At 41.8% G+C, this 59,802-nt stretch overlaps 3 protein-coding genes and 1 long non-coding RNA gene across 5 annotated transcripts; 1 reads left to right on the forward strand and 3 right to left on the reverse strand.

Moving 5' to 3' along the window:
- Positions 1-4,115: 4,115 nt before the first annotated feature.
- On the reverse strand, positions 4,116-9,463 carry LOC143105968 (uncharacterized). 2 transcript variants are annotated; one of them, XR_012983590.1, is made up of 4 exons: positions 9,210-9,463; positions 5,464-5,583; positions 4,961-5,074; positions 4,116-4,829 (listed from the first exon to the last, which is right to left on the reverse strand). It is a non-coding gene; the product is annotated as an uncharacterized LOC143105968 (long non-coding RNA). The 2 variants fall into 2 exon arrangements; XR_012983589.1 differs by having other exon boundaries at positions 4,116-5,074.
- Positions 9,464-12,646: 3,183 nt separating this feature from the next.
- Positions 12,647-16,357, forward strand: bcl2l16 (BCL2 like 16). Its single transcript, XM_076271196.1, has 3 exons — positions 12,647-13,062; positions 14,164-14,679; positions 14,891-16,357. The coding sequence occupies exons 2-3, from the start codon at positions 14,200-14,202 to the stop codon at positions 15,020-15,022; spliced, it is 612 nt and encodes a 203-aa protein (XP_076127311.1). The 5' UTR covers positions 12,647-13,062; positions 14,164-14,199; the 3' UTR covers positions 15,023-16,357.
- Positions 16,260-19,182, reverse strand: tubb2b (tubulin, beta 2b). The gene is made up of 4 exons (XM_076271195.1): positions 19,053-19,182; positions 17,891-17,999; positions 17,651-17,761; positions 16,260-17,540 (listed from the first exon to the last, which is right to left on the reverse strand). The coding sequence occupies exons 1-4, from the start codon at positions 19,107-19,109 to the stop codon at positions 16,477-16,479; spliced, it is 1,341 nt and encodes a 446-aa protein (XP_076127310.1). The 5' UTR covers positions 19,110-19,182; the 3' UTR covers positions 16,260-16,476.
- Positions 19,183-29,289: 10,107 nt separating this feature from the next.
- Positions 29,290-32,041, reverse strand: fgf17 (fibroblast growth factor 17). Its single transcript, XM_076271352.1, has 5 exons — positions 32,010-32,041; positions 31,879-31,915; positions 31,386-31,563; positions 30,934-31,040; positions 29,290-29,580 (listed from the first exon to the last, which is right to left on the reverse strand). Exons 1-5 carry the CDS (start codon positions 32,039-32,041, stop codon positions 29,290-29,292), a joined length of 645 nt encoding a protein of 214 aa, XP_076127467.1.
- Between the last annotated feature and the right edge of the window lie 27,761 nt (positions 32,042-59,802).

The following is a 59,802-nucleotide window of genomic DNA, read 5'->3' on the forward strand; positions in this document are numbered from 1 at the left end:
TTATAGGCTACTTACAAGATTTCCAAAATCAAAATGGTGTTTGTTTCAGAGGAAGTGGTGAAGTTGATGAGAAATATATCATATATACATATCAGTTAGCTATCTAGCAAACACAAATAATTTGAATCAATCAGGAAGTGACTGTGAGTCTGCAAATAAGCAGCATTTGCAAACTTTGTATATTTGATAATGGTCACATAAACCCAATACCCAATATGTAGTGATTGTTTAAGCCTAAAGATGTGTTTTGTGACATCAGTGCTTTCAACCAATTAAGTAGGCATCAGGGATTTTCAATCCATCAAGTGTTTGTGAGGTAAACAACTGAGACTAGGTATCAGGTGTGAAAGGACTGCACATGCTGTTAATTATTCTAGCACACCTGTCAAAGTCAGATGAAGGTGTTATGATTGTCAGAATGGATACACTGAAACATGCCTTTGTAGTCAATATCAATGCAACAAAATAAACAATACCGAAAGTATGTGGTCTTAATGCACTTATCTTGAAACATGTCATGATAATGTAGAAGTCAGGTCCACCAAGAGACTCTACTGTAAGTTCACATTCCATACTTTATACTGCATATGTTACTGTCATACATGGTCAGCTTCTTTACGAACTAACATGAGTTAATGCTAGCAGTCACAGTTTCCCATACTACAACTACATGGATAGTATTCAGTGGACATTTCCCAAAGGAAAACACCTTGAAATAGTCTGTTTTTCTTCTCAGTCTATTTCTTCTGAGGGTATTTAGGAGAAATAGATGAGATCTCATTTTGAATTCTGCTTGCTTATGGGATGCTATAGCCACAGAACCTAAAAATTAGGATGCACATCGGATCACCTTTACTTTACGAACTTTAGAGTTATGCTCCCTCAATATAGAGAAAATGAGGGAGTACAGATTATCAAAATTGAGACTGTAATGTATGCACTACATAAGGACTCAGGTGTGGTCAGGCCAATGTTAACTTATACTTCTAAGAAAAGGAGGTACTCAGTATCAAAAGAATGAATAAATCCCTCAAAACAGCACTTGAGCATAATGACAAACAGTCACTTGGTGCTACTATGATTGCACATCTGTAGCGTTTACCAGAGTGAGAAGGTTGGCTCCTGACAGGACAAGATAACAACGATCAGTGACTGCCCACTAAGCTCTGTGCCAATGAGCCATGTAAAGTGATGCCCTGTGTTGACCATGTTGGGCACAGGAACTTCTGCATCATCATCCACTCCATGCCAGGTTGGTACCCCCCCCCCCCCCCCCTTTTTTTGGAAGTGAATTCACTGAATCAATTTCAGACAGAAAGGACATGAGGATAGCGTTGATACAATCTGCACAAAAATTAAAAAGGCTTGTGGTTTCACTGCAGAGGTTCCTGTCCATTGATATAAGGTCACAGATTCACAGTTGTTGTTGATGCTCATTCACATCATTAAAGGGAGCTCGTGTTGTTTTGCATGCCCTGCATTCTTATCGTTGGTGTACCCCCAACCACTTCTTTACTTCACTCCCATCTGGGGGGCAAATGGGAGCATATGTGGGTGGGTGGGTGTGTGGGGGAGCCAAGCAAATCTGGGCAGCTGCTTTATCTTGCCCAGTTTTGAAGCTGCTGGGAGGTTTTTCATAAAAAGCTTTAATTGCATAGGTGAGACTGCACTTAAAGTGCCGCGGCTAATTGGCTGTAAACGAGTCCATCTGGATTCATTTGGAGCTGAGAAGAGGGGAAGAAGAAACAACAGCTCTGCCTCAACTGCTTCTCTGCCAATTCTCATGGAGGACCCAGGGGGACCGTAGGGGGCCTGTTCCATCACAACAGGGTCATAACGTCTCCTCAGAATGCTGCAAGGAGCAGGACAGGCAAAAAACATCTACACGGTACAGTTGTTCCTAATTGTAATACCCGATCAGAGAATAACAAAATGACCATATGACAATCTAATATGTAGTCCATTCTTGTGACTATCTGTAAAAGAATATGAAAGCAATCACGTCAGTATCTGTCCCCAAAGATTAACTCAAAGGGGTGACCTTCAAAATGAAACACAGCTGTGAATGAAATTGAACTACCCTCATTTATTGAGCTGAAACCATTCATCAGAACATGTTGAGCTGTAAATGTGCAAAGGCTTTCCATACTGGAACCATGTCAGCAATTCCCCAGCAGAATGATTTGCTACATGATTAAAATGAACTCCCAACACACAAGGAATTTTGTATTTGCCAGCATGTCCACATATTTCCCCACCGGACGGAACTCAGATTTGCGTGCCTTTTAGTCAGTGTTGTTTTTAACCTTGTGGTGGCTCTATGTTTCCATTCTGTGATTCTATAACAGTGTGTGCGCTATCAGGTTTGGTGTGTTTGAGCAGCTTGTTGTCAAAAGCAGTGAGGTGAAGCCACAGTAAGGACAGAGAGCTGGCCTGCCCGGTGGACTCTTGGCACGCAGGGGGCAGTACGGTCAACAGTGCCAAGTTCAGAGGTAATACTGCTGATAGGTCATAAGTGCCTGTCACTTGACACCAATGGTGCCTCAAACTATAGAGGAATGCAAGGCTCAACGGGCAGACATCTTGCTCCGTCTTGGATTATTAAAGACTAAAACTGTGTTATATGCATATGTTTCATATATAGCCTATAGTATATATATATACACATACATATTATATGTTTCACATGCACAACAGACTGAATGTGCAGCATTCACATCGTCCTTGTCTGTGTAGAAGTGCAGTCTCTGTTGCCATGAACATTAATAACAAAATGATAGTTTTTAAAAATTGACATATATCTCTGTGAATAAACGTCTTCACATAAATAATTTGAGCTTATAACGTGTAACACAATATTAATTGAAAGGGATGCTTTTGGCCATTATCATCATTTGCATTCCTGGGCAGCAATGGGCCTACTCTGCGCATCACTTACTATCAGGATGAATGGGACCGAAGTGCTGGGTATTGTGTCACCTGGACAGTAAAAACAAAGACTTTTCTATTTCAATTTTCAATTTTCAATCAAATGGCCAAACAAAAGAAATCAATCCTTCCTGAGTCAAATATGTGCTCATCATCAACAATGCAAATGTAAGATTCTCAACATAACTTGTTTTACACTGTCTAAAATATCATCAGACAGAATGTAAATGTATAAATGTAAGAAACTCAACATAACATGTTTAATGCAGTGTCTGAAATATCATCAGACAGAATGTAAATGTGTAAATGTAAAATTTACAATGTAACTTTTTAGACAGGGTCTGAAATATCATTACTGAAGATAAGGATGACAGACAAAAGAAATGCAAAGGACATTGCAGATGTATTAGATGCATTTTCTAGATGCATAGAGGGACGCAAGCTGTGGAGTGGGATGTGGAGTGTCTTAGAAAATGGGTGGGAGGGGTGCTAACTGCACAGCAATTTTTCCATAGTAATTACTTCGTTAATTAGTGTGTTGCCTGCTTTCATTACAGATACCGCACTTCAGATCTCAGTGCTACACAATTCAATTTGTACCTCATGTTCCAAGGCTGTGTATTCTGAGATATCAGATGCCCTTGGGTGTGTGGTGCCTGTGTGTGTGTGTGTGTGTGTGTGTGTGTGTGTGTGTGTGTGTGTGTGTGTGTGTGTGTGTGTGTGTGTGTGTGTGTGTGTGTGTATGCACGCGTGCGTGTGTGTGTGCATGTGTGCCTGTGCACACGCATTTACTTGGGCTAATTGAGAAGGGCCTCTTGTTATATAAATAACTGCCACATTTTCTATTGAAAATTAAATATTATGAAGGACAGAGCACTCACTGTTTGAGTGTGTCAGAATGATATGAAAGTGTGAGGGAGTGATGGGAACAGTCATAAGAGGCAGTTCCATTACACAAGAGAATTAACCTCCCCCTCCTACACAGTAAACCACCGATGAGGGAAAATGCCATTATATTATACAGGTATGTGGAATATACTTTTTTTATAGGCAATCAGGAAGGGATGTGCTGGAGCATTTAGAAATATATGAAGATTGCATGTGCCAGTGTAAATAAAGCCATACGGCAGAACACTATGTAGATGTATGAATACATTATGAAAAACACCACAGAAAACATTGATGTGTCAGTCTAATTAGGATTTTTTTAAAAAGATTTTAACAATCCACAGTTTCAAGTGGTGTTGGGTTTAATCAAGTGAAAGTTAAATTGCATATGGCATTGAAAAGTGTGAGTACATGTTCAAAGCAAGAAGACAAGGATGATTGGCTTACCAAGACAGCATCTACAGTCCACACTTACACCCACTGTTGGATCAGAACAGGGAAATTAAAAAAGACTGCTTGTCAGTCACGACGGGTAATTAGTCAGTGAGTGATAAAACGCATTTGTTGGAAATAGCTTCAGAATATTCTAAAATCCATGAGGCTGAATATTGCTAAACATTTCTCTCCAGATCTAAACACAAATTATGAAACTGTTGTAAAAGCATACTGCTGAAACCTCTCCATCAGTTCAGACTTACAATCCTGTTATCCCAACCATCCTAAATGTTTGACATTTGTGGACTTATAACATTGTACTGACTAACATTGTATTCAATATGACATACAGTTTTCCAAAGTCCTCCATAATGTCCCCGTTCGACCACATATCTCTGTGAAGTCAAGTGTGCAAAAGTAACCACCTCTGGTTTGGCACGCAAGCTTGTTCTTTCCTTTTCAGGCATCTCCTACTCATCATCGGCCCATTGTTTTGTACTCAGGCTTTTCATATCTGTGTGTGGCAGCCAGGGCAGAGAGGAAGAGCTGCTGCTGCTTCCAGGGGTCTGGCAGTCATGCTAGCGTGACAAACCAAAGAAGAGAATAAATCGATAAAAGCTGTTGTCCCCCGGGGCGTGCTCCTCTTCCCCCCCCCCCAAAAAAACTACCACTCCTGTGGTGCACAGACACAATGGCCAGGCATCAATACCTGCTATCAGGGCAGCCGGAGGTATAGGGTGAAGGAGGGTCTGGTCACACCCGGCCCGTGAGCAGCCTGGCTCTTAGTGGTAATCGGAACGCCATCAGTTTGCATCAATTCACTCTGGTGGGAGGGCGAGAATGGGGAGAGAAAGGAGGAAAAATTGGTACCATTAGGAGTATCCTTGACTGAGTGGTTAGCTCTTTGTTTAAAAAGGCGGTGTGTGTGTGTGTGTGTGTGTGTGTGTGTGTGTATGTATGGGTGGGTGGGTGGATTTTTGAATGTGTGTGTGTGTGTGTGTGTGTGTGTGTGAGGGTGTTTGTATGAGTGTGATGCGAAGATGCCTCCATTTTCTTTGTGCTGTAGTAGAGAATGTCAGTATGACTGTGTTCGTGTTTTCTCTGATGAACTGTGTGTAAACCTATAATGTATACTGCTGTTAAAAACTTTGGGGCCACAGATATTTTCAGTCAGAATACCTGACTGCTTCCTTTCTGCATGTTTTTGCATACCTTGGATCTGTGCTCCGGGTCACTGTCCTCTTTTTTAGAGGAAGCTGGCTTCTATCAAGCGCCTTTTATTCAAACCCACAATAGCAGAGGCTCCAGGGCCAGTTGCATTGCTTCTTTTATCTGTACACAATTACAAAAGATGTTCCTAATGATCAGTTAGCCTTTCAAAATGATAAACTCAGACTAACAAACAGAATGTGCCATTGGAACATAAGATGGATGGTTGCTCATAATTGGCCTCTATCAGAGGTGGGCACAAATAATATCAAAAACTATTTAACTACAAATACTGGCTGATGAAATGTAACAAAATAAAATACAAAATATTGATGTAAAAATGTATTTCAATAAAATATAAGTAATTAGTCATTTGAAAACACAAAAATACCCACAAAATAACAAATTTTTTAGAAGAAACTACAAGGCATATTATTATGACCGCCGCGCAGCGAATTCCCGGGACACTGAAAGACCGGGGTAGACAAAACTTGGTGGGCATGTAACCCCATATGGATAGCATGGAACCATCGTTTTTCGTTTTGATCTGTAGCCCCCCCGCTGGACTGCACCCCCCGAAAGGAGGGTAGGGCAGACACAGTTTTCTGTGAATATCTCGAGAACCGTAAGGTTTAGGAGGACCATTTTTTTTTGTATGTTGATCTCAAGGGGCCATGTCAACCCATTCCATAACCACTCATTTCATGTATAGCGCCACCTAGTTAAACACAAAAAAGTAAAAATGAGGTGTTGTAATCGCAGGTATCTGTGACCTAACATAGTCAAAACTGCACGAAATTGGAAGTGTAGGATCATTATGACACCCTCTGAATGCACGCCAAGTTTCGTGGAATTCCGTTCATGGGGGGCCACACAATAAATTAATTTATGTTACTATACACCAACTGGCCTGTAGGTAGCCGGAGACAGTTTTCTGTGAATATCTCGAGAACCGTAGGGCCTAGGAGGTCCACCTTTTTTTGTCAACCCATCCCATTACCACTTATTTCATGTACAACGCTATCTAGTTAAAAATTAAAAAGCAAAAAATTAGGTGTTTTCATCACAATATCTCTGGCTGACATGGTCAAAACTGCACGAAATTGAAAGTGTAGGATCATTATGACACCCTCCGAATGCATGCCAAGTTTTGTGAACTTTCGGTTATGGGGGGCCTTACAATAAAATAATTTCTGTGTACATTTAGTGACCGTACACCAACAAGGATTCCCGGGACACTGAAAGACCGGGGTACACGTTTTGATCTGAAGCCCCCCCGCTGTACTGGACCCCCCGAAACGAGGGTAGGGCAGACACAGTTTTCTGTGAATATCTTGAGAACCGTAGGGCCTAGGATGACCAATTTTTTCCGTATGTTTGCCTCCAGGGGTCATGTTAACCCATTCCATGTGCACACATGTGCATAAACAGATACACACGCACACACATACATTCACAGTAATCATACGTATGACACATACTCACATAGTAGACATATGTACACATGCATGCACATGCACAAACACATATACGCAGGCAAACACACAAGCACGCACACACACACACACACACACACACACACACACACACACACACACACACACCCACACACATAAACATAAACATGTACACGCACACATGCACACAATTCAAGAATTTCTCCGAATTATAAACAGGCAAGATGGGGGTGGGGTTGTATAACATTTATTTTACATGTGAAATCTATGAACTAATCATGTTAGGGTACTTGTTGTCTAGCAGATACCAGTGAGAATTGAGTGTGGATAATGCAATTTAGTGAGACAGTTAGAATCATATAGGCCTTTCAGCGTGATTTATTTTTGTGGAAAAAATGTGCTGGACTGGGCGGCGGTCATTTTTTCTACCGCTCTGCGGTACATCTAGTTGAAAACGTATCCACAAGAGACAAGAAATACTATTTTCTGATTGGCTGGCAGGGGGCTATTCATTCTGTACATTGGGGCTCCTATGAAGTATCTGGTAAAAAAATTAAATAATCACCGTCCCATATCAATGTAAACGATGATTGAACTGACAACAAGCAGGCTTCGCAACAGTGGAATCAACTGTATAACAAAGCAAACTACCCACCATCATGCACTGAACTGCATTTCCCTTTTTGTGTTATAAATGCATGCCTATTGCCTACATACTGACATGCAACATGGGGGGCAAACCTGTAAGGTGTCCCGATATACAGAATTAATTAACTTGGTGGAGAAAACTCCACTCTGTTTCGCATTGGGGAGGTCTTTGCCTCATTAAGTGGTTTTAATACTGTTCTGAGTTAGAATAAACATCAGCTATTAGGTATTCAAGGTCATGGGGTCAAAGGTCATGGTCATATGGGGTCCATGTCCTAATGTTCTCCCTCAGCATCTTATCTGTAGGCCTATCGTTTTCAAATTTTAGAAAAAAGTTGGGACAGGGAGTATTTACCACTGTGCTGCCTCACCTCTACATTTAACACATTTCTGTAAATGTTCAGGAACTGAGGAGACTAGTTGCTAGAGTTTTGAGAATTAAATGTTGTCCCATTCCTGCCCGATATAGGATTTCAGTTGCTCAACAGTATGGGGTATTCTTAGTCATATTTTTCATTCCATGATGCACCTAATTTGACAGGTCTGGACTGCAGACAGGCCATTTTAGGACCTGGACTCTTCTTCTAGGAGGAATACTGTTTAAATATGTGCAGAATTCATTTTGGCATTGTTTTCTTGAAATATTCAAGGTCTTCCCTAGGAAACACATTGCCTGTGTGGCAGTTGCTAAAAAAGCCTGTATACAATTCAAAATGGATTGTGCCTTGTCAGATGTGCAAGATGGCCATGCTGTAGGTACTAATGCACCACCAGACCATCATAGATGGGTTTCGAACTGAGCACTAAAACAAATTGGTTAGATTAGATAGCCCCACTCCTCTTTAGCCCATATGATGAAACATTCCTTCTTTTGTTTTCTTTATCATTACACAACTTTTCCAGCATTTTATTGCTCCCGTCCCAACTTTTTTTTAACGTGTTGCTGGTATCAAATTTTACATTTTGCACAACATCCTAACTTTTTCTGTTTTGTATGTCAAGTGTGCCTGTCTTACTGTTCAGTGTGTAGTAACTATATTTCTCTCTCTCTCTGCGTGTGTGTGTGTGTGTGTGTGTGTGTGTGTGTGTGTGTGTGTGTGTGTGTGTTTATGAGTGTGTATCATGCTGGGTGGAGATCTCACCAAAGGGTGGGATAGGTATTTTCAATTACTGGCGAATTTTGAGCAATTTCGTCCACTCACTGGCCTGGCCCACACTGTGAGAGTAATGGGAGCTCCGGAGAAAGAGCCAAGCCAACCAGCATCAATTGTCCAATTGTCTGAGGTGGGGGGTGGGGGGGTGGAGGAATGGTGAGCTGTTTGGCCATGTGTGTGGCTCTCTATCGTATGCCAACACTAAGCATCATGAAGAGTTAAAGTATCTTTACTTCAACACGGTCTTTCGGTGTTCGTACAGGCAAATAATCTTGTAATCTTAAACACTGTTAATGAACCATCTCTGGTGCAGGCCTTTCAGTGACACTAGATAGTTTTTTTAATGTTTATTACCAGATTCAGTCATTGATATCCAGATAGATAGATAGATAGATAGATACTTTATTGATCCCCAAGGGGAAATTCAAGAATCCAAAAAGTTGAGAAGTAAATAGTAAACAAAAGACGTAGAAAAAAGACATGGAGCTACCTCGACATGCGGCCACTCTTGTCTGCGCCGGAACCGGAAGGAAAGATATATCCAATATCAATGTATACAAATTTGACAGGCAAGAAACTGCTCCCTAAGCTTCCTCCGGTCTCCTCCATATTTGTATTACTCTTCTGGAAAACTCTGTAGCCCTGTCCTCCTGTACCCTCAACACTCAAAAGCCCATCCTCCCTTCACCTCACCTCAGTCAGAGGCCAACCTTCAGATTCCTCACCGCAAAAGAGGCCAGGACATGCTCAACATGCTGAAGCCATTAGATGGGCCGCACGTGGTCAAGCTCCCAAATTACAGTCCAGTGAGCCCTCCTACCCACCCACATTCTATAGACACCCCCCCTGAGTAACACACCCCCGCCCACCCCCACCCCCCTCCCTCCATCCCATTCTCATGATAATAACACCAGAGCAATTTTCCTCCCTTTACCCTCAATACCAGCCTCTGGTGCGTGGGCACCTGAAGGAGGAGTGTGGAGTGCTTGGAGAGGGACAAAAGGAGAGGGGGAATTGTAGCTGTGGCACCAGGAGGCTGGGATAAGTGGTGGCTGGATAAGAGAAGGGGAAATTGAACGTTGCCTTCAGGAGAAATACAATAAAAACATCCTGTAATTTGCGCACACTCCCCCCTGCTTCTCCCGTTATCAAATTGCTCGGTGCTCTTGTCAGCGGTGTTTTGTGAAGGCTGCTCTTTTATTTTTTCCTCACTTTCTTTCTCTCTTTTCTCTCGTCCTGTTTCTCTCTGCGGGGAGACCAGAGAATGCTGTCTGTTTCTTCCTCAATTTATAGGCGAGAGCCTAGAAAGATTAAACAAATAAATCATCCAACTCTGACCCAAACACAGTCTCCCATTTCACAATCCTTAACAGAAGGATACGCTGTGTTAATTCTTCCACTCACACTGTTCTATGCTGGCAACGGCATCTTTTTTGGGGGGGTGTTTGGAATTACAACACAACTTTCTTTGCCCATTCTCTCCCCCTACCTACCTACCCCTCTCTCTCTCTCTCTCTCTCTCTCTCTCTCTCTCTCTCTCTCTCTCTCTCTCACTTTCTCCCTCTCTCTCTCCTCTCTCTCTCTCTGACCCTTTCACACTCTCACATGGAGATAAAAGCTTCCCCCTTATTTTTCCTGTTTTGAAACTGGGGGCTGGGACTGCTGTAGGTGGGCGACAGAGGACACCTCCAAAAGCTCACCTCTGCCTTTTAATGCAAACCAGGATGAAGCTGGACCAGACCAAATGCAATACAAAAGAGAGAGAGAGAGAGAGAGAGAGAGAGAGAGAGACAGAGAGAGGGGGGGGGGGCAGACATGCCAACACAGTTAAATCACAAAGCCCTGAATAGAATTGGGAAGCGCGCAGAGCTCGAGAGCCGAGTGGAAAATTGATATGAAATGAGCGCGGCCGGCGGTGGCAGGAGGCCCACGGGCCCTGGTGTGGCTCTACACCTGGAGGAGGGAAGAGCAAGCGGGAGGGTGGCGGGGCGGACACCGGCGGAGTGGCTTTGATCCCTATCTGTGTGCAGGCCGGAAATGAGCTGCGTATTAAAATCCCGCATGACACACGACCCCATAAGCTGAGAACACTCTGCTGAAAAAACAAAAACACAAATCCCTCTTTTCCCTCACACATACACACACACACACACACACACACACACACACACACACACACACATGCAGCCATACGTAGACATGACCGTGCACAGATACACACACACACACACACACACACAGCCATATGCACACTCACGGCATCTGAAGAGTTTCTGCTTAGGACAGGAAATTAAAAACCCTTTAAAATTATCCATAAACCACAGGGGCTTCAAAATGAGAAAATAATCAGTGATTATTCACAGGGTTTAAAGGGGACCATGGAAGAATTTAGCTCATGCTCTCACTCGGTCTCCTCCTTCTTCTCCTCCTCACACTCTCCTGCTCTCCTGAAAACACTTTGTGTGTTATCTTTGTTTTGTTAAATATCGCCTGTCTCTAGAGAATCTCAGCGAAATTGGCAAAAGTAGGCTTGAGCGGCCAATATCATCCCTGCTGATTTTTTGACTGCATTAGTTGTGTCTGGGCCTCCTCAGAGCGAACTGAGTATCATGATACTGAGTAAACACTTCAAGTCATAACACAAGTGAGGAAAGATCTTAATTATACCTGGTCTTCAGTGGGCCATAAAAAAATGGAATAACATGTTAAACATAGGTTCCCATTTGTGAGTCAGGGTGTGGATTTCAAACAGATTCACAAACCCAATAAGAGAGAAAATTAAAATCGTTCATCCCTTAAGCAGTCAAAACAGACACATACTTGCCTCTCGGTGCTTTCAATTTCTGCTCATAAGACTAACCAAAGAATTACTGTGTGAAGAATCATGGACAAACAACTGCTTTCTCTGAAATCTCCCCCTTTGTTACAAGTTCTCTCATCTCCTGAAGCTAATCATTTATCAACTCTGATTACACTTGCATGGAGAGATCTAATAAATCTGGCATTTCATTAACTAATTCAGAATATTAAAGATGAACTCATTGCCATCACTAATGTTGCCCACATCTGAAGTATTGTATTCTTCATTTCCTTAATATGTATCATAACTGCCATCACATTTCATGTTCTGGAGCAGAGTGTCAGAGCATCCCATGCTTGTGTGTGTGTGTGTGTGTGTGTGTGTGTGTGTGTGTGTGTGTGTGTGTGTGTGTGTGTGTGTGTGTGTGTGGGTGGGTGGGTGGGTGGGTGTGCGAGTAGGTGTGAGTTGAATGACTTTTCCCCATTTCAGTAGTGTGTGGCTGCCACCTTGTGGTGTAGACTTATTACTGCAGATAATGGAATGAATCTGCTTGGATTTATACCCAAAAGCCAAACTGTAAGCTCATATTTTATACTAATACATTTTGTGGGGGCAAAGAAGACTCTTGTGTGTGTGAATGTCGTGAATGTCGATTGATCTTGTTTTATTATACAGTATTCTTTTCTATTTAATTTCCTCATTCCATATCTCCACTCATGAATTATTAAGTAGGCTAGATTTGTCTTTTTCAAAGCACAGAAAGCGGTTAAACGGTATGACATCTTTACAACACTACAGTATTAGAGTTGAATGTCAATCACACTTTTGTCTAGGCTACTTATATAGATCTCTGATAATAGACTGTGTTTACAGCAAGCAAACCATACACACATCATATAAGTTGACATGGCATCCTTAGCCCTTATCCTGCTGTCATTACAGTCGGTTATTATCTGATAATAGATTACAGACCCTTTTAGAAGGATTTATTTTTTAGAAGAGGCTAAATAAAAGTTTCAGGAAGCAGAGAAACAAGTTTCTGGTTTCAGGAAGCAATTGCTTAGTAGGACCAGCAGAGCCTGTCTTCAAATTCTCAGTTGGGGTAAAAATGGGAAGGAAAGTGAAAGTGAAAGAAACATTAGTGATGAAAGCTATTGTGTGTAGAGCTCTGTTGTTGATCTTTGCGCATTACCTTTGCTCTGTCAAAAGCATGCTGGTTGTTAATTAACAGGACGCACAGGTCGTCAGGCATATGCTTTATTGGCGTTTATATTTAGCTTGACCGAGCTAACAGAGAATATGTGAGTGGTAGCAGCGACCACTACAAGCCTATAGAGTTAGGGGGTTAGTGTCAGTTTGCAACTCCCGCGCTAAATTTAGCATGTTTGTGCGAACGAGTTCTCATGAACACACACGCGCGGTGACCCACAGATCAGCCGGCGACCACGGCTCCTTTTGGGGGGAAAACGACTGAAGCTTTGTCACCTGCTCTCTAATCCTCTTTGTTTCCTTTTTGGCATGAAGGCACTGGCCTTGGACTATGGTGAGTCGGCTGGTTTGATAAGCTTTTAGATGGCGATCGTGGTGACATGTAGTTTCCTGCAAAACGTAGTATGGCCTAGTATTTACTTTCGCTTGCTGCTTGTAGTGACAGTACCTGAACTAAGTTAAACAAATGTGTTCACCCGGGATTTTTTTGGTGGGGGGCCGTGCTCTGTGTGTGTGTGTGTGTGTGTGTGCCTGCAAATGTGTGCATGTATCTTTGTGTGTGTTTGCACGTGTTCATGAGTGTGTATGTGTGTGCATATTAATTTATTGTATGGTCCCCCATGAAAAGAATTCTACGAAACTTGGCATGCATTCAAAGGGTGTCATAATGATCCTATACCTCCAATTTTGTGCAGTTTTGACCCTGTCATCCAGAGATACCTGCAATTACAACACCTCATTTTTGCTTTTTCATTTTTAACTAGGTGGGGGTATAGGCCTACATCAAATGAGTAGTTATGGGATGGGTTGACATGGCCCCTTGAGACCAACATACTAAAAAATGTGGTCCTCCTAGGCCCTACGGTTCTCAAGATATTCACAGAAAACTGTGCCCGCCCTAACCTCCTTTCGGGGACTCCAGTCTGTCGGGAGGGCGACGGATCAAAACAAAAAACAATGGTTCTGTGTCATCCTTGTGGGGCTACGTGCCCAACAAGTTTCGTGCACCCCGGTCTTTCAGTGCACTTCAAGATAAGAGCTTAATTGTAAAATTACACTGAAAATAGCCTAGGCTTCAAAGGGCTTATATGTGATATTTTACAGTGGCCTCATCTGGCCACCCCTGTTACAATTTTCTGGGGGCGTCACTGGCAAGATACAATATCAGTCCTCGCAGACTGTTGATAATCATCAATATTGTGAGTGAAAACTAATGGCATAGTGTCCCTGTTATTTCCAATTCATTGAAGACCTTTTTAGGTGTGATGAAAATGTTTCAGCTCTATCTTTCAATCTTTGTGGCGTCCCTGTTCACCAGTGGATCAGTTTAACAAAAGGACATTGAAGAATCCAACTGTACAAGTAACTCGATTTTTGATATTCATCTTTATTTGAACACTCTTGCAAAATTAGTGTATGTTTTATGTTGTTTCAGAGTAATGGGCCCCTGTCTTTCTGAAGTACTGAAACCATGGGCCTATCAGATGAACCATCAAGGGGCGGCGGCCGTAACAGTCCAGACCCTTTGGTCAGAGAGGCCTACCTAATGGCCTACGACTACCTTGCCTACGTGACATCCCCGCCTGGCGCGTACCTCCCTCCCCCTCCCTGTCCGGCGGCATCCGCGCTTAGGCACGCCGGCGACGAACTCCTCATCCGTTTTCCCATCTTCTTCCGCCGCTGGCCGCGTGTCTTCCAGGAGGTGACGGAGAGCACGGCCTGCCCCATGCTCACGGCCATCCTGGACGAGCACTTTGGCCCTGCTGCCCCGGGCGGGCGCCGAAGAGACCTAGCCTGGAGTGCTGTGCTGTCGGTGTATGTGCTGGCCGGACAGATGGCCCTGCACTGCCATGACAATGGCATGGATGGCGTGCTGCCACAGCTGCAGGAGTGTGTGGGAGCGTACGTAGAGAGGGTGATCTGTCCTGAGATCAGGGAACACGGGGGATGGGTAAGTGGGTTCTTCAACGTTCTTTAACGTTTGTACCAGTTAGAGTGAAATCAAAGTTTCCAACAAAATGTTTTTTTTAAATACACCAATAACCTACCCCTGGGTACCAAATGACACCTCAGTCTTATGAGTGGTGAACTGTTTGTACACTGGAATTTGTGATACAGATGTGTGCTAACAGTATATTAACATGTTCTCTTTTTGCTTTCAGTCTGGTTTTATATCTCGCTTTGGGGTAAAACAGAGCTTCGAAGGTCAAGTGAAAAGAGTATGCTATTGGACTTTACTAATGTTAACCACAGGCATCCTCACCTACTTCCTTTGGAAAAGAAGAATGGGTTGAACATCTATAGCACTGTCCTCTGGGATACATAGAGACTGTTTTTACAAGCAATATGTCTTGGAATGAAACGATTACTTCTAAAAAAAATAATTATTGAATGAATGTAATTGTGTATGATTGCACTCTAATTATGCATATTTTAGAGCCACTGTTACTAAAGGTAAAACAGTTATCAGATTACGTGTAACATGTAGACGTTTTATGTGGCTTTCCAATCAAAGAAATAGCATGTTTTTAATGGTCAAATCAGTACAGCCAAAGTCCTTTTAGGCAAGTCCCTCCACTCGGCGGCCATATGGCAACGCTTTTTGGGCACTCATCGGGCATACATCTCGGCAGAAATGCGCGTGCGCAAGGCTTCAGGACACCAATCTACTGCAATCTTGCTCCAGCACATGATTGGCACGATGTCTTCACAACACACCATATTATTGGCTCAATGTATTCACAACACAGCACATGATTGGCTCAATGTATTCACATGTCAACGTTTTGCCAAGGAAGGGGTGGGATATGTGTAGACAACGGCCATATTGGCGGGACAAACTAACCCCATGCATTTCTATGGAGGATTTTTTGAGTGCTGTGTCGAAAGTCTCTGGTACAGCCTGCCACCTGTTTTACTGTCTATGCCTACCACCAATCTATTGAATTTTAGTAGGCTGGTAATCCAGCATCCTCTGCTGGTCATGTAGTAGACTTTTCTGAGAAGTGTGAACTGACACCAATTTTTTGGACGTTGCCTACTTAACAAAGTATCACACCAACCAGTTGTAATCTGAGCGCAAAAAAACACACTCTAGTTCTCATAACACAGCTAACAGGAAATAAGTCCGTGACAGTGGTGAAGTAACTGACAAGTAGACAGTCCTCTTGACTTCTGCCACATATCACGCTTTTTTTTTTTAACTGGCCAACGTAGCACTTAACTCATGTGATTCGGATCAAGTTTCAGGAAGCAGCACGGCAACCTGGTCTTCGAATGAGGCCCAGGCAGAGTTGAAACTGCATTGCTTTGCCCACTCACAGAAGGTAAATTACTAGGGTGTGCATGCTTGGAACAGCCACAAGTTTCCTCCATTAGTAGGCTACATTGTTGTGTTGAATAAAAACGTATGCATACTTTTAAAATCAGTAATTGTAGGCTACATAGGTCTATATTGCCAGTTGATCAGCCTAAGATTCCTGGTTTTCGACTATTCATATTTTTAATAAATAACCAATCTATATCAAGTCCTGGGATTTCATTCATTTTTAATACTTTGACAGACACACACAAACACTTTTTGTAAGAAAGTTTTTTTTTTTTTTTTTTTTTAATTACTTGTTTCTGTACAGACAGGAATGAGAACAGCAGGTGACAAATAAAAACAGAACACAAAATACTGGACTTTGGAAAGGACTGACAGGTCAGTGAATTGTACAGCCTGGGACAGGATATTTACAGAGAACATTTAGGCCAGCTCAGCTTCACCCTCCTCTTCCTCAAACTCTCCTTCCTCATCAGCGGTGGCATCCTGGTACTGCTGGTATTCAGACACCAGGTCATTCATGTTGCTCTCTGCCTCGGTGAACTCCATCTCATCCATACCCTCTCCGGTGTACCAATGGAGGAAAGCCTTGCGACGGAACATGGCAGTGAACTGCTCTGAGATGCGCTTGAACAGCTCCTGGATGGCGGTGCTGTTGCCAATGAAGGTGGCAGCCATCTTGAGGCCACGTGGGGGAATGTCGCAAACAGCGGTCTTGACATTGTTGGGGATCCATTCCACGAAGTAGCTGCTGTTCTTGTTCTGGACATTGAGCATCTGCTCATCCACCTCCTTCATGGACATACGGCCACGGAAGATAGCAGCAACGGTGAGGTAGCGACCGTGGCGTGGGTCACAGGCTGCCATCATGTTCTTGGCATCAAACATCTGCTGGGTCAGCTCAGGCACAGTGAGGGAGCGGTACTGCTGGCTCCCCCTGCTGGTCAGGGGGGCAAAACCAGGCATGAAGAAGTGCAGACGGGGGAATGGTACCATGTTGACAGCAAGCTTGCGCAGATCTGCGTTCAGCTGGCCAGGGAACCTGAGACAGGTGGTCACACCGCTCATGGTGGCAGACACCAGGTGGTTGAGGTCGCCATAAGAGGGAGTGGTGAGCTTGAGGGTACGGAAGCAAATGTCGTACAGGGCTTCGTTGTCAATGCAGTAGGTCTCGTCTGTGTTCTCTACAAGCTGGTGCACAGACAGTGTGGCGTTGTATGGCTCGACGACTGTGTCTGACACCTTAGGCGAGGGCACGACGCTGAATGTGTTCATGATGCGGTCGGGGTACTCTTCCCGAATCTTGCTGATGAGCAGGGTGCCCATACCGGAGCCAGTACCACCACCCAGGGAGTGGGTGAGCTGGAAACCCTGAAGACAGTCACAGCTCTCAGCCTCCTTCCTCACCACATCGAGCACAGAGTCAACCAGCTCAGCTCCCTCAGTGTAGTGGCCCTTGGCCCAGTTGTTACCAGCACCACTCTGGCCTAAAGGCAGGAACAAAGAATAACATCAGATTGATTGTATGCCTAGTAAATGCATTTCCGTATTTACATAATTTAATTTTAGCATATGGGAATGAGAGATAAATGCTGACCGAAGACGAAGTTATCAGGTCTGAAGACCTGTCCAAAAGGTCCAGACCTTACGGAGTCCATGGTTCCAGGTTCCAAGTCCACCAGCACAGCACGAGGCACATACTTGCCACCTGTGTAACATGACCACAAATGGATAAGTATGTTCACAAAGTTATTAGGCAAGTAAATTTGAATAACTATTGACTAATTTCATCTTCTTACTACAAAAGGGAGTCGTAGATCAAAAACTCCCTTCGTACCTGATGCTTCATTGTAATAGACATTGATCCTGTCCAGCTGAAGATCACTGTCGCCATGATAAGTTCCAGTGGGGTCAATACCATGCTCGTCACTGATGACTTCCCAGAACTGAAAAGGAGTATTGTTGATATTTATTTCCAGGCGCCATCTTTAAAAACACATTTGATGCACAAATCCACTAAATACTTTAAAAGAACCTGCAACTGCCAATTCTGAGCTTAGATAATTGTTGGAAGTGGAAAGGGACCATATTATTATCAGAAGGATGGCCTACTATTAGACTGCATATGTGCTTGAAATGTAGAAGTCGTTTGAAACTGCCTAGAGAACATTCCAGGCATGTTTTTCAAACCACTAGCGTACTAGCAAGTCATTGGTTGATGGTAAACGTATGTCGAGAGAGCGCGAAACGCACTCAAACCCCCTCCCGCGCGCGGCAGTCGTATTGGTTGGCTGAAATCCACGCGCTATATAATTTTGAAAATTCATCACAGGTCAACGTCACAGCCAACCAGCACATCCCACATCCGCCAAAGGCGCGGTGCGCGCAACTGCAATGACGATCCAACAGGCCTTACACATTTTTACAAATGTATAGGCCTACTTTGAAATAGCTTTGACTGAGGGGCTTTTTCCATGGGATATTTAGCACATTTTCCAAAAACTTGCAATATATTGAGGCAATTAGGACTAAAACGCAAAAGGTTAACTATGAAAATTGGGTCAATGAATCGATTTCCTCTTTTGCCACACTGTCGGTCGGCTACTGGCTTTGTTACAGGAAAATCCCAAACGATTTCGGCATATCCACAATGAAAGCAATCGCCATATGAACTTTTGATTGATTAATTTTCGGTATCGTAGTAGCATAGGCTATATCAATTTTGAGTTGCAGGATATTTCGTCATAAATAACCTATGTTCAAATGAACTCGGCAGTAGCCTCAAATGTGGGACATGATTGGGTATTTTAAATAATCCAGTAGTCTACATCCTGATATTCACAAAAAACACAATGGGTGATATTGAGGTCATATTTTCTGATAAAAGAAACGAGTTTTACATGCACCCTGTTACGAAAGAAGCCTCTTGATTTATTTCATTGCTCTATCAAAGAGACAAATTACAATATATAAATAACAAAAATACCAGAATTACCTACCTTGGCACCAATCTGGTTACCACACTGACCAGCCTGAAGATGCACAATTTCCCTCATTTTTTCGTTAGATGGTAAAACGTTTCAATGAACCAAAATGTCTCTCCTTTCTTCGTCTAAGGCGCGGCAAGCGGCGGCTCTTATTAGTACACTTCCATGCACCCGCCCTTGCTATGACGCGTGCTTGGACGTTCGTTCTCTATTGGCTAATGTGGAAAAAGCCTGGCTCCCAGTACCGCGACGGCCCGTTAAAAATTACTCAAAGCAAGCTTATTGGCTATGCACCTAAGTCACTCAAATAACCAACGAACGTACAAATTACTCGTTTTACCTCTACGTATCCACTTCCTTGCTGAATTTCTTGCACAGCTACACCATGACAAAGGAAAGCAAAAATACGAAAATACATTAAAATCGGCGTGGTGATGGTATGAATGAAAATAGTGGTGATCATGTGTATTTGCTTATTCAGAAGTATTTTCCTTCGGGGAAATCAGGATCAGGAAGGTTTTATGGTCATGTGTCAATTTCCTCTGGCTGCTTCCCCCCCCCCCCCCCCTTTCTGCTCCACCTTTATCCCAATTCGAAAAACCAGTCAGTCTAGATATTTGTAACAATAATCTTATACTTATACAAAATGTCAAATAAATAGACATTTCCAAAATTCACAAGAAGCTCAGTAACCTTACTGTAACACAGGGCAAATATCTAAAATGGCATTAGGCCTACTGTAAATGTACTTGGTGTAGATCCAACATTTAGTAAACTAATAATACATTGCTCCATATAGACAACGGTAAAGTATTAGTCAGTATTTAAACATTCCAGTTTATTTCTCTAGTCAAACAGAAAGGAGGTGTGTGGGAGATGTCCCAACATATCCTTCATGTTGATCGAGCTGCTGAAGCACCCTGTCAGTGCAGTGAGCTTAGGCCCCTGGGCATTGTTGTCCTCCCAACAGGGCCCTGTAATGCTGAACTCTGCAAGCCTCTTGATCCAGAGGCACAGGAGATTACCAGTCACAGGGTCAGTTAACCGGGCATACAGTACAGGGTTCATAACAACCCCCGCAGTCACATGATATAATATGATTGGGTTTATGTCATTAACATGCTATCAGATGTAAGTGTTTGTTTGTCAAATTATGAGTAACATTGAGAATACATGCATGACCAGAAATGTAAATAGTGGCAACAACAATTAGCTAAAACGTTACTGCAGTCAACAAGCTGTTACATGTCCGTGAACTGTTACAAACATGAAAACACGTAGCACAACCTTTTGTCACCAACATAGGATTGTTCAAAGAAATTGTCATGTGTATTCTGCCATATAATTGTGTTCACACCTTTAGGATGTTTTGATGGAAGGAGGGTCTTCTATGGTAGCCAATCCTGCAATATCTGCCACATGGATAAAGACCATGCTCTTGGCTCATGTTTCCAGAGAGACACTTGTGTTGAGTGTTTTCAAATGGTGCAGAGGTGGTATCGTGGAAATGGGGTCACACGGTATAGATGGGGGTTGGGCTTTCCATATGTACATGGGGCCCGGGCACTGTTGCTCTTTTGGAAACAGGTCACAAGAATGGAGACAGTGTGGATTATTAATAGCATCTCCACGAAGGAATGGTGTGATAATGACACTGCCAGCACTGGCACAGTTGGCATGACTTTGGAGGGTCAGAAGGTGCTATTTCTCCATCTGCAACATCACAGGAAGTCCCCCAGCAGAAAGAACCGTGGCAAATCAGAGGAGGCTGAACAGCTGTTGGCATACTTATGCAAATGCCATAAGAAGTCTTCTTAAATGTGCAACTAACTGTGGCAAACATGATGAGTCATCTCAACTTCATAACTGATCATTGGTTTATCGAATGATCAAACTAATCATCGGTTTATTGAATGTTCACTTCAAATATGTATCTGATGTTAACTTATTGCGTTATGTTTCACCAAGCGTTTCCTGTATGAGCTCATCTGAAGTTAGTGCATACATACAACAGATAAAAATTACCTTTGGTATGGGATGTGAATTTGTTTAGAGCCTGCAGTAAACAAAAGGACTTTCATCAGACTTGGAGATAACACAACAGGGTCAGCTTGGCAGTCTATTTTAAAACATAAAGGGCTAACCAAACCCACAGGTTTTGCCAATCATAATATCTTGAGTTACAGCAAATACACTTTTCAAAAATCAACTAATCACAATAAATAGAGCCAGGAGTCAGCATGTCAGATTTCATTCATTCTTACATGTCTAATGCAGTCTATAAGCAGTGTTCATTTATAATATATGACAGGTTGAATGAGGAGACAAAGCAGTGAAAAAAGGGTGGTCTCTTCTCCCCTCTCCCAGGCCCTCTGGGCTTAGCATTCCACTTCCCCCTTTTGATTCAGCTCTTTGGTGCAGTGCCTCTGTTTCTGGCAGCAGAATGAATTATTTATTCAGCTCCGTCATTGCAAGGTATCTTCAGAGGCGATGGCAACCTGATGGTGAAATGAACTGACACAGACTCGGTGGTGTCAGCAGTATGAAAACGAACCCCCAAAAAGAGAAAGCAGACTGGAGCAGACAAAGACTCCTGCGCAGTTCTTCTGTTTTCTTGTGCAATTACGTGAAGCAAGCTCGCATCCGAGCGCAATGGGCGGGAGGGGGGATATATCATGGCAGCCGGTCTCTGATATTGATTGAGAGACGGACGGCCCCCAGCATCGAGTGAGTGCACATACTAATGTACGGTCTGGCTGCTGTGCCCTGTTCCTGTAGGAATATCCCCAGAGGGGAGAGAAGCTTTTTCAGCCCGTCAGCATCAACCCCCCCCCACACACACACACGCACACACACACGATGCTTACAGCTCCATCCTGCTCTCTCTGCCTTGGAATATCCGGCAGATTGAGGAAAAAGAGAATGAAGGAGGAGGAGAGGGGGGAGGGGTGATCTTACAGGCAAAACAGTGTTTCCATGAACACTGACTGAGGCTGCACAAATGGTGTGTCGTCTTTTTGTACGACAGCTCATTTGATAACAGTGTCTGTGTATGTTTTGCTCACATGTACTGATGCTGACAAACCCCAGCCCTAATCAAAGCCCTGCAGTGTTGTCACTTTAAAAGGAAATGGTTGAAAATCAGATGTTGTCATAGAACAGCCATATTGAACAACAGCATGAATTGAAAACTAAAAGCTATTATATCGCCTAGCTGTATGTTAATCCATGTAAAAGACATTTACACTGTTTTACAGTGTGGCCGGTGGCACACAATTGAGGGTGAACGCCTATACGTATGCATTGATGAAAAGAGAAGATTAGCCTGGCTGTCTGCATGGTGAAAGCTCTTCCTGTGCTCCTAGCCGCGGTATAGGGCGGGGCTGCGGAGTCTTTGGGAGGCAGAGGAGCAGGTGCTGTAAGACTAACAGCTGGGGCTGTGACTGAGCATGTGCAGCCACCCACCCCCCTTCCTCTGGGGAGGTGGGTGGGGGGATCCAGAGAGCTGCACCAAGGATCAGATTCCACCCCACAACCATGCTTTTATTAAATCTCTGAGTGCCCTGCTGGATGAGATAGCACATTTCCACACCAACTGTACAGCACTGTTACTGGTAGTGGTGGGGGATGGGGTGTTGCAGCGAAGGCTGAAGGAGATGATGTTGGTGTCAACAAATGTATTGCTTTAAAAGGGCCTTAACAGGGGAATTAAGCCCTGACAGCTAATATGGCAGTGCACTGACTCAACTGTTTAGAGGGGAGTGTGACATTAAGTATAATCTTCTCAGAAAGTATTTTATCCATGATGCAACAGCTAATAAAGTGATTATGCTCTCTCAATCCAGCTCATTTGGTTGAGCCGAGCCGTGCGCAAGTCCTTTCCAGTGAAACATTTTTTGCATATATTTGCATTTTGATTTGCATTTTTGTCCCTCTGTGTGAAAATTGGAAGGTCACCCAGGCCATCGCTATTCACTTTTCAGTGCAGCGTGCCACATTCCCATTCAACCACCAGTTATCAGCATTTTGCTGTCGTAATTCCTCCTAGTATGAGTCCTCCTTATTACCCCACTAGCTAGTTTTCAGCTAGTTTCCACCCATTAAATGTTTCCCACCTCTTGCCACTTTTGATTGCTCTTCTGAGTTGGGGGGTGAATCTGACTTCATCTGTTATAAATGCACCAGCTTCCTTTCAACATTCCCCAGTCTACTGATTCACCCAGCCTGGTCTGACTCACTGGACGCTTGCTCCAGCAGTCTCCCCTCCACCATTGTGCTTAGTCATCGGCTAGTGTGTGCTAGTCTTCCTATAATGGCTGCCCCCCCCCCCCCCACACACACACACACACACCCACCCCCTCCTGAGCAAGACAGTCGCTCAGATACCAAGCCCCTCAATAAATCAGCAATGAGCCGCAGTAGCCACTCTAGTTGTCTTCTATTAGGGGCTCATGGACACAGAGTGAGCAGGGTGTTGCCAGCCTTGTGTGGCGCTGTGCATCTGCCATAATTTTCTCCCCTTGGAGAAACATGGAGAGATGACAAATTTAACGATGCCTTTTTCTAGGGGCTGTGTGAACAGCTACACGAACAAGCTTTAAACATATGCATGTTTTGCATAGATTGTGAAGAAGAGCTCTATTATTACTCTCTCTGGAGATGATACATAACAAAAGAGCCTTTGTATGCTTGCTGCCTTTGTCTGGTCCGTGCGAAGAGACTGCGGCTGATACAGAGGCACTGCAGTGGGTGGGGAGGAGGAATAATGAATAGTGGATGGAGGGGGGGGGGGGTGCTGTGGAGACATGGAGGATGGGGGAAGGGCGTGGGTTTTAAAGCCTTCACTGGTGCGGGCCCTTTGCATTTGTACTGTAAGTGCCTCCTTGCCTCCAGAGCTGGTCTCCTGGGGGGAGGGGGGGGTGGTCAGCTAGCAGTGATGTTAATGGTGATGGACATTCCACACTACTCACAGAGTAGCCACTAGTCACAGAGCAGCCATCATGAGTCTCTGGAGGATAGCATGGATGGAAGGAAAGGTGCTGGAGGAGCTCAGTCACGTCCAGGCAGCAGACTTTAATCTAAAGAATTATGGATGGACAATACTCTATGGTGTTTTATTAAATCCTGAAGGGGACTTTTTTGTCATCTTTTTTTACAGTTAAATTGTGTGGCCAGATTTGTGTCCAATTTATAATAATCACATTTTATCATTTAAAACATGTATTGATATAGAACATTTAGCTGTTTGTGATGGAGTAATAGTAATGATGGGACAGATGTACTGTAAAAAAGGAGTTGCTGAAAAAGAAGTAAAGATGGGTAACTGAATCATTGCTGTCTCAGTTATTGACAGTATATCTGCAACCAGGAAATTCAAACAATGCTATTTATTTTCTTTAATTTCATTGCATGGCAAATATATTGTACAAACAGGTATTTGTATTTGCTCTTGTTGCTGTGGTGTGGTGGCTGTGGTGACTACTGGTAATGACAACTACTAAAACCTATAGAGTTGGTCTCTGGCACACTCTAGTGGTCAAACCCCTAACACAAGTTTTTGACATATGAAAAAATCTGCTATACATACTGTAAGAAACAAGTGGTGTAAAGAATAGTTCCAGCACAGTTGCCATGCTACTATTATAAACATTTGAACTGGTATGTTATTGTGTTTCTACTTTTTCCTATTATTATTATTATTCCGTCATGGAAGTCTATGGCAGCCCATAGAACCGTCTGGTAAAAAGTTGTAAAATTTAGCACATAAATTAGGCACAGTCCCCTGATTAATTTCACCAAGTTTTCATGTTTCGGCACCTCGAGCACTCTAGCGCCACCAACAGGCCAAAGTTGGATGTGCGTTCATGCAAGTAACTTTTGACCCGTTGGCCCGATTGTCAAATATGAGGTATCGTTGGACCAAGCCGGGTTCAACGCACCCTATGACGTCATTTTCCGCCATGATGGATTTTCCGCCATATTGGATTTAATCAAAAACACCTAAAACTTTTCACAGGTCACAAAGTTTGTCCGATTGACACCAAACTTGACACACATAATCTTCAGTCCAAGCCTCAAAAAAGTTATCCTTTTTTGTCTTCAAATCTAAAATCGTTCGCCAGTAACAGCCAATCAAAATTGGCGGCGAAGCCACCAAACAGGAAGTTAAGTGATATCTCAGCAAAGCTTTCACGTATCAAAACCAAACTCGGTACATGGGGTCAGGACCAAATAAGGAGGAGGCTCAATAAATTATTATGACTTTTGACCTATAGGTGGCGCTATAATTAGCAAAATTACCTTTTGGCCTGTAACGGGTGTTGTGTTTGGAATTAAAACTTACTTATGGTGATTGTTAATACTGTGGGAGGTCCTAAGTCTGACAGATGTGTATTTGTGACGTCAACGTAATTGATTCGGCCGCCATATTGGATTTAATCAAAACACCTAAAAGTTTTCACAGGTCACAAAGTTTGTCTGATTGATACCAAACTTGACACACATAATCTTCAGTCCAAGCCAGAGGCGTATCAAGCTTTTTAAAAGTGTGGGGGTTGTGGGATAGGGAAGTGAAACAATCCGGCCAAATTATAAATAACTCCCTACAGGGATGTTGTAAGTATTTTCTGAGATGGGTGCGGACTATATTGGCGGGTGTCCGAGAGTTTCTCCCCCGGATTTTTTTTTTAAATTCTGATTGCTACACCATTTTAATGCAGTTTGGGAGGGACAGAACAAGCAGCGCCCCTCATCTGTGTGACTCATGTGACACGTAGGCCTACCTGCTATCACTTCACTATTTGACACTACCCTACATGGAGACACATTTCATGTTATAAATAAAGAAATGATTTCAGAAATTAAATTGCCTAACAGACAACAGCCTAATTTCGAGGTATCACTGGACTATTAATATGCCTAACTATAATACCTATTAAATAAATGTAAAGGACACAGAATAATGACAGAACTGTAAGCTCAAATTCAAAAACGTTTGAAGTCTACTCAAACATAAGGGAATATAAATAAATTCGGTTGCATATAGCCAGCTTAATTAATGTCAATTTAAAGATTATGATTAGCAGTTTCTATGCTGTTTCCAATGATAGTTACCGGAAGCCACGTTATTTTTTAAACTATTGTTGCTTCTAGCCCACGTTACCTTTCACTTGCTGCAGGGACGCACACATTGCATGAGCGCTCTTAAGCGTTCTACATGCTGGAAATCTTTTGTTCTCAGATGTAGAACTCAAATGTGTCTTGACACCGCCGTTTGTAAGATCAAATGAGACGTTCTAAATGGGACGCGATGTAATGAAGCAGTTTTTTTCCAAGCGTCTTGGAGACGTATGTGTGCTGACTGGGCTATGTCTATATAGTTTATGACACCAAATTAATAAGTAGGCTATTTCTGATTGGGGAAACTTTTAGCCTATAGTTTATTTTTCTTTCAGTCTGCGGTTCCATAGGCTACCATTCAATCTTGCTGCAATTTTCGTTTAGCATAATGTGGTAACAATTATAATTTCAATTCTACCTCAAATCTGATCACTGCAGATGTTATAATGCAGACCTAAGCAGCAGCACAGCTTTGAAAGACACACACTTAGAATTTGATCAGAGCGACTGTGGTTCTTCACTGACGCGATTGGCTGGATGACCGTTCAATCAAATCAACAGACCTATTTGCGTCTCTGTGTGTGCGCGTTATCAGAGCCCGCCCTTTTTAGACATACGGTTCCAACTCTTTACGAGAGCGTTTATTTCCATATTTTACTTTCGTTTTAATCTGACAAAAAGTGTGGGGGATAGAATCGTGTTCCAGCAAAAGTGTGTACGTTATAACACCCACATCCCCCACGCTTGCTACGCCCCTGGAAAAAGTTATCCCTTTTTGTCTTCAAACCTAAAACTGTTCGCCGGTAACAGCCAATCAAATTTGGGTGAAATTGGGTGAAATGGGTGAAACTGCCCATTTTTTGGCAGTTTCAAAGGTCATGAAAAAGGACCATGAAATGTTTACTTTAGATTGTTTGTTTAAAGACCATTACCTTTACTGAACTGACATCTGGATATTTTCTACAATACATGGAGTACAAGACTGACCATAATGATAAATGAGTTAGATGCATTTTGTGAAGACCTTATGTGAAGAGGTATATCAATAACATTTTGTTTTCAATTGTATTCTAAAGCAAAACACCAAACTGACATGTTGATATTAATGATAAATTAATACACACTATAGGATTTAAGCATTTTCAATGTTTAACGCTAAGTGACAAAATATGTATTGTCACAAAAATGCTTTGAAGAGCCATTATCTCTGTCATAACAATGGTTTACCATAGTTTGATATTATAAATCTTCCTCTAATTAGTTCTATATTTTAATACTTTCCATCTATCACAGGTGATAATTTTACAAATATATCAGTCCTTTTCTTTGATAACCAGGATTAACAAGTGAGTACATTATGTTCAGCTGCGTGAGTGATTATCCTCTAGATCAAGTCTAATACCCATGTATTAATTTGTTATTTTCTTGTAATCTAAACACAGATACATAATCATGCAGTCAGATGTTCTCTAATAGAATTTATGTAACTGGTACACAAATAGGAATGTCTTTATTACTCTAAGTATCATCAAGTCTCACTTTACATTGATTATGGCTATCAGATATGACAGAACTATTAATCTACTGTATTTATATAAATATAATCTCTGTGAAATGTTTAAATGTTAAATATTGTCACTATTCCTGTCCTGGGCTGCAATAAAGTTACATCCTCTGCTTAAAGTATTGCTAAGTCTTCATCTTGTCCTAATCTCACAGTGAGCTGTTTAGATCCCTCGGCTGGTCTGCTATGCCCTATGGTGACAGGCACTGGCAGCTGTAGACAGGGGCGTGTATTGTGGGGACTTACAGACTAAAGCCAGGGCCATAGCACAGATAATGAAGAGGCAACAGACCCACTGGTCAATAGAAGACCCAATTAAATGGCCTACAAGATGCAGGACAGCAAGAAATCACCTAATCAAAGGCAGATCACAGATGTAATATGCGCCAGCATTCAGCATCCCCTTCTCAGTTTACAGTGATGACTGATCCCACGGACTGGGAGCCAGGCTTGAGAAAACAAGACTGTCAGTCGTTCTCTAAAGGGGGAAACAAGGTTTGTCACGACCTCAGACAACCTCGACACCATGCAGCATGTCACAATGCCAAAATTACACCTCAGCAAGCCCAAATTGACTGTGCCACTTTAGTTACAGAAGACAGCATTGAATCATTGTGTTAACAACTTCCTTGTTGAATAAGCATGCCTCAAATCCTGACCAACAGAGAATGAGTAGCTCGACATATATGTCTGGGTTAGAGAATAATTAGGGAATGAGTCAAACTATTCTTCAGCCAGATAAAAACCCTTTAAAACAAAATAAGCTCTGCCTGATTCTTTGAATCCACCAAAAGGTTCTAAACGAATGTACTTGCAACTCCAATCCCAACTGCATGGGGTTCAAGCACAGTTATGCTGGGATTCGTAAGCACATAATGTGGGGAAAGAATGGGAAAGCAGGAGGAAGGAAATGAGATGCCTGTGTGGTGAATTGCTTAATTGAAATTCTTGTACAGACAGTAGCACACCTGAGAGGGATCACATGGTCTGAAACCAGAGCCCAAGCTTCAGTGAAAATGGAAACATTATATGGAGTTATATGAAAAATAAAAAAAGGAAGGAAACATAATATGGTATAAATATGCACATGTCTGCAATTATTATTTGTTTTTAATTTTGTGACTTGCTGTCAGATTAAGTCTAGCTTTTATTTAGATAATGGTTCTGTCCTTGTGCTCTATCAGTTGTTAAATGTCAGTATTTCTATAAAACATAATATAATATAATACGATATAATATAATACCTAATACGAAATTATATAAATGAACTATAGTTTTAAATTATAATTTACATAAACCATTCCAGAGTTTCCAACCCATATTTCCAAGTTTATTATATGTCTAAACCATTCAAACTTTTATAAGTTCCCTCTTTTCACAAACACGCACACAGTAATATTAAATATATACATACACATTTCATCTGGTATCTTACCATATTTACAGTCGTCTACTTTACAACATTTTTTTTTTTTTCCCAGTCCATTTTTATGTATGAAAATATATAAAAAATAAAGCTGCATCTCTTCTTTTTTTTTAAAAAATGAGTTCACTTTTGTCTCCAAGTCATTCAACTTTATGAGGCTTCCTGTTCCGCTTGGCCCGGCGTGTCGGTGGGAAGCTGATAAACTCAAAGTGTTTGAGTCGGTCTGTGTTGGGGAATGGCGGTGGGCCCTTATGGAGTCTCTTGATGAAATGCACCTCCCTCTGGTTCTGCCTGGTCTTGGAGGCCTTGATGGGCCTGCCTTTCCTGGTGAAGGCCATGTACCAGCCCTCATACTTGGCATTCTGGAAGGCTGTGTAGTTGTTCTCCAGGACAATCTCTGTGAAGATGCAGTCTCTGCCTCTACCACTGGCCTGAGGAAAAAGAAGAGAAAATAAAGTCAGCTCTTCTGGGTGCACTGGGATCCATTCTCCTTTTAGTCTGCTCGCTTTGTATTATTATTATTATTATTATTATTATTATTATTATTATTACTGTGGGCTCCTCCAACTACAATTCTCTTCATGTGTCCCTGTATCTTTTGACTCAAACAGTAGGCTACTCTGTCTCTTGCCACAAAGACATTAAACAACATGCTATAATGCATTATACACATATCTGATACTTGGATACAACCACACAAAATGAAGACAACTGAGGGGGACCAGAGCAGTGCTCATCAATAAAGTATCTATCTATCTATCTATCTATCTATCTATCTATCTATCTATCTATCTAGCTATCTATCTAGCTATCTATCTAATGACCTCTAGATGGCGCTACCTCCATTCTCAGAAAAGGGGAGAATGGAGACATCTCTGAAGCTGACAAGTGCAAATAGAACAACATACAAAGGTACCCATTTGAGAAACTCAAACGTTTATAATTTTCTGTGTATCCTAAGTAATAAATATTAGGTCATTACTTTAGCTGTAGAAATGAGATGACCCACATTCAAGAAGAACAAGCTCACAGAACTGTTACTTTTTTCCCAACATTCTAAAATGTGTCCGTCATTTGTCCATGAATAACTTCATTTGTGCGCACATACCAAACTAGGCGTTAGTGTCTTAAGACCCTCCACAATCAGATTCCCTCAATTCTTTCTCATGGCAGGAGAACAGCACTGAATACATCTTTTCCACTTCCCTGCAGGAAGTGGCGGGTTGACTTCTGACCAGACGCAGAATGGGTGTGAACAGAATTTCCCCCTTGCACTGGCAACTGTCTGGCACCCCTCGTTCTATCCACAACAGGAGCTATTTTGCTAACCCTCTTCTCCATTTGGGAATCCAGAATACAGGAAGCACAACTATTTTTCACTGATTTTTTTTTTTTATGGTTGATTCCAATCACACAGCTAATGAAAGAAAGGCATTGTGGGTCACATTGCACTGTATTATCTTTGGATGTGTAGCAACCCCCTGTCTATTCATGGAAGTGATGCAGAAGTGACACACAGAAAGTGGTGCTAGAAGCATCACTCATTTAAAAAGAACATATGAAGCTGTGTGTTTCACCTGCTCCATCAACTTTGAATACACACTCTGGCAGGATGAAGTTATATGCCTTTTTGTGCCTTATACTTATGGCATCATCATACGCAAAGCAAAGGAGCACATTTTGTGCAAGCAAATATTTCAACTATAGCCCCTCAAGCTCATTCCTTGCCAACTGAATGCATAGAACAAGACAGACATAGAACCAGTACATAGAGAGGACTTTACCTTCCCAACCAGTTTCCCACGGCGATTCATACATAGATATCGCCCACTTTCAGCACCTTTGATGCGAACCCGGCTACCAAAGGTGTCTGTCTCTACAAACAACCTTGCTGTAATACAAACACAAAAATAACATCACTGAATATATTCATAGGTACAGTAGAATGGTTTTTGATCTACTTGGAAATACACATAATAATGCAAAACATAGACAAACTGGTGTGTACTGCAGTCAATAAGTGAATTTATGTTATATAGGCTATTTGATTTTGGCAAGTCATATAGCCAGTATGCAAAGGAGCTGCGTTATCTAATACTTAAACAATCTAGAACAATTAAACAATAAAAAAGAAAATAAAAATATGAAACATTTTTCTCATGTGTAAGCCAGAGAGGCACGAATCACGAATAAGAGTGACGAATAAGGCACAACATTGATTTTGGATTGTGCTTACCAAAATTGTTGCCATCCTCTGCTGTAGCGGTGACTCTCCGGCCCTGGATCTGGACGTGCTTCCCGCTGGTCCGACTGTAGAGCTGGTAGACTCGGACCTGCCGCCGGCTGAGCTGGTCTGTCAACGTCCCCTGTTCCCTCACATACTGGTTAAAATTAGGAGAAGGGTGATTCTCCCCCTTTTCAATATAAAGGGAAAAATAAAATGACACGTTTCACTATGTCTAAAGGCTCTCTGTGTCATTCATATGAGACAGGTTTAACATAATTAAAATTAGTTTTATCCATACCTAAACGAACTATTTTTTGCTTACACGCAGTTGCCCGGAATAGAAACATTTCAGAGACAAAAGAAAAAAACGTGCTGAGTGAGTTAAGATAGATTATTGAGAAAAGTAGATTCCCAGTCTAGTCTAACTAGAAAATAAATTCCTAATTTAGAGAGGGCAAAATGACATGATGTAACATCAAAACCAGTGGGAGATTTTGTTTACCTGTGCATGGCACCACACCACGAAGAAGTGAAATGATCTGCAAATGAACAGATGAAATACATGGTTATTTAAACTATTATTTGCCTATTTGAGGTTGTATGGCATTTATGAAAATGCTATCGAAAACTTACAAGTAAAAACAGTGCTGATTGATCCCATACATTGTCCCAATAGTCCGTTCAACTCAGACAGGTTTTCTGACAATAATATCCTCGAGGTATGCAGAGTAAATCCGAGTGTGACTTTTTGCCTGAAGACGTCTGGCAAATCTAGAAAAAGAGTGCGCTCCCACTTAACCTGAGCGCCCCGCTTCAGGCAAGTGAAGTCGCCGCAGCCATTTACTGATTCAGTCTCTGATGTAGCTGACCATCATTCAGTTCAAGTTCTCCTGAAACACATATCTTCAGAACATGTGCCAAAAATGAAAATAATCCAAACGATGTGTATGAAGCGAACGGACATTAAAACTATATCCAACTCCTCTATTTAAAAAGTCGTCCTGTTCCATCATATGATTGTCTTAAAAGGCATGGTTTTCTTCAGAATGTTCAAACTTCAAGCCAAGCATTGAGTTTGAAACAAGTAGCTGGCTTAGTCAGGACCTACTCGAACAGGCGCTGTTGTCACTATAGGAGGTCTCGCAGGTTTTAGACCGGTGGGCTACGCTCTGATCACTGACTATATGCCAAAATGAAAGACGTCAAGAAGCCTTCGGCAAAGATCCCTCCCATGCTTATGAAGTCAGGGCTCGGTCGAGGGTGGGCTTCAAGGATGGATGTGTGAACATTTACTGAAAATAATTGTCTTACGTCTTACCATACATTCAAAAATGCTAGGCTATTTACAACGCATTTTCCTCGTTCTATAGAATTCGGTCCAGAAATGTGAGAAAATCTCTGACACCCACTCTGCCATGCCTAATATAGAATACTTCGCGTCAGCAGAGTGACTTATGAATGGCACTGATTTCATCCACTGGTGGAGTCTCATCCCAACTAGAGTCCGATTTAATCGATGATTAAAGAGGCTCTTAACAAGTTGTTTGTGTTATATTCAGTCTATAATCATCCTCTGTATTTAAAGTGCATAGGATATCATGTAAAGGTGTTCCTTGCTGTATTTGCTCTACTTACCCACCCTTGAATTACAAAGATGGCCCTATCGCCTCGAAGGGGTTTTGGCTCACACCTTTTGCTAACGTGGTAAACCTAATAGGAAAACAATGGTTCGTTTTAATCATCAGTCTCCAGCGTCTTTTGTTGGTTTATGTGGAATCCACATAGCACAACTCCCCTAATTATCGCCAACAGGATGCTCGCTTTCCGACAGGTAGGCCTATTGCCGACAGGTATTGCTTCCCAGCAATTAGTCGTATCATGTCAATTTGTCTTTCTCCTACCAGACAATGAATTATTCTTGTCAGTTTAGTGAGCGTTTTCGTTTGGAGTGAACCAAACAGGCCACGTTAGTTTTTTTTTTCTGTAAGTAGGCCTACAATTTCTTATCGTCATTGCCATGTCAAATCATCCCATTTGAGTTAGAAAACAGTGTACGTTTTAAGAGCTAATTTGGCTTACCTGGGAATTAATTATGCTATGCTCACAGAAGCGTACAAAGTGATAAATTAGGCCCTACAAATTAGATATGTTGGCTATAGTTATCCCATACGGAGATCAACAATGTATTTCTGTATTTTCATAATGTCACGGAAAACATGATAGATGCCTCACGAGTTAAAGCAATAACAAAGAAGTCTTAAATTGTGAGTCATGCGTAAATAACTATTCCACCGTTTTAAAGATAATCACGGGAACATTGCATGCTATACCCGAACAAACTTCTTCACAATCTGACAAAAAGGTCAATTCATTGGTGCCAGACATGGTGTGTGAATTGGCTCATTTACAATCAATAATGTGTTTTCAATCACTAAAATGGAAATGGCAGTTTCCTAAACCAACGTCCTCTGTGAGAAAATGGAACACATTAGGCCTAATATACATTGTGTGGTTTGGGATTTTTGCAGCTTTAACTAGAATTGCAGAATTATTGATTTGTTTCATATATCAAAACAGCCCCAGACCAAGGAGCAGTTTGTTGACTTACCCTCATGTCCACATGTACATTAAATACCAATAATCATGTAACAAGGAACAATAAAAATGTCCTTTTTACTTTAGTATTCCGCCAATAAAAAATTTGAGAAAAAAAAGTTTGAGTAAGTGAGTGTTGATGATGGCAAGTTCCTGTAAAACAAATGCTGGCCTTTGTAACAAGACAATGTGACACACTTAACTCTTGTGACATTCCTTCAGTCTTTGGAGCTAACAAGGTAATCTGGGTGGTGGGATGAGGGGGTGTTGGTGGTGTGTGTATGGGGGGGGGGTGAGCAGGGGGGAGCAGTTAGGGGTGAGAATGAGAGAGAGAGATAGAGGGAGGGAGAGAGAGAGAGCTAGTCTCTCTAGTGTGGAATTCTCTGTGCCCCAGCAGGACACCTTGGGTGTCGGCAATGTTTTTTGGGGAGTGGATTGTTAAAAAAAAAAAAAAAGACTGAAATGAGGGAAAGAATCAGGGAAAGAAACATGGAAGAGGGATAGGAAGAGGAAGAGGAAGAGGGAGAGAGAAATGTAAGGTTGTGGAATACCACTTGTCCACTCACCCCACTCCGACACCCTCCCCACCCCTTCAGTTTACAGTGGTTTTCAGTGGATCAGAGAGTCTGCAACCCGATCGTATTTATTTGTGTCTCCTCTAGCGTTACTGGCACTAACGGCGAGATGGAAATAACCTGAAGTTTGCTCATGAGAAGGTGCCTAGCAACAACAGCATATGTAGCCTACTCCCGACCCATTTCCTCAATACAAACTTGCAGCCAGGGCTACCTGTGACACTATGATCGACCATTGTCAGTGTGAAGTTAACAGACTGAATAAAGTTCAGTCCTTTCAATTTCATTTCATTTGAGTCAGTCACTCTCCCTTAGAGGTAGATTCTAGTCCTCCTGTATCTCTGCTACTACGTTAGTCAGCAGATGGCCCCAGGCTGTGTGTCTGTGCCTGTGATGTGTCCTCACCTGGAGGATGCTGACCGCATAAGTGGCACACTGAGCTACAGTCCTTTACTAATAATATTCTATTATTCTTAGGCTTCCAGTCCGCTGTGTTCTTTGTACATTTGGCTGCCAGGGCTGCAGTACTGTACCTTGGGGTCCAAGTGAAAGGAGGATTGGTGGTCTCCCAGCAGCTTGAACCACATCGTAAAAATCTCTGCCATAAAGACCAACTGGCCACACTTTTCTGACCCCACCGAAATAGAGACAAAGCTTTGAAAAGTGGGTGGTCTTTGAACAGCAAAAAATAAAGCTCTGTTGACTATTTTAATAACAAAATATGTATAGGGTTAGAACAGTATATCGCCCTAGGAAGAACCTGCAAAGTAAGGGTGTCAGAGAGGTGGTCCACACTAATGTTCATGAGAGTTCCTCTATTGCCCTCTCTGCCGAGGTCAACTGGACTCCACATTCACATCCCACTATGCACTGTGCAAACTCTCTGGCTATAGAGGAAATGTACACATTTTAATAGATGGAGTGATAACCATCACCATATATTACTCATTTTTCATGAAAATATTGTAAGCCTTGAGGTTATATCGTTTATGTTTTTCCAGTCAACGGAGTGTTCAAATTGGACAAATCTGTAATTATTACAAAGTCTGCTGACCCCTAGATATACCCCAACCATTTGCAAGCTGACCATTTGAGCTTGCCAAATTTGACACAGCTGACACAGGCAATAAATTTGAACTAGTTCCCCACCCCCATTATCTGTAATGAGGCCAAACCCCTCACCCTACACACACACACACACACACACACACCCTACACACGTGGGTGAAGAGTGAAGATATAGCCCAGGAGCAATAGTCCATGCAGGTGTGCCTGTTGCATTCAAGTTAATGGTCCGATTACATGCCAATCTCTTGGAATAATGCTTTATATTGAAAATAATATAATTTGATGAAAATTAAAGGGCCATAATAGAAATTTTGTAAAATTCACCACTTTTTCACAATTGTTACTTATTGTTACCAATATGTACTTAATTTTGCCATAAACACTCTGAAGCCGCTTGGTGACATGAGTGACATTTTATTCTAGACATTTTATTCTATCATGATAAAGCCAAACATGGCCACTGTCTCAAAGTATGTCTACTGAAAGACCACTGACATTTCAGGTTTAGCTTATCAGGCATCACACAATAAATACCATAAAAATCCAGTGGGACATGATACTGCATCTTAGTGTCATTACAAACGCTTGACTACAAACGCTTGCATTCTGTTGTCTGTAATATGTGTGTGTTGTTGTCACATATAAGTGCCTTCCCACTGCGGTGTGAGGTGAAAACAACATCCCTGTGGCTATTACTAAAGGCAGCCTGGTTGCTTAATAGCCGAAACCCGAGTGGTCAGGCAGTGATTAACACCCGTCAGCGGCAGACAGTCCTTGACTGCTTCATCTGATGAGATCGAGCGCCAGCCTCCATGTCAAACTTCACAACAGGTCACATGAGCGCAAGGAGACAGCCAAGGAAGGGGCTATGAAAATAACCAGCCAGTGGCCGATGACAAGCCTGATGGGGGCTTTTCCACAGCTCCGGTTGAAGGCACTGCAACATCTGTGTTATTTTTATGGAGCGAAATGTCACCGAGCACTGATCAGGCCAGGGGGAACCTGTGTAACCGTGTAAGGCGCAGGGTCAGGTCAAAGCCATAGCGCCGTGGTGGTCCACTTTGTTAATATGGCAGAGATCGAGTGCTGGAGAGTTTTGCTTTACAGAGAAGAGGCACAGCATGCATGGGTGTTAGATGGAAACTGAGGAAGCATTACTACTCTCGCGATAAGGAGGCCAGTGGCATTGAACTCCATCCTCTTGTTGTAGTTTTTGTTAGTATTACTTATTGCTTTATTTCCTCTGTCAAATCCTTCTCCTTGAGTTCTTTCTCCTCTTGTCTTTCATCTTTTAAGTTGACAAACACCAAATATAATAAGAAAGAATATCAACCCATCAAGAAATGTCTCACACATTTCCAATCTATTAAGTAGCATAATGACCCAGAGAAGACGTTTTTGAAACCTGGAATACTTTAGCAAAAATGTCAGTGAGGAAAAGAGTATCTCAAAAATGTGACCTCTGCACAGCAGCATCAGGAAAAATAACCATTTATCTGAAATTGGTTATGCATCCAAATTCCTATGACCCTCTGCTCCCAAAGGGAACATTAGTTCCTTATATTTGACTGGTATGGGATTTCAAGCAGCCATTGATAGGCCTCCTCAAGATTTATTCTGTCATCAACTGACAGCAGCAGTCCATCATGGTCACGTCTTTAAAGCTTTGCACTCCTATAGAAACACTCAACATTCTTTCTTCCTCTTCTTCTTCTTCTTCTTCTTCTTCTTCTTCTTCTACTAATACTACTACTTCTACTTCTACAACTAATATTTCTACTTCTGCTGCAACTAACATCTCTTTGCTTTCTAATGTAGTTACACATTGGCAACTTAATTAAAAACCTCCTGTTTGGACATATTTGCTGTACAGTAATGTTTCTCCTCTGCAATGGCCTCCAGAGATGCGTACGATTCCCAAAGTAGGAAGTTAATCACAGCAAATGAATCAATATTTCAATAAGACACAATTGCCCCACAGGCATCTCAGTGCATAGCTCACACATTAACACATTAGCACAATCCAGACCAAGTGACTTTTTCAAAACCCCTTTCGCGTTCCACAAACCACACACTTCAATGCAGCGCAGACCAACTGTGGTGCATGTGTTTGTATCAAAGGCAAATTAAATCATTGGAAATAATTGTGATACAGAAGTAATTTCAACTAGCTTGTATTGGATTACTGCATTATATCGTTCTTTGAGTTACAGCTCTGAAAGGGCAGGTTTAAGATTTAAAGACTAATATGTCAGTATGTTTGTGTTTGGATATCTTTATCTGAATGTCTACTTGCATGTGTGTGTGTGTTTCTGCACATATGTATTTTGTTGCTTTTAATGTTGTCTGTGTATTGTCAGACAATGTCTGTGTCTTTTGCAGACAAAAGCATACATATATGTTACTGTGCATGTGTGTGTGTGTGTGAGTGTGTGTATGTGTGTGTGTGTGTGTGTGTGTGTGTGTGTGTGTGTGTGTGTGTGGTACATGTGTGTATTTTCATGCACACATATCTTTGTGTGTGTGTGTCTGTGTGTATATGTTTGTTTGTGTCTATGCTTGTTTGTGTGTGTGTGTAATGTGGAGTGTGTGTGGCTGGAGCTGTGTGTGGATTGAATCTGGACAGCTGTCTTGCCTTGCTCCAGACCTTCCTCCTCTGATCTCTGCTCTGCAGTTCACACCTGATCACCAACGACTGCACTTCACGCAGGAATTTTCCATTTTCTATTTTCTCTCGCCCCCCCACCCCCAACAGCGAGACAAGTGTTGCTCTACAGCTCGCCGGCGACACCCTGACCAGCCAGTGACACAACAACCCCCCCCCCCCCCAAACATGTCAGTTAGTCGCCTATCAGAACAGTCGCCATAGAGCCATTTGAGCTATTTTGTTATTTTGGTATCTTTTGATGACTTCAACTGCTTTTATTTACACGACATACATTTAGTGCTGTTGATACAAATGCATAATAAGTGTGGTGATTTGTATTTGGTTTGTATCACAGGCTTTCCTTAAGAAATAATCCATATTTTAATTACTCTAGATATAGATTCAAACTGGTTGTGCAGATTACAAAGATCCATCACCTGCTTTCCCATGCTCTGTTCTGTGGGAAAAAATATTTCCTGTCTAATATCAAAGCTGCATTATTGATTCTTGCACACTTCCATCAGGCATACCGCTATCCTTCCATGCAACATAATTGGCAGGCAAGTTTCCAAACTGGTAAACTGGCAGGCAAGGCAAGGCAAATTTCCAAACTGGTTGACTTTAACACTCGCTCTAATTCAAATTCGAAATGCACTTTGTGACAAACCAAGCCATATACTGTCCTTACTATGCAAATAGACTCTCTCAAAGGGCTGAAATGAAGATCTCGTTGAAGAAGATGTAAGGACTACAGAGTTCACTAGTCGTGGGAATCCACAGCAGTTTTTGTTGGGTCAGTTTAAGTGCCCCCTTACCTGTCTGTGACCTCAAAGAGAGGTTGTGTTGACCCCTCGTCAATCTCTCCACACATCCACTGTGCTCTGGACGCTGCGTTCACATCAATGGCCTCCCTGCCTCAAATCTGACTGTTGCATCTCACTCGTGCTGGATTGCAATGCGGTGATCTTGTTTGGTGAGAGAGTGCTCCACTGGTGAGGTTCATCAATCTCTGAGATGTGTGACTTTCAATGGTTTGGTCGTTAAAAGTGCACACTACTGGTCACATTCAGAAGAATTATGAGATCACATCAGGGCTTGAGAACATAAGTCAACCAGGGAGCCTCGAAGCACTAGTTCAACTAAATTAAATTTAATACTATAACTATCAAAAAATAAATAAAAAATAGCATAATATAGAGCTACTATTGTAACATTTCAAATTATGAAAAATAAACTTTATTATAAACAGAAGTTATGTCTGTCTTGCCTGTCCCATGCAGCCAGCAAAAGAAAGAAAGGGAAAAAAAACCTGCACACACACACATGTTTACCTCCCACTCAATCAGGGAGACAGTGACAAACCTGTCACGCTGCCTGGATGGTCCGAATCAAATGCGTACAATGGCATAGACAATAGCAGCTGGAGTAATGAAGGTTTGGCTTTGATGCGGCTGCCGAGGTCAGAGGGTCATCGCGAGAGCAGAGTAACGGGACACCTCCACAGACAGCACTTAAACAGGCAGAAAAAAAACCACAAGCACAGCTCCGGTTACTCTTCACCTGCATGGCTCGCTCCCCTGCACGCCGCTCTGTGCTCCCTCGGCAAGTTACTACAGGACACAGGGATGGGAGAGAGGGCAGGAATGGGGGGAAAGAGAGAGAGAGAGAGAGAGAGGGGGGGCTGGGATAGACAGACAGATAGACCGAAAATACACTGTCAGAAAGTGGGGAGCCATCCACTTATATTTGCTGACATTTCATGGATGCCAAAAAGATTGAAATATATGTCACTTTGATATATTGCAGATGCTTGATATATCATATAATGGAATGTAATATGTTTTATTTTATATGTTTGTAGAATCTGTATCTTTGTAAAGCCTAAACGTATGTTCTTGTTATGTCTGTGTGTCGTTTTACTCAAGGATACAGACTAAACAAACATGTTTCTAATATATGGGCATCAAGTCAAATACAACAATCTAGACCATAAACATGTAAATATTAGTGTAGAGTGGGGAAATATTTTATTAATTTATTTATTTTGTTAAATTACACAGAACAATGCATTAAAATACTTTTCTGCTTCCCTACATAGATCAACATCTAATATCTATTATTACCTAATAGTGCATTGCAATTTTCCCAGTATAAACATGCAGTATATTTAAACACAGTTCTATAGATGGTTAAGATTAAAACAAATGTTATGAGCCTTTTTACAGAATACAGCAATTCCATAATCAGTCTTTCAGTGGGTATTAATATTGTATTCATAATCTTGTAGGATCCATGTCATCTCATTTTAATAAAGGCAGTTGATCCCCTGCATCGAAGTAAAACAGATGTTGCAAAGCTCAATGGTTATATCAGTTTTCATACCAGGTGTACATGAAAACTAAAACAAGAAGTGATCTAGTGAAGAAAATAGGTAATAACATGTTTGTGTAAAAACAAGAGAAAGAAAAAATACATGACACTTTATTCTAAATCTTCCAGAATACACCAAAAGACACCAAAGCATCCTGAAAAAAGCCATGATTGTATAAGCTGTCATGACATGTTGGGGTAATGTCATCAAGTGTTGACATGGATAGCTCATACCTGCTAGATTCTAAACGATTTTGTTTTTTTAAATGAGGAGTTTTTTGATGATGGATTCACACAACACAATTTCATGCCAGAGTTGAAATGGATAGAGAGATGGATTTCTTTTTTATGGCATGAAAGGGTAGAGAGGAAACTTCAGAAGCGGACGTGCTGGAGATGACCGTGTGAAGAAGCCACTCTACCAGCACAGAGGCACAGACACACGTCTCGGAATGGTCTATGGTTATGTGTCAGTCCAGATAGCTAACAACATTCCAGAGAAAATACCCTCTCCCTCTCTCTCTCCCTCTCTTGCGGGGGCTGTCAGATTTGAGGGGCAGACAGAGGGGTCCACAGCAGGGGGACGTTCCGTCTGTCCATCAGCGGCTCGGGCTGCGGTTCTCAGCATACCGTATCACACTCCAATTAACCGAGAAGCAACTCCACTCCACGGCTGGCCACATCCTCAACAACACATATACCAGCACAGCCAGGTCTCCTTCAGAGACATGCACATGAGCTTGACAAAAGATTTTTTTAAAGTCATAAACTCATAAACACGCAGCAGTGACAACCAATGGGGCCACATCTAACCTGCTCACATCTTTTATCAAGGCTTATTGCATTATTTGTTTCGTTAAATGGCAATAGTGTGTCACAAGTGCTCTCATAATACTACCATATAGGCTGACTTTAGCACCCACTCAAAAGTGATTGATTAAATCAAAGGGCCCATCAGAGGAGCTTTTCACTCGAACAAACATGTCATTAGGGGTTTTGTGGGTTCTGCTGCTTTCTGGCTTTTGTAATATCTGCTCTTTTCTTCCTCCCTCTCTTCCACTTTTCCAAATCTCTTTCAACAGTTCAAAGAGTCAGGGGAGAATAGAAAGCCAAAAGAGAGTGAGAAAGAGAGAGAAAGAGAGAGAGAGAGAGAGAGAGAAACTCTAATCATTTTGCTTCGATGTGCAAATACACCCCCTTTTCAGTCAGACGCTTAATAAAGGGGGCAGCCGCCAGTGAATGACATCTTGTGTGGTACTGTATCTCCCTTCCCTCCCACCCACCGCACATACGGACGACTTCAATACACAAGCGCACCTGAAGCGTGAAAGGAAGGTGAAAATGAAGTCTAGTTTTTTGGTGGAGGGGGGGCATTGCACAAAAAAAAGAGAAAGAGAGAGAAAGAAAAACTGGCTTATCTCCCGGGTGGAACGATGCCCTCCCCTATCTGACACACACGAGGGGCCAGAGGGACTGACCTGAATGGGAAACAGCATGCCCCCTCACAAAGCCCCGTTAGAAACAATTAGTCCCGACCAGCAAGTTTGATCCGGGTGGCTAATTGCCAAGCGTTGGGTTGAGATGGTCCGAGGTGGGCTTTTGGTGGGCAGGGGGGGGTGCCGGGGTGGGCTGAAGGGGGGCCTAGGTACTGGGAGGACCCTGGGGGAGAGCCGTGCCCCGACAATGGCTGGCTTTCTTTCACATTCAGGTGCTACAAAGTAGGTATGCTCAAAAGACTTAATCCCACATTCAGACCTCCACAAGAGGGGCCTTTCACACAGATAGGTGGTACAACACTGTTTCAGGTATGCCTCTGCCCCCAACCCCCCACACCTCCCTTACACCTCTTTACTCCCAACCTCACCCATCCATGCAACAAGAATAGAAAAAACAATTACCTAAATTATAGTGATTTTTTTTTTCTCTGGGAGGGGAGGAATTTTTCCCCCCTCCTCTACCGCCGTTCCATGGAGGGTCTGACAGTGGGGGAAACCTGATCTGGACGCCTCACTAAGAACACCTCACACTCTATGCTCCATCTCAAAGGATTGCCTTCTCCTAGCTAAAGCCACCACACTCCAATGAGTTGTTTATTTGATTTAAACAGCAGTCTTTAACAAAGTTTGTAATACATTATATTAGTCTGTGTTTAAAAGACGTGATTCAAGTGCAAAATGTAAATGTACTTTTGTCACAGTGACTTATAATCACTCCGACATTTACCTGTGGACAATAATGCACTCTTTCTTTCACCCTCCCTTTCTCTCTCTCTCTCTCGCTCTCCCTTTTTCAGCAGTCAGGCTTCACATACTAAGTACCCCTTACTCTGAAATATCACCTGCTTTCTTCTCCTTTAATCACTTGACTTTGCATTCCTTCATGCAATTTACTAAAGCCTCTGATGTACAGGTAAAAGGGAAAGAATTCTGGAACAAAAGTAAAGCAATCCATGCAAGCCAAGACTGACATCACGTCCCGCACGGGACATGTGCTTATACCCTGCTCTCAAGTTATTTTTCATCACCAACTTAAATGTCAAGCAACACATGAGGATGAGATGATTCATGGTTTCAGGATGATCAACTGATGTTGACCTACATACAGAATGCACTGAAGTTAAGGTACAAAAATGCCCTTTTTGCATATGATAAAAAAGACTCAGGGGTATTACACTTTTAGTCCTAGCTGTGCAACAAAATCATTGCAGTAGGTATCCTTTGTAGACCTGAAATCTTGCCCATGTACACACCCTCATTGACACCGGAGATAACTTTGGCAGTGCTGACTTTCTCTGTAATGTGCCAGTTACATCAAAGACGGGGGCAATAGAGTATTGGGGTCCCAACAAATGCACAAGCTGTAAAACTTAACAAGGTGTGAATGTCCCCCTGTTGCCCCTGAGAAGTGCCACAGCCTGCTGAAGTCCTTAGGGTCAGGGGAGGGGGGGTGGGGGCCGGGCCGGGCCGGGGGTGGGTCCAGGCTGCGCTCGTGTTTGGAGAGGAAACATCAGGTGGCTGCAACAGGCAGGCCTGTGGCCGCCCTCCTCCGCCGCGGACCCTGGACGCTCCTGATTTATCTGCGCATTTCCGAATTATGTTCCTAACCTCTTCACCCTGCTGCCATTTGTGTGGCTCCCCCTCCAACACCACCACCCCCTCCAGTCCACACGTCCACCCCGCACCGTTCGGGCAATAAAACAACTCGTGCGCCTTTTTGCCCCCTGCGCCACCTCCAGAGCGTCTCTCCATCTCCGGTGTCACCTTCAGTTCAGCGTGCAAGGCAGTGGACGCCGGGGGTCCGGCCACTGCTGGGGTGACTCGGCATTGCCGCGCATTCCAAGAGAGAGAGAGAGAAAGAGAGAGAGAGAGAGAGAGAGAGAGAGAGAGAGAGAGAGAGAGAGAGAGGGACCACCCTACCCCGACACTCCCACCCTCCACAAGACACACATACTTTGTAACTAGATGCCACGACATAGTGATGATATTCCTCCCCACAAAAGAGTCACACGAAGAACACAGGAAATGCACAGGCTGGCTCCTGTTTCTCTTAATGGAGATTGATCAGCATTTATAGCCATCAAAGGCGCAATAAAAGTGTATTATGTTCTCACCTGAGCTTGCATGACATGATGACTGATCAGCCTAAAACAGTGTTTCTCAAACTTTTCAGACGAAGGACCACTCAACCAATAAAAAAGAAACGCACGGACCACCTAGCTAAAAAATAAAAAAAGATTAGACCTACTTCAACATTATATTAGCCTACACAATTACTCACTGAACCACCTTGCTTATTGTCTTTGCACTTTGCTCTTTGCGTCAGAGGATTCATATGATTTAAACTGGCATATCTTAGACAGTGTTGCAGAACTGTTTGGATTTACATACAAGTTGGTTCAATATTGCAAACAAGTCATCTATATTATATTTTATCCCGTCAGCTCGCGGACCACTTGGGATAGCTTGCGGACCACCAGTGATCCCCAGACCACGCTTTGAGAAACACTGGCCTAAAACAAGCATTTTGGTGTGGTAAAAGTAATCCAAAAGACTTTTTTTTTTTGCTGTCTTGATTTTTTTTCTTCCTGCCTATATTTTGCCTTCTAAGACTTAACAATATTCCATTGGTTAAGTCTGAGAATTGTTTTATTACCTCGAATTAAACCATATTATTTCTTATCTTAGCAAAAGGTCCTTCTATGATTCTTTTAACCATAATATGTGCAATTCAATTCCATCTGCAAGGAGATGTATATTGCTATTGTGAGTTTGTGCACCTGATGATATAGATCGGAATATAAGATTAAAAAACATAATGTCAAAACATATGTTAAGGATGAGATTGAAATGTGGAGTTACCTAAAATTGACACATTTACTCTTAATGACAGAAAACTATTCTGAATTGGATGACAAAACACTACAAAGACAGCACCTTACATATTTCATGAACTGTTACATTTAAATGTTTTTATTTAACTGTTACACTAGAATGGCATATGCAATGTTACAAGAGGCCCATATGTACACATCCTTCCACAATGTATGTAGAGCAAGTAAGACATTTATTCATCTTCTTAGTTCACTCTTCCTTGAGAAAGTAGCTTTCTATTTGTGATATAGTGAGTCTCCTGTTCATTATCCATTGTGAGTCTCCTGTTCACTATGCTCCTGTTCATTATGTGTTGTCCAGTAGTTGTACATGGTGACAGAGGGAGAAACGCAGATACATTGAAAGTTGATCAGCCAAACAAGTACACCCCCCCCCCCAGGGTCTCTCACAATGCACACAACTGCCATGCCATGGACTGACAGGTAAGTCGCCGACCTGATTGGTTGACCACTGCCTTGCTCTGATTGGTTTTCCACATCTTACTGATCCTAGGGTAGTCAGAGCAATCACACTGAAGCAACAGCATGAATACACCTGTATCATAAACAGGATAACAATGACATTTTCAATCAGCACCTTTAGGACATGGGTCCAAGGCAATTAAGACCTTACTCCCAAGTCCTTTTCAATTTTGCCAAAAGTATGAAATATCTGATAGAATTTAGAAATCAATGGAAGCTTAGGAATTTAGAGGTTGCAGTGGAAGGTTGATCTCTCAAAAATGGCCTACAGCAACCTCTTGTGGACAGCGAAAAATGAACATTATTGGAGAGTTCAAACCCATTCAGTCCATTCAGTTGGAATTTGAACCTTGCATTACCAAAGCATAATTCATACAATATTTATTAATTAATACATTATATTTTCATATAATTTCTAAATTGAGTATATTTTACTAAATAACAATTCAGTTTCTTTAAATAACTATTCAGTTTGTTTTGTTGGACAGAAACTGCAAGGAAGCACTTACAATGTATTCTTCTCTCCCTAATGATAAAGTTACTAAACAAGCTTCTCTGTCTTGGAGAACTGTAAATGTAAATGGTGCTCTTTCATAGCCATGCAACATTATTTTGATCACGCTAATGCTCTGTAGTTGTTTCCTTCATTCAAAGTTGTTAAAATGTTAGATGTTCGATGTCTATTATAGGGTTAGTTTATCACTGCATATGCAAGAAGCCATTTATAGAGACATTGGCAAAAGCTGTTCGGGAAAAAGGCAGCCCAAAAAGAGTTTTTTAGAACATTCTCATTGCGACCTTAGTTGAAAGAGTGTGCAGAATTGTAAACCCAAGAAACCTCTTACATTAAAGCATATAGAACATCAAATCAGAAAATGTAGTTTTTCAGTCTCAATTTCAGGTTCAAGAGTTTACAAAAGTTTACACCTCAATAAGTGCAACAGTAGGACCTCAGGACCTTACGGTTGCTTAAAGTTTTGTTCATCTCAGCGTCAGTTCAGGGGTCTGAAAGTTTCAGCAGCCTGAAAAGTGTACAAAAGTATAAGCAGCCTTATGTTTGTTCTGTAATGTGCCGAGTTACAGAACGTAGGAACAAAATACAGTTAGGAACAAAATGATTCATACCCCTGGCAAAATTGATTTAATGTTGTTTTTGTCTTGACCAATATGTTTGTTTTGACTGAAAATGACACTGCCACATGCCAAATGTTTGTAAGACATTGCGGAAGAAACATGGAATCAGAAAAAAATAAGTTTTCCTCTTTTTAACATTTTTTATGTCCAAAATGATTCATACCCTTTTTTTAAATAATCAATGGAAACATCTGTATTTGCCATCATAACGTTCAAAATGGTTCTTATAATACCTACCAAGCCACTCCATGTCCCCACAATGATTGTAGACCGCACCTTTTTAGCAGCAATCTGGGGTTTGCTCCTGCCTCGGATTGCTGCTAAAAAGGCTACAATCACATGGAGTGGCTTGGTAGGTTTTATAAGAACCATTTTGAGAGCTGTGATGGCAAATAAAGATGTTTCCATTGATCATTTAAAAAGGTTATGAATAAATGTGGACATGCCATTTTTCATAATTTTATTTAAAAAGATAAAAATGCTTTTCTGATTCCATGTTTCTACAACATTGTCTTACAGCCTTTTGGCATGTGGCAATCAACATTAAATCAATATTTGCCATGGGGTATGAATCATTTTGTTTCTGACTGTACACCCTGTAATATCCCGGACATATCTCCCGGACGAGTCCCCATTTGTCACAGTCTGGCTCATAAACTGGACAAAGATGGGAGGACACACGAGGGGTTTGCGCTATAACAATGAATAATTTATTTACATTAATAGAATATATGTACAAACGTTGCAGATCTACAAACTAAGGAAAATAAAGAATAATGCAACCACAATCAAAAGCCCCAGCCAGCATCTGGCCTGCGATCAAGCAGGCACCAAACGGAGGGCCAGCATCAGGGTCGAGAGAGAGAGAACACTGGCAGCTCCATAGATTTAAAAGGGTTAGCTCAACACCGGGCCCTTGGTGTAAGCCAATCAGCAGCTAGCTCTGCTTCCTCTCCAAACTCGGCCTGAAATTGGGATAATAGAGAGACACCTGGTGCCCTGGTGGAACTCTGCACCCCCATGAGGGAGTAGCGACACGGGACCTCCACCGGGGCCGTGACATCCCCCACCATAGGAGCAGAGTTCCAACCAAGCACAACACTGGAATCTTTATGAGAACTGACCCCAACTCTTAGGGCATAGTTCTCATGGGTTAACATTTGCTGACCTCAAAACCCACCACCAACAACTTAATTTGGATGCCACCAGGCACCTAACCAGACATTTAAAGCTAAAGATCCCCATAAATCTGCAATAATACATAATGCATTCTAACAATCAAAAATGAGCCCCAAGTCATTACCATCACTGCAATGATGAGCATAAGTGCAGTAATATTGGTCATGCTAACAAGTATGTACGGGAAAGTATGTTAACCAGTGTAATGCACAAGTATGGGCATGTATGCATGTGTGTGTACAAGTGTGTGTGACAAACTTCTCACCAAATCCAGGGAGATTCTACTCCAGAGTCTATCATCAACTGACTCAAGACAACCCAGCAACTCTTGGCGCCTAGAGAAGCAGGGAGAGTCAAGAGAGTGACAGAAAAGACCAGAGAGAACAACCAGTGAATGGTCAGAAAAGGTTTCAACCATTGATCGCCCTAGATAAGGCATCAGCCACAATGTTGTCCTTGCCTTTAACATGGCAAATATCCAGGCTATACGACTGCAAAAATAAAAACCAGCGCATCAATCTTCTATTTGGACAGGACAAGGAGTGTAGGAACACTAATGGATTATGGTCTGTGTAAACCACTAGAGGAGCACTGGAGTCAACATACAATTCAAAGTGTTGTAATGCCCACACCAGGGACAGTGTTTCCTTCTCAATTACAGAGTAGTTTAATTGATAGGTGTTGAACTTTCGTGAGAAGTAGCTCACTGGACGCTGAACATCACTGCTGTCAGATTGAACCAGGGGTGAAAGTAGTTTTTATTTCTTGGTGGTACTATGATATAGAGTTATAATGCGCGGACTTCTTATCACTCTAGTATCACTCCTTAACCCACCTTTATCTGTTTTTGATTATGGATAAATTGCAAACACTTAATTTCAACATTGATTTATTTATTTTTTAGCTGAATAGTTGAAACAGAACAGTGGAACAGAACAGAAAAGGTAAAACACTTAAAATAAATTCCAAAGAGGCTTGAAGTAGCTGTCCTCATCTGCTTGACGACGAGCCATGCCTTGGGTTGAATGAGCAGCTCTCCTTCCTTTGCCAAGCCAAGTCTTCACATTAGGAAGGGCATCCCACTGCTTACATGGAGGTCCCACTGTGTTTATGAAGAGGAGGTTTGCTGCATTTTTTGTTGTTAGTTTGTTTCTGTAATCTGTTATAATGGTGTTCATTGTGCTGAACCCCCTCTCACAGTCTGCATTACTTGCCGACAGTGTGTCCACAGCAATGAGCAATTTCCTCAACCTGTTGGGAACGCTTCTTCCTCCACTTGCCATGAATTCAATGAACCCAAGGTGTGCCTCCTTTTCGTTCAGGTGAAAAGCATTACACAGATCCCTTACCTCTTCTTCGCCATACCGAGGATTGTCATGGTCCCATTTGTAAGGATTAAGAACCTCCATTTTACCAATGAGGCTATTGTAGGCCTCTTTTCTAGTGGCTTTGACACTGGCCTGTGCCCTGTTTGCTGTGGTGGTGAAGAGTCTGTCTTTCATACTCTCTGCTACTGCTTTGATGAACTTCACAGAGTCAATGATGGAGGACTTGCCAACACCTAACTTTTCTCCCTTGAATTCCATAATTTCTTCTGCCTTGCTTGCTTCAACAACATGTTGGCCTGGGTGTGTACATAGGCTCTCGATACGTTTCACATACAGTGACATGATGTCATGGGCCTTTTGAAGTGTGGTCTTCCTGTCCTGAAGAATTTCTGACAAGTTCTTCAGTTCAATGAGAACATCTAACATCAGTGCAAGACTTGTCAGGAAATTAACAGAGCACAATTTTGTAAGCAGCCCCTTGAATTTGGCCCTCTCTCTGCCATCCCTGGAAGTGTCCTCTGATGCCTCCCGGAAATGTTGTGCCAAGGCTGGATAAGACTGCCATACAGCTGTGACTGCCCTACATGAAGAAGCGACCCAGCGGACACTGAACACTCTCCCAATCCTGTTGAGGGTGATGTGTAGGTTGTGAGCACATTCACTCAGCAGTCGCACATTTTTTGGTGACTGGCTATATAAAGAATACAGGGTGTCAAGAAATGCCTGGAAGTCTTTTGTTCCCCCTGTTGAGTCCAGTGCCTGGTCCACAGCAAGCTCCAGTCTGTGATTAAGGCAGTGCCACAGCATGATGCCTGGGAAGTCATCCTGGAGCAGCTTCCCCACACCTGACTTCACACCTAACATTACATTGGCCCCATCACTGCAAAACCCTATGAAGACTTCCTGCAGCAACTCAGTAGTGAAGCCATTCTTGAACAGGCAAGTCATTATCTTGTCTTTGATATGGGCAGCAGACAGACTATCCAGCTCAATCAGGTCCAAAGGAAAGGCAACGGGGTCCATGTTTCCATCAACACTGGTCTTCAAAAACACAATTAGTGTTGATTTGTGTCCAGAACTGGTTGACTCATCTGCTAGTATTGTGATCTTGCATCTATTTTCTATTATCTTTTTCAGAAGTGCAGTTTTCATTTGTGAAGACACATGATCAATTATATCAACACAGACAGTCTTACTGTGCAAAACACGGCCTAGATCAGAAGCATTGGCTTGCTGCAGGTCAATTAGGCTCTCGAAGTCTGTGAAAGGTTTGCTTTCTTTGGCCACATAATAAGCTGTCCTAAATACTCTTGCAGTGGTCTCATATGCAGCCTCCTCACTGGCGACATTCATGCTCAAAAGTATGTCTTTTTTTGCATTTAGTTGAATTTTAATCGCTTCATTATGTGCTGCATTTTTTTTCGTAGTGATGAAAGTTGAACATCCCTTGATGTACCAAATGGGGCTATCTTTCCTTTAGCCCACTGACTAGCAATATTGACACCACTGGATGCCATGACACCGAGATCTTTCACTTCTTGGCATGGGGTACAGCCAAGCATTCCTGATTTAGCATACAACCATTCATTTTTTTCCATGAACTGCTTGTACTGTTCTTTTTTCCATACTGAGGGGTAAGCGGTAGGCCTAACATCATCATTATCACCTGGTCCTGCTGTACTTGTTCCTGAAGATCCTTCAGCTATTTCATTCTCCTGACTTTGTGACTCCTTGGTTGGAACTTCCTCTGAATCATCTTCATCTTGAATTACCATTCTGCTAACTTTACCTGGGTTTTCTGTTTCATTGCTATGGTCTTTTTTTTTAAACATATCATACATTTTTCTCTGCATTTTCTTTGTATAGTTTCCACTTGTCCTCTCTACTTGAATCTCTCTCGAAGCGTTGTGGTTTTCTGTTGGTATGTTTGGATTATTTTTTCCCACGGACGTGATGGAACGTTTGAATAAGTGCGTGCGTTCTTTTGTGTTCTCAGTGCACTCAGTGCTTTGGTAGCCTAGTTACTCTGCTCGCTCCCACATCCAATCATTTTTTTTTATATAGGCTACTGTATATCATGAAACACGTTTCTTTGAGTCATGCCTTTTTATTTGGGAGACTGCAACATACTTCTGTCCGCTAAAACACTTTCATTATTGCTGCGCAAGATCTGGTTAAGCCGTACACGCACTGTCTGTCTCTTGTCTCTCCAGCGAAACACTGCACACATAAAACCAGAATAGGCTATTGAAACATCAACATATTTTTCTTTAGCCTGTATGTTTTTTTTTATTTGGGAGAGTTTCCAAGAAACGTCCGTCTGCTAAAACACTTTGGATACCAGTGCACGTTGGCGCAATTACTGTAGGCTACTGTACGCGCGATATAGCTTGCTCGTTGTCTGTCCAGCTGCACGGGAGGTTTAGACACAATTCAGATACAGTTCAGAACGATGTATATTAAATATATTTTGGGGAAACGTGTTGTTTCTGGTAATTTGACGTTAGCAGTTGTGTTGTCATGCTGAAAGTGCAATATTTTTCAGAGACAGTATAGTTTTCTTTCCGGTACGGCGTACCCTCTCCAAATATTTTAGTGGTACCCCGTACCGGCCAGTACCGGCTTACTTTCACCCACAGCACCGGCTCCACGGTCACTCGCATCCACCTGCAATTCAAATGGACGTTCCAAACAGGGAGCTGCAAGAACAGGACCAGCACACCGGAGACTTTTAACATTGTTAAATGCTTGTTGGCAAGAAGTCGACTAGATATATTTGGCTTTGGCCTTTAATAGGTCTGTTAGGGGTGCCACCACTGCCGAAAAGTTCCTACAAAAACTCTGGTAGTACCCTACCAGACCTAGAAAATGCATAAGTTCTTTCTTGGTCGCCGGTACAGGATATTGCTCTATCGCAGCAACCTTCTCCTGTACCGGACGAACCTGGCCTTGGCCAACTTGCTTGCCCAAGTAGGTGACAGTCACTTTGCCAAGTTGACTGTCAAGTTCGCCCCACACAAACGCTCAAAGAGTTGCCGGATCTGGACGACATGGTCTCCCCAGGTGTTACTATGGACTACCATGTCGTCCAGATACACCGCACAGCCCTCCACGCCACCCACAACAGTATTCATCAAACGCTGAAATGTTGCAGGGGCGTTACGGAGTCCAAAGCTCATAACTGAGTAAGAGAACAGACCAAAAGGTGTAATAAAAGATGATATCTCTCTAGCACGTGGAGTCAAGGGAACCTGCCAGTAGCTCTTCAGCAAATCAAACTTGCTAACAAAGCGGGCGGAACCGACACGGTCCACACAGTCCTCAATCCGAGGCAGCAGGTACGCATCAGGCTTCGTTACACTGTTAACCTTCCGGTAATCAGTACAAAACCTGGGACTTTTGTCAGCTTTATCCACGATTAAACAGGGCGAAGCCCAGGCAGATGATGAAGGCTGGGCAATGTCATTATCAAGCATATACCTGACCTCAGACTCCATTACTTGGCGCTTCTGTTCAGACACTCTATAAAAACGTTGCCGGATGGGGTCAGCCTCCCCAACGTGAATATCATGTTCTATGAGTGTTATACATGAAGGGACATCACTAAACAAATACAGATATTCTCTGATGAGAGCACACAGTTCAGCAGAACGCTCAGAAGACAAGTGCCCACACACAGACTCAAGATTGGACAGGGTTTCAGAGTTCTTAAGCCGACCTCGCAATCTACATTCATCCGGAGCCACCACCCCATCATCATCCAGTACAACCACATCACCAGACAAATACCCTCTCACAGTATCCACCATGAGTGCAGGGCTAGTACTTGGCTGCACACTCCCCCCTGCTACAGAAGAATGTGTCACCCGGGAGAAATAGGGTTTTAATAGGTTTACATGACACACTTGAGTTTTCCGTCTACGGCATAGGTTCTCAAAGTGCGGCCCGGGGGCCAATGGCGGCCCACGGAAACATTTCTGGCGGCCCGCGATAACATCTGATAACATCTGTAAAACTGTTAAAACTGTACAACTGTACTGTGTGCTTTGAAAATAATTAATCTCTGTTTAGTGGTGTTTAGTGGCCGTCAGGTTTTCCTGTGGTGCTTTGGTAGCTGGAATTGGCCCTGAATAAGGCCTATGCTGATAAGAAGCAAGGCACACTGAGACTGTTTGTTCTAAATAAGTGTGTACTTGAAATAGACTGTAACCAGAACTGTTATATCCCAAATTTGTCTGTTGAGGGTAGAGAACCCCAGGGATTGTGTGTGCATTGCTATTTTTCTTAAGATTTTCACAAGTTTTGCCAGGTTTAGCCTCAGTTATGAATTAAAATGTGTTTAATGCAATAAATATAAACTGTAGAGATGCAACCTGGTCATCAAAATGATTACAAATGGGATTTTCTTTCCAGGTTTTTTTTTTTCTCCCCCCGCCCCCAGTTCAATGTTGGGTTCCTGGATTGGCCCTCAGCAATGAAAACTTTGAGAACCCCTGGAGTCTCGATCAAGTAGTTCAAATCAGAAAGCTTACGGAGTACAGTTAACGGGCCAAGAAACTTAGCTTGAAATGGGGAGCTCACAACAGGAAGCAGCGCAAGAACCTGATCACCATGACTAAATTGACGGACCTCAGCTTTTCGGTCATATAGCCGTTTCATCTTGACCTGAGAGGAGGCTACCCAGGTAAAAAAGTAGTACACTTTAGTGTGTTAGAAATATGATTAAAGTACATGAAGTATAAAGCAAGTATGCTTACACTTTTTGTACTTTATGTAAAGTATGTTTAATGTGTACTTTTAGAAAGTATACTTCAAAGTAGATGTTATTAAGTTCAACTTCAGTGTACTAAAATTAAATATACTTATTGTGCAATATTCAAAGTGTTTTTGTAATGTACTTTCTAAAAGTGTACTTTGTTGTTAGTGTATTTTAAATGGTAAAGAAGTTTATTTAGTTAAGTGTATTAAATTGCTAATACTTAGAGTTGTAATATAGTGTACTTATGGAAAGTATATTTTTTTGGTAGGCCTAATACATTGTTTGTATAGTTTCATAGTCATAGTATTAAGTTCAACTTCAGTGTACTAAAATTAAATATACTTATTGTGCAATATTCAAAGTGTTTTTGTAATGTACTTTTTAAAAATGTACTTTGTTGTTAGTGTATTTTAAATGGTAAAGAAGTTTATTTAGTTTAAGTGTATTAAATTGCTAATACTTAGAGTTGTAATATAGTGTACTTATGGAAAGTATATTTTTTGGTAGGCCTAATACATTGTTTGTATAGTTTCATAGTCATCTCACCTTTAATAAAATACTAATGTGTGTAGCTTTTAGGCCTGATATGTCAGCCGAATGGATGGTGCAATAATCTAGCCTAGACACACTGATCTATCAGTTTTGGTCATCAAATAATATTTTTTCTTTTGTTGATTTTGTGTCTTAGTAAGGTAGTAGCCTATACGTTTGTGATGTAGTAGAGGTTGTGAGAGGATGAATGTGGCATTTTGTTAAATTTATAGGCAACACAGTTAAATGTATAGGCAATCCAGTTGACCAATAACATGGCTGTTTGAATTTGAAATGGAGTGGGCGGATCTGTGCAGCTTTCGAGCAAAACGTGGTGTGAGCCAACATTAACGTTATTTTATACAGTCTATGCTTGTAACTTTATTTGCAAGACAGATGGACTGTAGAGACCAGAAAATGCATACGTTTACGGTCCGTATAAGGTTACAGGTCCTACAGAGCCAGGACTCGTCATATGAGATAACAAGGGCTGAAGCCAGTTGGATCTAAAGTGCCAAGTTATTCGTTATCAGGTGAGTCCCAAAGCATATTGTTAAATTATTCTGATGAGCTTACTCTTTATGACCTTCGGTAGTCTTTGGAGAAGTTAAATTGATGGCTTAGCAATCTTTCAAGAGTTTGTTTTATCCTTGCTAGTACAAGCTAGCAATGCCAGATCACGTTAGCTAATTTAGCTAACGTTAACGTCATAAACGTCGACCAGATCCCTATTAGGGGTTTGCACGGCGTGTCATCAGATCTGGACATCGCCATATTGGAGATACTCGCCTCATTAGAAAGCATTAGGCACTGAAGTAAATCCCTAACATCGTCAAGGAAAATGGTTAATTATTGCCGTGTTTTAGGTTGTACCAAAAGGTTAGACTGAGAAAAACATCTGGTGTAGGTATCGACTTCCAAAAGTTATTAAAAAAACAGGGAGAAGGGACAATAATGCCAGAAGTTATCAGAGGAAGGGGGGCGCTTGTGGTTGAACTTGGTACTTCGTCTCGCTCACCCAACTCATATGGATCTGCGCTGCCAATAATCAGTAATTTTTCGAAATATCGCACCTTTTCTTGTGGTCCAAGTCCTGCCCTATATGCCTTTGCATCTTAGACGCATTTTGATGAGCTTTTCTGTTGTTTAGACACGGCTACAATCACGTAAGATATCCAAAGTGCATAATACTCCATTGTACTTCATTCACTGAGTACCGCCAATATGGCCGCGCGTGCTGGGTTACCATAGTTACCGGCCAGAACATGACGTCGGTGCAAACCCCTAATCAAGAAGAAAACTACATTAGCCTGCTTTGTGTTTGTGGGATTATTGACAAGCGTTGGCTAGCACTAACGTTAGACAAACTATGATGGAAGAAAGTGTGTTCTTTATTAAGCATCGTTTGCCTAAAGTTCACCAATGTTCTTTAATATTATGTGTAGTGTAGGGTAGGCTAAGTTAACTCACAGAAAGGAGGATGGTGCTAGGCTAGTCACACTTCACATTCATTAGGCATGCTAATGACATTGTAGCTGTTTTTTTTCATTAATCGTGGAGACATCTTTTAAAATGAGTCTACAGGACAAATTACATGCATTTTATGAAGTAGAACGTTTTTTCCACCATTGATATTAGAGGGGGAATTAAACCTGGTGTTCTACTAAGTTAGTGCTATGAAGCTTAGGCTACATGATTGATATTATGCCTTGGTTTATGCGATAGATTTAGATTTTTTTTTAAATTATTTGTGCTTGACAGAGCATTCAAGTTCATTTCATGGTAGTGTTTGTAATTTACCTAGTTTTAATCTGTAGCCTAACTATGATTTTACAGGTGTTCCTGGACAGTTTTGAAACCGAGATATCTGAACGCCTCAAATAATCAGCAGTAAAGGTAAATATTCTTCATCCAGGACCTTGTCCCATTACTCTTAAAGCATAACTCAAGCCAAAATGCAACCTAGGGTCTTTTTGTGAATGTACCTGAGTTAAACTTTCGTTTGAAAGCATAATTAAGTCAGAAGCTAATGTATAGCTTGACTGTATTGTCGTTTCTGGGTCAAATGCCATTTTGAATGGGAGTCGTAGGGGCAGAACTATTTTGATTAGGGCTGTCAATCGATTAAAAAAAATTATCTAATTAATGACATACTCTGTGATTAATTCATCTAAATTAATCACATATATAATTTTTGCTGAGAAAGTATTTTAAATATTTAAATTCAAATGAATCATTGAATAATCAGCATTAGTGACATTAAAGTTCAAAAACTCTTTTATTATTATTTTCACTGTTTAAATAATGGCCATAATAATCTATGATATGACCTAATATGCTGAGGAAATAAATTCAAAAGTGCTTCGGGAAGAAGTTTTTTTCACATACAAGGCGTTTCATTCCACAGATATAACCTAGGGGACACAATGAAAATAAATGAACACTCCCCTCAATGTCAACACTATTTCTTTCCATTAATGTGCGACTTTAGAGTTGACAAACTCCGGTGATATGCAAATTCCTTGCTGCAGACATTGCAGAGGACTTTATTTTAATCAACACTTTATTTTTGTCAACACCATCAGGCCGTTTTTTTTCAAGTTAATGGTCCAATCAATGATCTAGGCAGCACATTTTCTTCTCTCTCCTTCATTTTACAGTAATGGTTACTAACTAGAACGGCTCGGGGTCAAAGGTGATACGGAATCGATTAATCTGCGTTCTTTTTTTTAATCAGTTATTTTTTCTCAAATGAATTAATCGAAATTAATCAGTTATTTTGACAGCCCTAATTTTGATACATGATGATTTTGATTCATGCATCAAAATAGTAGGCTAGTGCCCCTACGACTCCCATTTAAAATGCCATTTGACCCGAAAAAGATAATACGGTTGTATTGGAAACAAAGGAATCTAAGGTAATCAAATGCAGAAAACAGGGTGGTTGCACTCATATCGGTGCCAAGGTGCACAACGATTTAAGGAAAGACTACCTGGCCAGGTCTACCCATACCAGGATGGCAAACAGATGGTGTCAATACCAATTTGACCCATAAAAAGTAAATGTCAAATAGGTACAGATAATCTGTATTAATCTCATCATTGTCAATGGATTTCTGTGTAAAATATTGTTTATCTTGTAAAATGTTGTCCATCTTCTTTCTGTTCACAGACAACAGAGACAAATTCTCTAATACCAAGGTCAATGCATTTGACTGCTGTCCAGCCCCGGGTTGCCACCGAAAACTTTATGCATCTTGGACTGGAAGATGGTGTGCTAGTAAGGAAGCTAGCTACCACAGCTTTTGCCACCACATCTCAGTGTTGGGAGGGAAGTTCACTCACTGCACAACTCTACCAGCTGTACCTTTCCTCCTCAGCCATGATCCGTAACCACCATGGTTTTCTTTCTGGGCCAGAAGACTTTGCAAACAAATAAGCAATAAATGATCATGCATTACAAATTTAGCCATGTTAGACTGTTAAGTTGTTGGCTTGTAGGCTGGGTTTCCAGTAAACAATTTCAAGCTTAGAGGGCAAATTCTCTCACCTAGGAGGGTAAACAACTTTTGTTTTTCATGAAATCTGCATTTTGAATTGATGGTCTACCAATGAGGCTGTGTAGAGTATCGCGACACAATAGTGGCAAAAAGCACTTGTGCGATAAAACATGCATTCGGGTGTATTATATTATATATTATTTCACACACATAAATGCGTGCGCGCAAATTCTCTCTGCGCGTGTGCACTCAGAGGAAACTGCTCCCCAAGCATGGAAGAAAATGCTGCGAGCGAGGAGGAATCTGACCAGCGCTCCAAACAGCCACTCGAAAAATCTATGCATGTGAAATAACATAATACGCCCAAATGCATGTTTTATCGCGTTACCACATCCAACTTGAAAAGATATGCTCAAGAGATCCATAACTTTCAGAAAAATTTTTTACTTTTGTTATGGATGAATATTATGTTTTGTTTTCATTCATGTCAATAAAATGTTTTTCTCATAATCAAAGTGTAATTTGTCATGTAACAGAATAGGTAGGAGAGTACTAATAGTACAATTTTAAATCACACTAATATTATATATAAATTGCATGCCTTTATAATGCTTAAAGTATCTTAAGACTATACTTTTATTAACATAACTGCAAACTTTCAAGGCACTTATTGTAGTCAGGAAGTACATTTAAAGTTAATTTAAAATATTACAGAAGCATGCCAAATGAATAGAAATGAGGATTATAAGAGTGGGAGCGTACCTATGTTCCCCTATGTTCCCCGCTATTTGTATGGGACCGGGGAACATAGGACCCTTTTTGTAGAAAAGGGTCCTATGTTCCCCGCCTTGTATCTGACCACGGAAATTGCATGGGATATGCTTGCGAGTGCACATTTCGTGCACAAACGGTAGCAAAGTGTATTTTTCTATCAGTGTTGCTTGCCGTAGCACACCAGGTAGACCTACACATACGCGCACGGTGCAATATTGACACAAGCCAGAAGGGCGATTTTCCTAACTTCCACGTTGAGTAGCCTATAGCGGAGTAAAAGAATAGATGAAGAACATTTTTTATAACATAGGCCTACAGTGGTTTTACTTGTGTAGTGCTTCTTTACTGAATATAACGAGTTCAAAGTTAACATTCTAGGTAACTTCGCATTGTCCGCTTCAGCACTAAATTGAGGACAGCAACACACACGAGCTGCACCTCTCACAGAAGAAACGCGCTACAACTACATGCCTTTTTAAGTTGATATTTAATTGGTTTGTTTTGTTCATTTTTCCGTTCAGGGGGGACTGCGCGTTGCTCCGAAGCCCCTTTGGTCTGACTCGTCAATAATCCAAAAATGTCCCTTTGGATCTACAGCCCAGTAGTTTGATATCTCTTTGTTCCATTAAAATGAATCCCATTCTTCCGACAGCTCAACCAAAGGCTATTTTAGATCACCTCCTTCACCTCTTGTACAGTAAGAATCAACAATGACATGCCAAGTGCAAAGACAATGACAAGCTTGGGACTGAAGCCATGCAGACTCGGCTAGATTTAACAGTGTTTCTCAAACTTTTTTTATGGGGACCCACTTTTTAAAAATGACAGACTATCGCGACCCAACTCGTGACTGTGGTAGTTAACAAACTAGATCAGTGGTTCTCAAACTTTTTCTTTCATTCCCCACTTTGAGGGGGCATTCTCGAGCCCCACCTGTCCCTCATCGCTCTAAGAAAGTAGTAGGTCAAGCTTAAAATTGTCAAATTTATTGAAATAATGACAAGTTCTAAATATATCCTCTTCAACAAAGTTAAAATCAGCTGGTGCTGCAGATGTAATAATAAATAAATACATAACACACATATTTCTGTTTTCCAGCAACATATTAGGAAGC

This window comes from Alosa pseudoharengus, unplaced genomic scaffold (assembly GCF_046254945.1).
Source record: "Alosa pseudoharengus isolate Yale_2024_CS ecotype anadromous, Long Island Sound unplaced genomic scaffold, YU_APseudo_1.1 YU_APseudo_1.1_scf_6, whole genome shotgun sequence".
NCBI classification, from domain to species: Eukaryota; Metazoa; Chordata; class Actinopteri; order Clupeiformes; family Clupeidae; genus Alosa; species Alosa pseudoharengus.

Coding starts and splice junctions, on each gene's coding strand:
- bcl2l16 (XM_076271196.1), top strand. CDS start 14,200: ATGGGCCTATCAGATGAACCATCAAGGGGCGGCGGCCGTAACAGTCCA. Junction 14,680..14,890: donor TCAGGGAACACGGGGGATGG/GTAAGTGGGTTC, acceptor TTTTGCTTTCAG/TCTGGTTTTATATCTCGCTT.
- tubb2b (XM_076271195.1), bottom strand. CDS start 19,109: ATGAGGGAAATTGTGCATCTTCAGGCTGGTCAGTGTGGTAACCAGATT. Junction 17,762..17,890: donor CTATTACAATGAAGCATCAG/GTACGAAGGGAG, acceptor CATGTTACACAG/GTGGCAAGTATGTGCCTCGT. Junction 17,541..17,650: donor ACCTGATAACTTCGTCTTCG/GTCAGCATTTAT, acceptor TCCTGCCTTTAG/GCCAGAGTGGTGCTGGTAAC.
- fgf17 (XM_076271352.1), bottom strand. CDS start 32,041: ATGTATGGGATCAATCAGCACTGTTTTTACTT. Junction 31,916..32,009: donor AATCAGCACTGTTTTTACTT/GTAAGTTTTCGA, acceptor GTTCATTTGCAG/ATCATTTCACTTCTTCGTGG. Junction 31,564..31,878: donor TGGTGTGGTGCCATGCACAG/GTAAACAAAATC, acceptor TATATTGAAAAG/GGGGAGAATCACCCTTCTCC.